The sequence below is a fragment of the Leptodactylus fuscus genome, chromosome 7 (assembly GCF_031893055.1).
Source record: "Leptodactylus fuscus isolate aLepFus1 chromosome 7, aLepFus1.hap2, whole genome shotgun sequence".
Lineage (NCBI taxonomy): Eukaryota > Metazoa > Chordata > Amphibia > Anura > Leptodactylidae > Leptodactylus > Leptodactylus fuscus.
The window spans coordinates 30378947-30451035 of NC_134271.1; the positions used below are offsets into that span (position 1 = coordinate 30378947).

Genomic DNA, 72089 nt, shown 5'->3' on the forward strand with positions numbered 1-72089 from the left:
GTTGCAACGATGCTCAATTGGTACCAAGGGGCCCAAAGAGTGCCAAGAAAATATTCCCCACACCATGACACCACCACCACCAGCCTGAACCGTTGATACAAGGCAGGATGGATCCATGCTTTCATGTTGTTGACGCCAAATTCTGACCCTACCATCCGAATGTCGCAGCAGAAATCGAGACTCATCAGACCAGGCAACGTTTTTCCAATCTTCAATTGTCCAATTTCGATGAGCTTGTGCAAATTGTAGCCTCAGTTTCCTGTTCTTAGCTGAAAGGAGTGGCACCCGGTGTGGTCTTCTGCTGCTGTAGCCCATCTGCCTCAAAGTTCGATGTACTGTGCGTTCAGAGATGCTCTTCTGGCTACCTTGGTTGTAACGGGTGGCTATTTGAGTCACTGTTGCCTTTCTATCAGCTCGAACCAGTCTGGCCATTCTCCTCTGACCTCTGGCATCAACAACGCATTTCCGCCCACAGAACTGCCGCTCACTGGATGTTTTTTCTTTTTCGGACCATTCTCTGTAAACCCTAGAGATGGTTGTGCGTGAAAATCCCAGTAGATCAGCAGTTTCTGAAATACTCAGACCAGCCCTTCTGGCACCAACAACCATGCCACGTTCAAAGGCACTCAAATCACCTTTCTTCCCCATACTGATGCTCGGTTTGAACTGCAGGAGATTGTCTTGACCATGTCTACATGCCTAAATGCACTGAGTTGCCGCCATGTGATTGGCTGATTAGAAATTAAGTGTTAACGAGCAGTTGGACAGGTGTACCTGATAAAGTGGCCGGTGAGTGTATATATATATATATATATATATATATATATATATATATATATATATATATATATCTACTAGCAGGAGGACCCAGCTTCGCACGGGTATATTACATCTTATGTTTGTGTAGTGGCCCCATAAGAATTGTCCAATTTTGCACTGGTGTATTTTGTATGTGGTTTGTGTGTATGTCCATAAGCATCATGTGATTATGTGTATCTCATTTTGGATATCAGTGAAAAACCTGTGATCAGTTGTTATGGATACCTGGAGTAAAGCTGTATCTAATCCTTCCCCGTGTAGTACTGTGTTTAGTCGCAAGTATCTAATCCTTGTTGGTGTGGTACTGTGTGCAGATGCACATATCTAATCCTCCGGCATGTGGTACTGTGTGCAGATGCGCGTATCTAATCCTCCCCCGTGTGGTATTGTGTGAGGAGGTGCATATCTAATCCTCTGGCAAGTGAAACTGTGTGCAGATGTGCGTATCTAATCTTACGGCATGTGGTACTGTGTTCAAAAACGCATATCTAATCCTCTGGCGTGTGGTACTGTGTGAAGACGCATGTATCTAATCCTCTGGCGTGTAGAACTGTGTGCAGATGCGCGTATCTAATCCTCCCCCGTGTGGTACTGTGTGCAGATACACGTATCTAATCCTCCCCGTGTGGTACTGTGTGCTGAGAGGCGTATTTAATTCTCTGGCATGTGGTACTGTGTGCAGAGGCATGTATCTAATTCTCCAAAGTGTGGTACTATATTCAGATGCACGTATCTAACCCTCCCCTGTGTGGTATTGTGTGAAGAGGCGTGTATCCAATTCTATGGCGTGTGGAATTGTGTGTAGAAGCGCGTATCTAATTCTACAGCATGTGGTACTGTGTGCAGACACATGTATCTAATTCTATGGCGTGTACAACTGTGTGAAGATGCACGTATCTAATCCTCTGGTGTGTGAAACTGTAAGCAGACGCGTGTATCTAATCCTATGGCATGTGCTACTATGTGCAGACGTGCTTATCTAATCCTCTGGTTTGTGGAACTGCGTGCAGATGCGCGTATCCAATCCTCTGGCATGTGGTATTGTGTGCAGATGCATGTATCCAATCCCCCGGCGTATGGTACTGTGTGTAGACGCACGTATCTAATCTTCTGGAGTGTGGAACTGTGTGTAGACGCACGTATGTAATACTACTGCATGTGGTACAGTGTACAGACGTGCGTTTCTAATCCTCTGGCGTGTGGTACTGTGTGCAGATGCGCATATCTAATCCTTCCCCGTGTGATACTGTGTGTAGATGCGCGTATCTAATCCTCTGACGGTGGTACTATGTGAAGATATGCGTATCTAATCCTCCGGCTTGTTGAACTGTGTGCAGATGTGCGTATCTAATCCTCCCCTGTGTGGTATTGTGTGAAGAGGTGCGTATCTAATCTTCCCCCGTGTGGTACTGTGTGCTGAGACGCGTATCTAATTCTCTGGCTTGTGGTACTGTGTGCAGATGCATGTATCTAATCCTCCCCTGTGTGGTACTGTGTGAAGAGGCGTGTATCTAATCCTACATAAATATGTGTTTATCACACAGAGCAGATTTTGAGACGTTTTCCCACTCAAAATACGTTCCAAAAAAAACCCCGCCTCTAATCTCCCTTCACATTCATCTCAATGGGCGGCATTGACACTACAAAGCTTCAGTCACTCATAGTCATGTGATTCAGTGGGCGTGTCACTAAGATCACGTGGCTCGTTCCGTCCAATGAGTGGCAGGGCGCGTATTACAGCTGGCACTGGCATGGACCGGGCACAGAGGGCGGGTTCAGGGCGCCGGAGTTCGGGGCTTCTGGTCAATGCCACCCGGGCTCAGGGGGGAGAGGCGCGGGTGTTGTGTGAGGCGCTGAGAAAGCTAACTGCGGTGACGCGGGCGATATCTGCAAATCTGCAACATGTGAACGAGAACCTGGAGCGGTGAGTGCGCGCTGTATATGAGAAGGTGCTGTGCGGGGTTATAGCACAACTAGCCTGACTGTCACCGGGTTATAGTGATGTAGCTGATGCCACAGGGTAGACATTGCTGTGACCTATACCTGCAGATGGATATTGTATATAGCTGTCTCCTGTGCACATTAGCGCCACTGCCTGCTGCGTCTTTCCGAGCCACCAATGTCACAGTGACTGGACCTGCCTGGCCCTAAAGGGGGCGCTGTGACTGCACTGGCGGTGGGGGATTTGCTAAGACTGGCATTTTTAAAGGGGTGTTTTGTTTGTGTGTTTTTAGGGGTTATCTAGGGGACAACCCCTTTATAAGGGCTGCTGAGGGGTCCCGCTGTATATGAAATGCCATTTGTGAAGAGGTGACCATTGAGGTCCTGCCTGGACTGGGCACCTGTCATAAATAGCCTGGTGATCTGGAGTGTCCAGGGAGAGAGGGGTAAAAAAACAAAAATTCAGAGCACCCTTTTATTCCATTCTGGTGCTGGCACTAGTGGTAAGAGGCTGTGGGTTTTTAATCATTCAGGCCCCCTCCCATGAGCCAGAATTGAAATCTATGTCAAGGACGGGTGTAGATTTCGAGTACAACTCATGCCGGCTTTCTGGAGTGGGCTATAGTAAATCTGTAGGGCTGAGGCGTCTCTGACCACTTTTTGGAGTGCAGAAGGGACAATGGGGTACAGCTTTGGCACAAGAAAGGTTGTCACATTTACACCATATAACTGGCATAGGTGGGTTAGTAAAATTTCTCTCTGGAACTATAATGTGGATGATATGAGGGACATTAATGGGGTGGGTGATGGTGCTGCTGCTGTGATGGGCACCATTGGTTTGAGGGAGACGCTGAGATGGGTGCCATTGATTAGAGTAGAGGACGTTGAGACAGTGCCATTGGTTGGCTAGGGAGAGAATGGGACCTTGAGATGGGGGCTGTTGGGTGGGGGACCCCTGATTCTAGTGCATTTGGTGATTGTGGGGGTGAGCCTGAGATGGGTGCTGCTGGTTTGGGGTGGAATGGGGAACCTAAGATGAATGCAGTGTTAGGGAGAGAGTATCCAGTGATGGGAACCATTGGCTGAGGGGTATATTATTTATATACAGGTCACTATGGAGAGGATGTAGCATTCTGTCTTCTCCTGTCCCTTTACAATACCGACTAAGGGGTCCGATGATTTTAGGACTACAGAGACTTCTGTCCAAGTGACGAAGGCTGGTCTTACACGGCCATAATGATTTTACGGTCCGCAAGTTGCCTTTGCAGACCTGCTGTATAAATTGCAGACCTCGGTTGCGGTCCGGCACACCACGGATACAATATCCGGTGGTGTAAGGGTGCATGCACACTACGTAATGCCGGGCGTGTATGAGAGCCGTACATGCCGGCGTTACAGCAGGGCTGCCGAACACTTCCCATTCACTTCAATGGGAGCGCTCGTAAACGCCGCTGTTACGAGCGCTCCCATTGAAGTGAATGGGAAGTGTTCGGCAGTCTGCTGTAATGCCGGTTTGTACGGCTCTCATACACGCCCGGCGTTACTCAGTGTGCATGCACCCTAAGAGGCCGCACTGAATATAATGTGTCTGCAGCCTTGCATTACGGCCGTGTAAGACCAGCCTAAGAAACACCAAATGTGCATGTAGATGCAGAGAGATCACACCATTCACTATCGGTAGTTGTGATCTTTCATTGTGTGCCTACAAGTCACCATCTTAGGGACAATCCTTTAAACCCTGAGGCCCGTGTGTCTTCCCTTTATACAAAATCAATAAAATGGCTGCCATGTAATACATGTCGTTTGGATGCATTAAAGGAGCTAACTCCTAATACGCCCCTGTCTAGTGAATTCTGCAGGAACTGACCCACTTTTATGCAATTTGTCTTTAATTTGCAGGATACTAATGGATAAGGAAGACATAGACGAGCTGGAGAAGATGCTGGTACGTCACTTTGCCTTTATTGTGTGTTATCGAAAGTAACCTGGGGTGGGGGCTCTATTATTATAATAGTGAGCTAATGGCACCCCCTCCCCCACATACCATTCAGTATTCTGCTGCTCAAAAAAATAAAGGGAACAATTAAATAACACCTCCTAGATCTGAATAAATGAAATATTCTCATTGAATACTTTGTTCTGTACAAAGTTGAATGTGATGACAACAAAATCACACAAAAATTATCAATGGAAATCAAATTTATTAACCAATGGAGGCCTGGATTTGGAGTCACTCCAAAAATTAAAGTGTAAAAACACACTATAGGCTGATCCAACTTTGATGTAATGTCCTTAAAACCTGTCCAAGTCAAGGCCTCCATTTTTGTGTGATTTTGTTGTCATCACATTCAACCTTGTACAGAACAAAGTATTCAATGAGAATATTTCATTCATTCAGATCTAGGAGGTGTTATTTGAGTGTTCCCTTTATTTTTTTGAGCAGTGTAGTTATATTGCACTTCCATAGCAGTAATGGGGCTGGTGGGACCTCCTCTTGCACACAACCTGTGCACATCTTCTATCTTCTTCCCACTGGAAACAGAATAGGGTCCCAGACAGAACCTCCTCTTGAACACCCCGTGCGCATCTTCTATTCTCCTCCTGGAACCTTAAGGCCCCCCCCCCCCCTATTCTATGGTACCAGTGACTTCCATCTTGCAAACCCCGTTGAAATGGAATGGGAGGCAGAAAAAAGCTAGTTTCATTTCAATGGGTTTACAAGGCAGAACCGCTGTAAGATCAGGTCATGACGCTTCATTTTTTTTTTTTTCTCAAAATCAGCTGGAGGTGTGTGTGTGTGTGTGTGTGTGTGTGTGTGTGTGTGTGTGTGTTTATTTTGGTCTAAATACTGTTTGCAGCCTAGATAACCTAAATCAGTGGTTCTTAACCGGGGTTCGATCGAAACCTAGGCCATATGCATGGTTCATTTTGTGTACCAGTAAATAAATAAATATATACCTATGTCTTGAATTTGGATAAAAATCATATTTGTTTTATCACTAAAGAAGGGTTCGGTGAATGTGCATATGAAGCTGGTGGGTTCGGTACCTCAAACAAGGTTAAGAACCACTGACCTAAATGTTTCAGAGTTGTATGAAGGCATGTGTAGCCACTTCTTCATTTGCCGGGTGTTGTGAATAGCCTCCTCATTTTGGGGCCTTGCTGTGTCTGGGTGGTGCCTAGTGGAGTTTTTCTATAGGTTTCTTTGTTACCTAGTGTGACTTATATAAGTCTGGTCAGTAAATATAACAGAAGGATAACTTTTTTTATTTTTTTTTCTTCCCCCTCCCAGAATTCCTTAAAAGTACAGTAGAAGTACCCCTGAAACCTTGCGGCTGCTACGTGAATTCTCTTGAACTGTGTGACATGAAGATCTGATTACATGGCTGATATTCAGTCTAGTGTTGGACCCATTTACCTACTGCTGTGTCTGTTTTCTTGCCTGTCGGTGACAAACCAATGTAGACGTGTTTCTCTTACTAATATTTATTAATTACTGTTGGTATCATTTACAAATAAATACTGCTTGTGCCACCCCCCATCTCCCGTCACATGAAAGAAAAAGTTTCTCAAGTCCCCTGTAGATCGGGATACAGTAATTCTTCATGCTGAGGAAGAAGAGGGTCAACATTAAAACCACTCAGATGGTGAAGATGTAAGGTGGAGGGCCGTGACTTTAAAAGATGACAAGGAGTGGACTGGCTGGGATTGCCAGAGACAGTGTAGTAGGGGTTTGCTTCATTTGCAGGATGGATCAGAGAAGGGCACAGAAGAATTTCTTCTCCCTGAATGGGTTTTCAGATGTGGGCACCGGTGTAATGAGTGGATCCTCGCACGCGTGAGCATCACAGAATGCCATCAGGTCTGATGCTGCCTTTGAGACCTGTACAGAAAGAGAAGGTTAGATGTTTTAGGTTTTAAGAGGACCTTTCATGGTTTGGGGCACATGCAGTTTTATATACTGCTGGAAAGCCGACAGTGCGCTGAATTCAGCTCTAGCGGTGCCGGTACCATAGCTCTTCACCGTCAGAAGGGCGTTCCTGACAGTGTGGCAGGAACATCCGTCTTCACAGCAGCGCCTATCGCGCTGAACAGTGTGAACGGGGAAGAAGGACGTTCGTGACACACTGTCAGGAACGCCCTTCTGACTGTAAAGAGCTACGGTACCAGGACCGATAGCGCTTTACCCGGGGTACAGATCGGGAAAGCCGACAATATGCTGAATTCAGCGCACTGTCGGCTTTCCAGTAGTATATAAAACTGCATGTGTCTCAAACCATGAAACGTCCTCTTTTAAGGCCGGGACCCCACGTGGTGTTTTACAGTCCCTGCAAAGTGGATTGGAATCTAACAAATCTCTTCTTGAAGAAATGCTGCGATTTCCAATACCGTTGGATTCGCTTAGATATAATTGACATGCTGTGATTTCTAAAAAAAAAACCAAAACACAAACAAATCAGTGGTTTTGTAAATCACAGCATTTCTATTACACCTATGGAAATACTGGCGGCTTTCCTATAGGTATAATTAATTAAACCAGAAAGTCTGCAGAGGAAAACTATGAAGACTTTCTGTGAAAAGCGCTGATGCGTTTCCACCGTGTCTTTCCACAACACTATATTTAGATCGTGGCCTAAAGTGGTTATTCCATTAACACTTATCCAATATCCGGTGGATAGGGAAATAAGTGTCTGATTGTTGGGGGCTGATGGCTGTTCCTCCACCAATCACAAGCGTGAGGTCCTTTGTCCCCTCACCCCAATGGAGTGGCGAATGTGCATGCCCCTCTTAAAGAGGTTGTGTTGTTACAGACACTGATCCCCCTAGCCACAGGATAGGGAATAAGTGCCATGATGCTGGGGTCCAACTGCTGGAACGTCTCCAGCTATCCGAAGAACAGGGTCCCGAAAGTCCCACTGCATTCTCCCTGTGAATGAATTGCCAGTGCTCTTGTGTAGCTGGTTCTCCATTCACTTCCATGAGGCTGCCGGACCACAATCTCTGTCAGTGTCATGGAAGTGAACGGGCATACACGTGCAGTGATGCTTTATTCACAGGGAGGTTTCAGGGAAACTTTTGAGCCCCCATTCTCGTTTGGTCTCCCAGCGGTTGGATGACTAGCAATCTTGACACCTAGACCTAAAGCAGACGATAGTGTGCAGGCCAAGGCTCTCCAGAGTGGCCATCCAATGCTCCGTTCCATTCTGATGATTATAGAGCAGTCCTATTTTGCTCTGTCATTGGAACAGAATGGATCGGAACTCTTTACAGATGTTAATGTATCTTATGTCATTTGAATGCCATTGGAATACATTCCTCTGCAAAACAGATTTCCCCCTTCCTTGGACGACACACTAGGTAATGTGCGTGGGGCCTTATTCCTTATCCTGTGTATTAGGGGAAGAGCTTGATGTATTCTGTGTTATCAGTAGCGGGAGGTGACTGTACCCTTGTGAGTTCTGTCCATTACTTACTTTAATGCGACACATAGAGGCTTCAATCTTGAGCTGCTCAACAAGCTTCCTGGCCTGTCCAACACTTAGTGTGCTGTTCACAGGGGTATCTCCTTTCATGGTTATCTGAATTGGATAAAAAATATTTCACTATTAAAAATGTAAAGGGGTTATAACACAAATATGTCCGATAACAACAATGAGGGTCCGTGTTCCATTTGAATGGAGCTGTGGTTGAACATCTTTTTTGGATTCCTGGATTTTTCAAAATTTGGTAAAAGCCAATATAATTCCTGAGCCGCGTGTGGTGTAAACAGTCACGGCAAAGTGGATGGGATTCTAGTGAACATGCTGCTGAATTTCCACAAGGTAAATTAAGGCAATGGGGGAATTCATTAAGACTGGCAAGATGCGCAACTAGCCAGAATTGTATAACCCTTGCTTGTTTTCTGGCATGAGTTATAGTAAATCTGGTGGACCCCGCCACAGTGCACCAAAAATATGCTGCATTGAAGTGCATTTGTGGCCACTTTCGAGACGCATCCACTTTAGTAAATATGGACCTATAAGCCTGTGGACATAAGAAACTCAGAATAAGGTGAGGAATTGGTGTAGGTCTCAAGACAGTGCAAAGTCAGACCTGCAGCAATAATGGCACATACAATAGCTCAAAGAGGACTGAAATAGTAATAGTGTGTTCCTTCCAATCCCCTTTACTCAGTGGCAGAACTAGGAATGGTCGGGCCCCTTGGCGAACTTTTGACATGCTCCCCCAACCCACCACATTCCTGCGTGCGCTATTATACCCCATAGTAGCCCCTGCATATACTATTATGCCCCATAGTGGCCCCTGCACTTAATATTACGCACCATAGTGGCCCCTATACACAGTATTTTGCCTCTTTGTGAACAGCCTTGAACAATTATTATACTCTGGAGTCTTTTCAGGCCCCAGAGTATAATAATTAGCGGGGGGAGAACCAACATAAAAAACACTGTCACTTATCTCCAGCTCCACTTCACTCCTCGGTGGTGTCGGCCATCTACAATGACGTCCAGGACTGTCACATGACCTGGAATGCAGGTCCCGGTCATGTGACGTCATGGACATCACACAACTAGGCCCGAAGCCTGCCCGGAGAGGTAAATAACACTATTTTTTATGTTCCCTTACCTCTCCTGGGCTTCCAATCATTATACTTGGGGGTCTGAAAAGACCCCCGAGAGTAATGATAGTGTTTGTGGGGCCCGTTACCGGCTAGTGTAAATAGGGCCCGTTAACAGCAGGAGTAACTCCAGTCGGTAATGGCCTATAAAGAAAAAAAACGCAGCGGTAGCGGCTGTCTCTGGGCCCCTAATGTCCCGGGTCCTGTGGCAGCCGCTACCCGGTAGTTACGTCCCTGTACCTATTCAAGCTTAAATAATCAGCAGTGGAACCGGCATTTCCCAATGCCCTAATGGTGGGTGCCGGGACTAGTGAGTGTACTAATGTATGTGGATAGACTTAGTGTCTCCTCCATCACTTCTTATTGGGGATTGGAAGGAACTTTTTCTGACATTGTATTCCTCTTTGCTGCTTTATTGTCTAGGGGTTTGCCCATATTTATTTGGAGGTCCCCTGCTTCTAATTTATAGTGTGATGTGGAGATCAATGACTGTTTTTTGTATGGGGGAGAGAGTTGGTTACTCTCTTACTCTCTCTGAGTTTATGTTTTTGAAGATCTAGTGCCAGTTCACTACATACAGTATATTTGGTTATAACAGATGCATTGTATATATCTGCACATGGAGTTCCTTACCAACGATATTATTCCACCATGGCTCCTGGACAAATAAATGGGAGTGCGATGCACTTAAGTCAGGAAGATGTCGGCATCCATTAGCACAGCAGACACATGCTCAGCGCCGGGATATTTCATCTCCACATAGATAATCTCCCAGCAAAATGAACCTATTCAGGAGGTCTATGATTTGTAGCTCATGTTAAAAAAAGGCAATCTATCTTTCAGCGAAATGTTTGCAGAATTCTAGGGGGTGACTGGTATGATGGGGCCTTGACCGCACCACTTTCTTATAACTGGGTTAAAGCATCAGAGTAAGGAAACAAGTCTAGGATATTAACAGAAGGAATATCTTACCGTTTTGCAAGTTGGTTTCTGATCTGCCGCTTATCCCATTTACAATTTTAACTTTTATTTATCACTTTAAAAGCAATTCAAGTCAAAAATATTTTGATGGTAAAAAAAAATCTCCTTGATCTTGCCTTGTTCTGTTTTTAGTGCTATTACCCAACGAATAATACGCTTCCAAGCTGATGAACTAACATTGCCGTTGGCTAAACTTTGCGGGATGACCTTTCACGTTCATTTCCTGAAGCCAATCACCGCCGCATGAGTCGGAAGATGAACAAAGGTGACTGTGTATATGTCTAGTTCTCTTTAGGGCTTTGGGCAAGAGGGGGCGGATTTTGATGCCGAATCCACCTCAAAATCTGCCCCCTCATAGTAAAGATCTATGTACACACTAGCAAGCTGCCCTTTCTTCAGGCGGATTCCGCGGCTGATTCAGCTCGCGCCGCCTGGCTTCGGACTAGGCCCATTCATTTGGGCCTGATCCAGAGTGGAAAGCCGCAACAGAATGTGTTCACGTGGAACCCTGTGTGAACTAGGCCTTACAGAAAATGCAAAACACTTTTTCTTTACTATGCGTGTACCACAATATTTACTCAAGTATGGCAAGGCCATCAGGTGGTATGAGGGAGGGTTAGGGTTCCAAAAGTGGAATGTGCACCCATCAGATATTTACAGCAAATCCGGTATATGGGATCCTAAAAAATTGAACTCCTCCTCATTAGTTTTTAGTTCTATTTTTTTGGAACTTAACGAGCCATGACATAGTTGGTCATGAAGATCATCACATGTGCAAGACATAGCACGTGGTACGTGGCTGACGCCCTGCTGTCATGGCCAATGGCTATGGACTGTAGGTATTCACATATCGTATGGAAAGGCTGATCCTGCCATTTTACTCATTTTCTATCTAGTAACCGTTTTTTAATGGAAATCGTCAGAATGGAAATCTACTAGCAAGACCAACCACTAGCAACTTCCCACCACAGGAGGCTGCTAGAACAGATGATCTGTGCTGGGCTCAGGCGTCGGACCCCTACAGATCACAGACTGATAACATCCCAGTGACATACATCATCTGATCAGTGCAGTCACTCTCAGCATTTTGGTGTTTTATTTATTCAAATCTGTTCAGCCATTCCAAAGATATAAGTCCTTATAGTGTTGTTGAAAATTAGTCTACTAGTCAAGTGAGCAGTAAAGGGCAGTTCACACCTGCGCCCGGTGTCCAGTTTGTATATTCACTGGATTTCTGACTTCTGCCCCGGTGAAACAGGACAGGCAATGGAAACCCGGCGGTCAGTTTTAAAACTCATTCACTTGAATGGGTTTGCAAAGGTAACTGCCCATGTGCGTCTTCTGCCTCTCCGCGGAGAAACCGCTTTTTTTTTAGTCGGACATGCAGGACTTTGTGTCTGGCTAAAAAAAAAAAACGGTTTCCCCGCGGACAGGCAGAAGATGCATATGGGCAGTCACCTTTGCAAACCCATTCAAGTGAATGAGTTTTAAAACTGACCGCCGGGTTTCCATTGCCTGTCCAGTTTCTCCGGTACGGAAACCCGGCAGAATGTACAAACTGGACCTCGAGCGCAAGAGTGAAAGGGGCATAACACTGCCTGACATACATCAAAGACCCCACCCCCGAAGAAACCAAAAAGGGCTTATATCTTTGAAATAGCTGAACAGATTTAGATAAACTAAATACCAAAATGCTCAGGGTAAGAGCGCCTATCAGATTGTGTACGGCATTGAGCTTTTCAGACGTGGGGACTTGGATACTTGGATACAAATAGATAAATAGGGATCAAAAGGAATACAAGGACTTGTCATACAAGGACTGGCGCCCGCTTATCACTGTGTTCTTTTCTTAGTTGCTTCTTCTGCACATGCAGCCATATTTGCCTGGCAATGTTTGTTTAACTGAATAAAATACCAATTTCTGTCTCATCCGGTCAGATCTGACAATGTGTGAATTTCTGCATCTATCTTAGTGGTGTAAAATGAAATCGGATCCCTGGAGAGGAAGAAGGAAAACCTTCTCCAAAGGAAAGACTACTGTTGTGAACCAATCCCAATTTTGATGAGTAATGATCAGAAAACTGATTGTTAAATAACCTTTTATATGTCACAGGGATACTCCTATGGATGCTATACGTCGTGCCTATAGTGTAGGCCGCTGTCTGCTATAGAAGCTAGTCTGCAGCTATATGTTCTGCTCACTGTTAGTGCTATACAGTAGCAGAAGATGGTGAAGGAGAATGTTTCCATTTTATGCCTATTTGTTGCAAGCCTAGAAATGATACAATGTATACAGTAAGAATAGTAATATTATATCTATACAATATTTATTATTATAGAGCGATGTAATGGTTTTGTGAAATAGAGTCTATAGATCCATACAATATCACAGTGGATGTCTAGAAGGTGGGGCAATGGGGGAAGACTCCTAATATAGAAGGAGCCAGGTACAACAGCAGGCCTGACGGATACATACACACAATGACATCTCCTCCCTATCCTAATATAAAAGGATGCTGTAACTGGCACCTACCTGTCTGTTTCAGTGATGGAGGGATACTGGATGCTGAGACAAGATCCTTCACTGCAGCTACACCAGACACTCACACCCTGCAACAAAGAAATGGGGGGAGGAGAGACTGGAGGAAGGAGGAGGATGGGGAGAAGTGGCTGAATGATTGAATATGCTCGCACAAAGCTAGGCTGGGTGGACAGAGGACAGTGGAAAGGAGGAGGAGAATCAGAGAGGGAACAGTAATGGTAGGGCCAGATCTGCAAATGTATTATTGATGAAGACGGGCCACACATATGTACACGTATGTCGTATGATGTGCAAATTTACTGATAAGACCCATGTACATAATTCTATGGATATTCTAGAATTTCAGCATTCTAATCCACAATCCCATTATCAGCTTTGTATTAGGTAATAGCATAAAACACAGCTGTGATTTATGGAAGGCTAGCCAATAGTCAGTGACCTCACTGGCCCCAGTGCAGATCTTAAAACAGACCCTCATGATACTGCCAGGGGGCCAAAAGAGTGGACGTAAACCTATACCGTGTCTATTAACATGGATCCACTGGATGGCATCCGTTTAATAAAAGCGCTATGTGCTCTCCCAGTGCTTACTGTATACTATATACTGTAGACAGTGTGAAAGGATGGTTTGCTAGGCTATAGTATGTAGAAATAAACCCCAGCTCTGCTTTTACGTTTTTATTAACCAGTTTATTGCCAGTGTGCAATAAACTATGAAACAACTTCCTTATCTTGTAGTGTTATCTAGATTCAACACTGTCTACAAAGTGACATTATCATATACATATCAGGAGAATCTATTAAGATTAGTGTCTTGTATTGCAGTCTTAATCGATTCCCTGGCTGGCTGCGTCTGAATTATTAAGAGGCTTCAGACTATTAATAACTGGGGCACACTCCTGTACCCCTATATCTCATGCCAGCTTTCTGGCGTAGGTTAGAGTACATTTGTGAAACGCAACTTCTTTTTGTTGTTCTTTTTGTTGCAGATTTTGTTGTGTTTTTTGAGCTAAAGTCAGGTGTGGCTGTGAAATATATAGGAAGTTCTAATACTTCTTCTTTCTGCTCACTCCACTCCTGGCTTTGGCTCAAAAAAACACAGCAAAATCTGCAACATAATAAGCTGCCTTTCTGCAACGTGGGGCCTCAGCCTACATCACCTTTCCCTATTTACTACAATTCCAACTAGCACTCTATATGGCCATAAGTAGGTGGACACCTGACCGTCACACCCTACAGTACATGAGCTTGTTGGACATGAGCTTGCTTTGTATCCTCTGTATTTCTGGAAAGACTTCCTACAAGAGTATACATTGTGCTCATTCTCCCAAAAGAGCATCTGTGTGTGTGTGTGTGGGGGGGGGGGGGGTGTTCAGTGGGGTTGAGGTCAGGGCTCTGTGCAGGTCACTCTTGTTCTCTATATCAAATTCACAAAGTCACATCCCTATGGGTTTCCCTAAACTGTTATGAAACATCATACGCATACAGTTGTCCAAAATGTATTTGTATGTTTTAGAATTACCTTTTCCCATCGATAAAAATAAAAAGTTTAATCAATAAAAACAGCTAAGGGGGCATTCACACTACGTATACTGAAGCTTATTCTGAACGTAAAACACGTTTAGAATAAGCGGCGTATAAAGCAGCTCCATTCATTTCTATGGGAGCCGGCATACGAGCGCTCCCCATAGAAATGAATGGGCTGCTTCTTTCACTGCGAGCAGTCCCATTGAAGTGAATGGGAAGTGCCCGCGTGTACGGCTCGGCATGAGCAGAGCTTGCCGTATACGCCGGCACTTCCCATTCACTTCAATGGGACTGCTCGCAGTGAAAGAAGCAGCCCATTCATTTCTATGGGGAGCGCTCGCATGCCGGCTCCCATAGAAATGAATGGGAAGTGTTCGGCAGCCCTGCTGTAGCGCCGGCGTGTACGGCTGTGATACACGCTGGCGTTACGTAGTGAGAATACACCGTTATTCCTCCTCCAGCATATCTTACAGTAGGCCCCATGCACTATTGTCAGTAGCCTCTTCTGGTCATCCACCAAACCTAGATCTGGCCACCAGGCCATGCTTTTATTGTACTGCAGAAGCTTTGCTTAGGGTAATCTTAGGCTTGTAGGTACACATGGACTCATTTCTGGAAGTGTCTGAACAACAGGGGGCAATTTTAAATTGGGGTACTGTATACCAGTCTTAATGGAGTCCCCTTTTTGGCCCTTCATTAATTTTTTGGGGCAATGGCCCATCTTTGGCCCCTTCCCATTCCACCTACTTTTGTAAAAGTGACAAGCAGAGCGAAGAAGGAACAATGTGACATATCTTTAGCTCAAGAAGGGACCATGCACCAAAATATGCCATATTTAGCCCCATCTACGCCAGTTGGAGTAATAAATACCCCCCAGTTCTTACCAAGGCAAATTTCTTGTAGTGAGTGATTTTTACATGCCACATGCTCTGAGCACTATCTTGTGAATTTGTGTGGTGTGACGCTTCTTGGCTTGGCTGTTATGGACTGATTTGTTGCAAAAATCACAAATACATTCTATGATTTACATGTCAGAAAGCGAATCAGTTTATTTTCTGGATGCAACAAAAAATGTATTTCTTAATCCATTTTCATGTGGTTTTGTGAAAAAAAAAAAAAAAGTTTTTATTGCTGGAGGGATAAGTGTAGATTTTTTTTTTTTTTTTTACAGGGCTGCGGATTCGGTAGGTCAAAATACTGACTGCTTTATTTTTCCACAGACCGACAATAACTCCTTCACAATTGGCTGATAGTCATGGTCAATCAAAAGCAGTAAACTCCTAGAATTCATTAAAAATCCAGTAGATATGCATGAAAGCATGTATCTAAGTAATTATACAAAATTATTAATTGTATAATATAATCAAAGGGAACTTGTCAGGTTGATTTAGGACACTAAACCACCCACAGGGGGAGGGGGGATTAGTATTCCAAATACCTGTTTGAATAAAACCTGCATCTGTATTCAAAATAAAAGAAGCTTAACCACTTCAGTACCGGGCCAATTTGTGGTCCAGGACCAGACACATTTTAGGTTTATTTTGTATGTGCGGTTTTCAGGTCTGTAAATTTTTTCTCGTATGTCTCAGTCAACTAATTTTTGCGTCTTTTTTCGGGGACACATACGGCTTTATTTTTATGTTATTTTTATTTTCAAATGTGTTTTAATTTTTTTTTTTATCCATGAAAATATAAACAAAATAGGAGGGAAATTGTTTCTGGTTTTCAATTTATTATTATTATTTTTTTATTTAATAACACAAAGTGTCACTGAAAATCTTTATAATAAAGTTTTTCCTCTCCGTTACGATAATTTTTATTTTGTATGGTGTCGTCGGGGGTGGGGTTACAACCTTTAATAACGGCGTTTTATTAGCGTATTATTTATTTATTATTATTTTATTTACATTTTTTTTTAAAAAAACTTTTTTATTATATTTTTATTAAAATTTTTTTTACAGATTGTGTCCCCATAAGGTGATAAGAGACCTTTGGGGACATCTGATCACTTATTTTTTTGTACTTGAGGCTGATTTCTCCTATAACTGGGGCTGCTACGTTTAACCACAGTTGCAGGAGAAATACAGCCTCCTGCACGCTGTATATACAGCTTACTGAGCTGATATGGGGTCCTGTAGGACCCAGCAGCTTTTGCAAGACTCTGCTCCCCGCGGATCACGTGTCCGCTGGGTCAGAGGGCAGCTGAATTATGGCAGCGTCCATAGCTGTGTATACAGCGCTCATTGAGCGCTGTATACACAGCGATCAAGATAGCAGGGGAGGTAATAAAGCTTCCCTGCCATCTCTCTGGGAGCTCCAGCTGAAGTTACAGCCGGCTCCCATTGAAAGCAGCTGCACAATCTCCGTGCAGCTGCTGTGTTCTGACTGGAGGTACCGGTACGTCCTGTCAGAACAAGGCAACCACTTCCCGGATATACAGTCCTATGAAAAAGTTTGGGCACCCCTATTAATCTTAATCATTTTTTGTTCTAAATATTTTGGTGTTTGCAACAGCCATTTCAGTTTGATATATCTAATAACTGATGGACACAGTAATATTTCAGGATTGAAATTAGGTTTATTGTACTAACAGAAAATGTGCAATATGCATTAAACCAAAATTTGACCGGTGCAAAAGTATGGGCACCCTTATCATTTTATTGATTTGAATTCCCCTAACTACTTTTTACTGACTTACTGAAGCACAAAATTGGTTTTGTAACCTCAGTGAGCTTTGAACTTCATAGCCAGATGTATCCAATCATAAGAAAAGGTATTTAAGGTGGCCAATTGCAAGTTGATCTCCTATTTGAATCTCCTCTGAAGAGTGGCATCATGGGCTACTCAAAACAAAGATTGTTCAACATAGTTGTTCAGGGGAAGGATACAAAAAGTTGTCTCAGAGATTTAACCTGTCAGTTTCCACTGTGAGGAACATAGTAAGGAAATGGAAGACCACAGGGACAGTTCTTGTTAAGCCCAGAAGTGGCAGGCCAAGAAAAATATCAGAAAGGCAGAGAAGAAGAATGGTGAGAACAGTCAAGGACAATCCACAGACCACCTCCAAAGAGCTGCAGCATCATCTTGCTGCAGATGGTGTCACTGTGCATCGGTCAACTATACAGCGCACTTTGCACAAATAGAAGCTGTATGGGAGAGTGATGAGAAAGAAGCCGTTTCTGCACGTACGCCACAAATAGAGTTGCCTGAGGTATGAAAAAGCACATTTGGACAAGGCAGCTTCATTTTGGAAACGAAAATTGAGTTGTTTGGTTATAAAAAAAGGCGTTATGCATGGCGTCCAAAAAGAAACAGCATTCCAAGAAAAACACATGCTACCCACTGTAAAATTTGGTGGAGGTTCCATCATGCTTTGGGGCTGTGTGGCCAATGCCGGCATCGGGAATCTTGTTAAAGTTGAGAGTCGCATGGATTCCACTCAGTATCAGCAGATTCTTGAGAATAATGTTCAAGAATCAGTGACGAAGTTGAAGTTACGCCGGGGATGGATATTTCAGCAAGACAATGATCCAAAACACCGCTCCAAATCCTCAGGCATTCATGCAGAGGAACAATTACAATGTTCTGGAATGGCCATCCCAGTCCCCAGACCTGAATATCATTGAACATCTGTGGGATGATTTGAAGCGGGCTGTCCATGCTCGGCGACCATCTAACTTAACTGAACTTGAATTGTTTGTCCAAAATACCTTTATCCAGGATCCAGGAACTGATTAAAAGCTACAGGAAGCGACTAGAGGCTGTTATCTTTGCAAAAGGAGGATGTACTAAATATTAATGTCACTTTTCTGTTGAGGTGCCCATACTTTTGCACCGGTCAAATTTTGGTTTAATGCATATTGCGCATTTTCTGTTAGTACAATAAACCTCATTTCAATCCTGAAATATTACTGTGTCCATCAGTTATTAGATATATCAAACTGAAATGGCTGTTGCAAATACCAAAATATTTAGAACTAAAAATGATTAAGATTAATAGGGGTGCCCAAACTTTTTCATAGGACTGTATATAGTCTATGGGCGGTCCAGAAGTGGTTAAAGAGGAACTTTCATGGGTTTGGGCACAGGCAGATTTATATACCGCTGGAAAGCTGACAGCGCGCTGAATTCAGTGCAGTGCCGACTCTTCACAGTCAGAAGGGCGTTTCTGACACTCTTCCTCCGCCCCCCTCTCCTCCTGATAATACTCGTCTATGGACAAGTACTGTGAGCAGAGGGAGGAGGCGTTCCTCCCCGCTCATACTGTGCAGCGTGATAGGCGCTGCTGTGAAGAAGAACGTTTCTGACAGACTGTCAGGAACGTCCTTCTGACTATGAAGAGCTATGGTACCGGCACAGATCGGAAAACCAACAGTGCGCTGAATTCAGCACACTGTCAGCTTTCCAACGGTATATAACACCGCATGTGCCCAAACCCATGAAAGGTCCTCTTTAAAGGGGTTGTCCCACGTCGCATACTCACCCGTCTTCGTTCCTCTAAAATCTTCTGTCTTCCGGCTTTGTTTCGTCATTGGTGGGTGGGGTCACATATGCAAAGCCAAGCGGCGAGATGCCGCCGGCCCTGCGTGCACGCTCATACACCAGTCTACCCTTCACAATGCGAATACAGACCCGACACCCTGCGGGTCTGTATTTGCATTGTGAAGGTTAGACTGGTATATGAGCTTGCACGCAGGGCCGGCGGCATCTCGCCGCTTGGCTTTGCATATGTGAACCCGTAGCGGAACAGCATCGCTTCTGCCGCTGCTGTCTTCATGCAGGGCAGAAGCATAGCGATGTGCCTGTGCCGGCGTCTAACAGCCCCCAGCATCCGCCTATTACAGCGGATGCCAGGGAGTTAGACGCCGGCACAGGTGAAGCCAGCAACATCGCTATGCTTCCGCCCTGCATGAAGACAGCAGCGGCAGAAGCGATGCTGTTATTCCGCTCCTCCAGGGCAGAAGCATAGCGATGTTGCTGGCTTCATCTGTGCCGGCGTCTAACCCTGTATTGGCGGCCCCTTCCCCCAAAGGGTAAACTACCCCACCCCCCCTCCAGGCTCGCTCCTGTGCACTTAGCCCCTCCTCCCTCCCCCCTGAGAGCAGGCTGACACATCACTTGACTCAGGAGCAGCTAGGTCAGGGCTGTGGCCACAAAAAAATGAATAAAGTGAGATAGTGGCCAAACAAAGCAGTTTTGCTGAAGCATTGTATTTAGGAAAAGTCTTACATTCACATTAATAAGCATTATAGATAGGATCCTTGTGACGTGACAACCCCTTTAAGGCCAGTTGCAGACAACTGTGATGTGGGTCAGTGTGCTATTCTTGTATTTCACAGATAGCCCACAGACCCATTCTTTTCTATGGGCCCGTGCATGGACGGTATACAGGAACATCCCCGTGTCCCCTTTGTGGAGCCCGTTCTTATAAATCACAGCAGGCCGGTTGCAGCACAGTCATTTGCAACCGGCCTAAGGCTAAGGCCCTTGTAGTGGACCGCAGCAATAAAGTGCTGCAGAAAATTTTTTGGCAGCAATGCATTGCGTTCCTTCCTGCAGTGCTTTTGCTTCCTTTATACCTATAGAGAAACCACCTGCATTTCTGTAGGTATAATATACATTGTGTGGATATCCAAAACCACAACAGTTTTGCAAAACACAGTGTATCCGCTGCGCGTATTTTTCAGCAATGTGTGGACAGGATTCACTAGAATCTCATCCACTTTGTAGTCACTGTAAGGGTTGGTTCACATCTGCATTTGTATTCCGTAAGGGGGAATCCGCATGGGGACCCCCTGAGAGGAATACCAAATGCAATTGCAAGCGCTGTGCAATAAAGCACACAGATCCCCATAGACTATAATTGGGTCCGTGTGCTTGCCGCCAAATCTCCGCAGGGAACATGTGGAGAGGAAAGTACTTCCCAATCTACTTTCCTATCCGCATGTTCCGTGCGTAGTCCGTGTGCTTTTACGGCACAGCACTTGCAAATGCGTTTCGTAGTCCGTTCGGGGGGTCCCATGCGGACTCCCCTAATGGATTACCAAACGCACACGTGAACGAGGGGTAAAACAGTATCTTTTTTTCCGCCGCAGGGGAAATGCCACAAGAGGGCCCTGGCCTTATATTCCTGACATGCTCATTCAGTGAAGCCAGAGATGTACAACGTGACATCACTGTGCTTGCGCCCATGGTCCGGCACCTACACGGTAAAGCTACGGTGTATTCTTCTGCCTCCTATGAAGAAATGCGCTGGCCCGGGAGTATAAAGCTTTTTTATTTTTAATGCAGCTGCAGATTGTGTTATAACAGGGCAATTTGGGAGACTAAACCCCTGGTGAATAAGGACCCGTGTGTCCTAAATTGTCCTGGCAGGTTCCTTTTAATCATTTTGAAGCCAGAAATTTTTTTCCGCCAGCTTCAACTCTATAACCCTGAGAAAACGCATTCAAACTAATGCAAAAGGATCAGCGGCTCAAATTTTTGTTGCATCCAGTAGAAACATGATTGAAAGCAGTCTGAGGCTAAGGCCGCAATTTGCGGAAACACAACTTTTTTGTTTCAGCTTTTGTAGCGTTTTTTTTTTTTTTTTAGCAAAAGCCAAGAATGGACAGGTGGAACACTTATACAACTAATAGAAGCAACACAGCAGTCCCATCCACTGCATAGCGGTGGTTCCAAATGGCATGTGCACTGTAGTTCACCAGTACCAGTGGGTGGGGCTGTTGTGCTGCTTCAATTACTTTTATAGGTATGCCGCCCCTCCATTAGCAGTTTCCAACACTGGAAGACTGCTAGTACAGATGGTTTGTGCAAGGTCTAGGTGTCGAGCCCCTGACAGATCACATACTGGAGACCTATCCTGTGCGACTGCACAACCCCTTCAGGCTGAGGCTCTACGTTGCAGAAACACAGCTTATATTGTTGCAGATTGTGGTTTTTTTGAGCCAACACATAGCAAGTTCTTTATACTTCTACCTTCAGCTCAATCTGCATCTCACTTTGGCTCAAAAAACCACAGCAAAAGGGCAACGTGGTGGCTCAGTGGTTAGCTCTGCAGCCTTGCAACGCTGGAGTCCTGGGTTCGAATCCCACCAGGAACAACATCTGCAAGGGCTGTATATGTTCTCCCCATGTTTGCGTGGATTTCCTCCCGTTCTACAAAAAGACATACTTATTGGGGAAAGAAAAGGTACTATTCCGTTATCGGGCCAGCAGCAGCGCATTTCAGCACCAGCTTTCGGGACAGCAGTTCAGTTCAGCAGCGGGAATTACAATGACATCCGAGGACTGCTGGCCCGATGCTTGTGCCCAGTAGCCAGTACATCAATGACCCCCCCTCCATCTCCTCCTCCTTCCAGTGCTGCCCCCCAGCTCTCCTTACATCTACCCCGTACCCTCTCCCCGCCACATGACTAAGCCGATGCTGGCCCGATGATAGAGGCCGTGCTTGTGTGTAGTAGGCAGTACATCGATCGATGCCCTCATCCTCCTCTTCCTTCCAGTGCTGCCCCCCAGCTCTTCTTACATCTGCCCCGTACCCTCTCCCTGTAATAGGCCTCACCGTAAATCTTGAGCAATGAATGCTACTAGATAGCCGCCGGACGCTGCAGAAAGTTTGTCCCTCCGGCTCGCTGTAGCTCACCGTTCCTATAGTCGGCGTGTTTCTTGTCAGGGCCTGGATTGAGCCCCGGTGTCTTTCCTTTCGGTCTCGGTACTAGCGCTGAGGTGAGGCCTAGTCGTGTGGCGGGGAGAGGGTACGGGGAAGATGTAAGGAGAGCTGGGGGGCAGCACTGGCAGGAGGAGAAGGATGGGGGAGGGGGGTCATCGATGTACTGGTTACTGGGCACAAGCATCGGGCCAGCAGTCCTCGGATGTCATTGTAATTCCCGGGGAAGATGTAAGGAGAGCTGGGGGGCAGCACTGGCAGGAGGAGAAGGATGGGGGAGGGGGGTCATCGATGTACTGGTTACTGGGCACAAGCATCGGGCCAGCAGTCCTCGGATGTCATTGTAATTCCCGCTGCTGAACTGCTGTCCCGAAAGCTGCTGCTGAACTGCGCTGCTGCTGGCCCGATAACGGAATAGTACCAAAGAAAATGTACAGAGTGATCCCTATATGGGGCTCACAATCTATAAAAAAAAAAAAAAACGCAGCAAAATCTGCAACGAAAAAAGTTGCCATCCCACAACTTGAGATTGGAAACGCCACAGGAAAAATTACTGCGTTTTACAATACAGATGGGATTTTAGTGATTTTAGTTAGAGGTTTGGCCCCAATGCACAATATGTAATGGATCCCGCGCTTACAAAGTGCTATCTATATAATGGTGTGTCCTTATGTTGCTGAGAGGCCTTTGGGCTCCTACAGGCCCATAGTGATTTCCATCTCTGCACTCCCAATAGCTACACCCATATTTCTTAGTAAAACTATTGCTGCCCAGCTCTTGACCGCATGACAAAAGCTAAGCAACAACCGCACTGTCTGAATAAACCCCTGGGGAAACTATCGCTGTAATAGAAGACGCACAACAGACACTTTATTCATCAATCTATGACAGTCTGCACGATTACGTGTTCTAGAGCACGCACAATGTGAAAATCTCAGCCAAATCCATCGTCAGGACACATAAACAACACATCGATCCCCCGAACTACATCCCCATCTGTCCCATCTGCGCACCCCTGAAGCGCCACCGCCCGGATTATACGGCAGCCAATCACAGCCTGGGTCTCATTTCGGTATCGTGGAGAGAGCGAGGAATAGACGTGCAGTGATTGGCTGGATTCGTATAGCCCGGTAATTGGTTGAGTTGTAGCGTGTGGGCGTGGCTAGATGCAGCAAGGAAGTGTTGTGTGTTGTGAGGCGCTGCGTGCACTGATGCTGAGCGGCTGCTGCTCCGCCGTCTAGCGGGTGGTGAGTAACCTTGTCCGGGACCACCCTATCAGTGTGTGGCGGCTGGAGGGGGAACTTACCATGTGCAAAAGAGCCTGAAGTACTGCTGTAAATATGGGGGCCATAAAGTACATAGGGGGGCTGTACAGTGCCTTGTGTACGGGACAGGTTCTGCATAGTGCACTACCTGCCGGCTTTGTTTACACGAGGCGGCTTTCATGCGTTTTTTTTTTTTTTTTTTTGCAGCCATTCTCGAATTTGTAAATAAACCTGCTACATAAAAATGCAAAAAACTTCACTTTTATTAAGAAAATTGTAATGAATTGGAGTAAGTCACCAGCGGAGTCACCTCTCATGGCATAGTGTTTTAGCAAATCCTGATTTTCTCCATAAATGAACATTTCTGAAGTATATTTTATTATCATTATAGTGTGCGATTCCTCTGTTATTCCTCCTAGAAATCTGTGATATATTGACAAAAGGGTGTTATTGTTTATGTATATAGCACCATTAATTCCATGGTGCTGTACATTATTATATTAATCCCATGGTGCTGTACATTATTATATTAATCCCATGGTGCTGTACATTATTATATTAATCCCATGGTGCTGTACATTATTATATTAATCCCATGGTGCTGTACATTATTATATTAATCCCATGGTGCTGTACATTATTATATTAATCCCATGGTGCTGTACATTATTATATTAATCCCATGGTGCTGTACATTATTATATTAATCCCATGATGCTGCACATTATTATATTAATCCCATGGTGCTGTACATTATTATATTAATCCCATGGTGCTGCACATTATTATATTAATTCCATGGTGCTGTACATTATTATATTAATCCCATGATGCTGTACATTATTATATTTATCCCATGGTGCTGTACATAATTATATTAATCCCATGGTGCTGCACATTACTATATTAATCCCATGGTGCTGCACATTACTATATTAATCCTATGGTGCTGTACTTTATTATATTAATCCCATGCTGCTGCACATTATTATATTAATTCCATGGTGCTGCCCATTATTATATTAATCCCATGCTGCTGTACATTATTATATAAATCCTATGCTGCTGTACATTATTATATTCCATGCTGCTGTACATTAACAAAATACATAAACAAATATAATACTAGGGCCCGATACATCTGTGTTCGGTATTCTGTTTGGAGAGTCTAAACCCCCCCCGACCGGAATACTGAACACATTAAAGAGGACCTTTCACCGTTTTGCCCACAGGCAGTTCTGTATACTGCCGGAAAGCTGACAGTGCGCTGAGTTCAGCACACTGTCGGCTTTCCCGATCTGTGCCCGGTGTGAAGAGCTTACGGTCCGGTACCATAGCTCTTCTATGGTCAGAAGGGCGTTTCTGACAGTTAGCCAGAGACGTCCTTCTTCACAGCGCAGCCAATCGCGCAGTGCTGTGAGAGCCGGGAGGAACGCCTCCATCTGCTTGCAGTACTCGTCCATAGACGAGCATTATCAGGAAGGGAGGGGGCGTTCCTCCCGGCTCTCACAGCACTGCGCGATTGGCTGCGCTGTGAAGAAGGACGTCTCTGGCTAACTGTCAGAAACGCCCTTCTGACCATAGAAAAGCTATGGTACCGGACCGTAAGCTCTTCACACCGGGCCCAGATCGGGAAAGCCGAACTCAGCGCACTGTCAGCTTTACGGCAGTATATAGAACCGCCTATGGGCAAAATGGTGAAAGGTCCTCTTTAAAGAGGACCTTTCATGGTTTGAGGCACAGGCAGTTTTATATACTGCTGGAAAGCCGACAGTGCGCTGAATTCAGCGCACTGACGGCTTTCCCGATGTGTGCCCTGGGTTAAGAGTTATCGGTGTCGGTACCATAGGGCGTTCCTGACAGTTAGCCAGGGACGTCCTTCTCCACAGCAGCGCCTATCGTGCTGTACAGTGTGAGCGGGGAGGAACGTCCCCTCCCTCTGCTCACAGTGCTCGTCCATAGACGAGTATTATCAGGAGGGGAGGGGGCGTTCCTCCCCACTCACACTGTACAGTGTGATAGGCGCTGCTGTGGAGAAGGACATTCCTGATAGACTGTCAGGAACGCCCTTCTGACTGTGAAGAGCTACGGTACTGGGACCTATAGCTCTTTATCCGGAGCACAGATCGGGAAAGCCGACATAGCGCACTGTCGGCTTTCCAGTAGTATATAGAACTGCTTGTACCCAAATCCATGAACGGTCCTCTTTAAAAAGCGGTGAACAATGAATGCACGCGGACCCCATAGACTATAATGGTGTCAGTGTGTTTTCGTGCGGTGTACTGCTTGTACTTTTCTCTCTGCATGACTCATGTGAAAAACACACTGACCCCATTATAGTCTATGGGGTCCATGTGCTTTTATTATTCACTGCTTTTTAATGCATTCGATATTCCGTTCGGGGGGTCCCCAATCAGACTTCCCCAAAGGAATAATGAATGCAGATGTAAACCAGGCCTAACAGTGACCAATTGGCACGGTGGGATAGAGGACCCTGCCCACAAGAGCTTACAATCTATGAGGGAAAGGGGGTAGAGACAGAAGGAGAGGGGGAGACTGTACAGATGGTGGTGCGGTGATAGTGTTATTGGAGGTTGTAGGCCTTCCTGAATAGGGGAGTCTTCAAGGCCTCCTTGAAGCCTGTGATTGTGGGGGTCAGTCTTATGTGTCTTGGTAAGAAGTTCCAGAGTATGGGGGATGCACTGGAGAAATCTTGGAGACGGTTGTGTGCAGAGTGGATGAGAGCGGAGTAGGAGGTGATTGGAGGATCTGAGGTTACGTGTGGGCAGGTAGCGGGAGATTAGGTCAGAGATATATGGAGGGGACAGGTTATGGATGGCTTTGTATGTCAGCGTTAGTAACTTAAACTCCATTCACTGGGCAATGGGTAGCCAGTGAAGGGACTGGCAGAGGGGAGCGGCCGATGAAGATGGGGGTGGGGGTGGGGGGTTGGTATATTAAGTGAGCAGCACGGTTCAAGGTGGACTGGAGGGGGGTGAGAGTATTTGCTGGGAGGCGACGGAGAAGGGTGTTACAGTAATCTAAGTGGGATACCGTATTGTGAGGGTATGGACTGGCATCTTCCCGTTGAGCAGGTATGCCTGCTTGGCCAAGCATGTGTATGGAGGGTTGCAACAGATAGATATGTATATGGCTGGTCAGCAGCTATGGTATCTCTGCTTTCCCAGGCCATAACTATTTATCCCATGGATTTTTAGATTGCTCCTTCTTTCTCCCATTTTGACTTGGGCTAGGGCTGTGCGGCCATTTTGGGCACGACCAAAAATCACTGGCTTGCCTTGTGACTCTTTCACTTATATTAGTGAATGGAATCACATTGTGGCTCTGAGGAAGCTGTGACTGTTGCAAAAAAAAAAAGTTTGACTTTTTTGTGACAAGAATTCAATGCGACTCTATTCACTAACACGAGTGAAGACGTCTCAAGATGACCCAAAAGTTTTTGGTTGTGTCACAGGGTTACTGTGTAGCCGTAGCCTAACAGAAGACCGGATCTGTCTCTGTGTGATGCTTCTGTTCCATAGGGAAGGATTAAGGCGGGGGGAGGGGGGGGTGACACCCGGACTGATCATGTGGACGGAGCAACTCTGAGTGGCCAGTATACAATACGGAGCTGAAAGCAGAAGTCTCCGTTCATTGTATAGCGGCACAGAACCTTCACTACCGCTCAGCGCTCCTGGCAGGATTCGAACTCCAGACTTCAGTGCTGCAAGGCTGCAGTGCTAACCACTGAGTCACCGTGTTGCCCTCATGATTTAGGACCTATTCGGAGGATAGGCCATAACAAAATATGAGCCCGGACAACCCCTTTAATGTTCCCAGTTAACCGGACGCCAGTAGGATCTGTCTTTTTGTTTTGTCTTGGGGGCCATAAGAAAAGAATGGGTCCATGTTCTCACTGTTAAAAACACGGCTAGCATACTGATAAAGTACACGGATGTGTGCATGGGGCTTAAATCGATGGCTTCCAATTATATGGGCACTTGTGGGCAGTTCCCCCATATCTGCCCTGTAACTGGTGACTACACTGTCCCCCTGTAATTGTCAATCACAGTTCCCACTATACCTGACAGACACATCCGCCCCCCCTCCCATGATATCCAGCCACAGTACAGTATTCTCCCAGCTCCTCAGCTCAGTCTGTAGGATGTATCTACATATAACCCATAACATATTGTTCACTTGTATGTAACGCTATGGTGCTATCACTCTGGTAACTTGCTAACTGCTATCTTCCATTTTGTTCTTTTTCCCCTCTGCACAGGCTGCCGTTACCCCTCGACCACCTCCCTTTCTTGCTCGGCCTTCCCCTTCTGCTTTGTGTCCTCTTTAACCCATTTCTGTATTCTCCACGGATGACTCTGATTTCCACACTGTGTAGTAATGTGACCCACAAGGACAAACCTCATACAGACTGACATTATATGAGGATTATCTGATGAAGATGGCCGTGCTTTCTTCTATGCAGGCGATTTGTTAAGTAATTCCTCCGCACCCCTCTTACAAGCATGGTCTGTCTGCTGGCCATATATACAGGCTGTTACTTACTTATTGTGTAGCTATATACACACACTAAATAGGTATCTGCCCAGCACAAACTCTATTAACAAGCGCCATTCTGTAGTGAGGCCCCTCCTGTATGTCAGTATGTCCCACGGAGTGTCACCTCCTCTCCTGCTATGGGTAGAAGATATGTGTGTAGTCCTGTTCCTGCGAACTCGTCGGCTTCTTCTCCAGACTGGGATTTTGGTTTGTGTCCTCCTTCTGCTCCTCTGGGTGTCAGTCTTCTTATATGGCAGCTTTTACTACTCCTATATGCCGACGGTCAAGTATTCTACCCCGGTGCATTACCGATACAGGTAACTTTTTACAATTTTTTTGCATACTATGAAATATATCACAATCATTTTGTTCACTTACATTTATTTTTCTGCTCACAGTTTTACTACATGAACTTGTCATTGCTACTTGCGGCACGGGGAGAAGTGTCCTTTGGGGGTGACTCCTCCGCAGTTTCTCACCTTGCTTGGCTTGGTTAACTGGTCTTTCCCTATGTGCAAACAGAGCCCATAGGGAGCTGCCCAGTGCCCTGCCATAATGCCAATGTACTGGCATAAAATGTAACTCTTTGTATAGACATAGTCTGTCGTTGTGTCATGCCCATGGTTACGTCTGAAGAATCCTAATCTTCTCTTTTCAGCTCCACATGTAACCCCTCACCTGGAATCCTGTGCTCTTTTCCCACCGCTAATGTATCACTATTGAGGAATAATCGTGACCGGGTGAGTGTCTACATTGGATAAACTGTGAGTTAGGTTAAAGGGATTCTACCATTAAAACCTCTTTTTATGAGGATAAGACATCGGAATAGCCTTTAGAAAGGCTATTCGTCTCTTACCTTTAGATGTGATCTCTGCCGCACCGTTCCTTAGAAATACCGTTTTTTACTGGTATGCAAATTTGTTCTCTGGCAGCGATGGGGGCGTCCCCACTGCTGCTTGAGAACACGATCCTGCAACGCCTCTATCTTCGGCTGGATCCTCCCCTTCTCTGTCGTCTTCCTCCTGCGTCACCTCCGACGCCTGCGCAGTTGGCTCTGCCAGTGAAACACCAGCAGAGCCAAGTGTGAATGCCGGCCGTCTGCCATTTTTGGGAGGCCGCTCTTGCTCTTGAAGTTCAATGAAGGAGCAGCCTCCCAAAAATGGCTGCCGGCTGGCATTCGCACTCGGCTCTGCTGGTGTCTCACTGGCAGAGCCAACTGCACAGGCGTCGGAGGTGATGCAGGAGGAAGATGACAGAGAAGGGGAGGATCCAGCCGAAGATAGAGGCGTCGCAGGATCGTGTTCCCGAGCAGCAGTGGGGATGCCCCCATTGTATTTCCAGCGCTGGGGCCCGCCCCCATTGCTGCCAGAAAACTAATTTACATACCGGTAAAAACCGGTATTTCTAAGGAACGGCGCGGTGGAGATCACATCTAAAGGTAATTGACGAATAGCCTTTCTAAAGGCTATTCGGACATCTTAGCCACACAAAAAAAAGAGGTTTTAATGGTAGAATCCCTTTAAGCTATGTGTTTCTGTATATACAGGGTGGGCCATAAGTATGAATACACCTAGATCAAATGGAACTGGTTGCTGATATTACTTTACCATTTGTGGCACATAAGTACATGAGAGAGGGAAACATTTGACTCCCATGGCGACCATCTGCAAAGCTGCCATTTGGGATTCAACTTTACTTTTTTTAAATTGGAAGAGGGTCATGTGACACATCAAAGACATGGAGAATTGCACAAGAAAAACAATGGTGTGCTAATTGTTAACGTAGCTTTATTCATTATCGAGTTATTGACACGTTTTTGTCATGGAGCAACGACAGTAACCCACTAAAGGATGTGCTCAAGGTGCCCCACATCCTGGATCTTCATGGAGTACACCATAGCCTTCAAATGGCCCCAGAGATAGAAGGCCAAGAGATTGAGATCTAGAGACTTTGGGTGTATCCGTACTTATGGCTCACCCTGTATAAATCTGTAAAGCACTCACTGAATGTTTATAACTACACTGACAACTTAGTTTAACCATTCCGCTTTTTTAATAGGACGTATCATTGCACAGTCTGACATTGTACATTAAAGGCACACACTGCAGCTAGCTACACCCAGTTGTCTGTTTAGTCATGTATTTTATAGGAGGAATACCAACAGCAGCAGAATGCAGAATTTAGTTATGCTCTAAATCAGTGTTTCTCAACCTTTTCAAGTTCCAACTGAGTACTCCAATTGACACTGCTATGCCTTCATGTGACAGATTCTGCTCCTGATCTCAAGGTATATGTAGCATGATAGCAGATCACCTATGGCAGACATACACCAAAAGTTCTGAGGTTCTTTTAGCATCGACCAGTTTTTCACTCATCAGATCATAGGACTGTGTTATCGGTCTATTCAGAACAGACTGCCTAGTGGAGACCCATCCTCTTAACCCTGACCCCCATATCTTCTGAGCCTCTGCTTTGATACATAGTGTGCCTCAGTATTTGTAGATGGTGGATACTTTGGCTGACATTCGCTTTACAGGTGCCTTTGAACCTGAGCACTCACTAAATCTGCAACTACTAGAGCAGTGGTCCTCAGTCTTCGTGCATATCCCCTGAGACTCGGGTGCATGCACCACAGGTTGAGAACCACTGCTCTAAATTAATTTATGTGGATTCAGTAAAATAACTATGTCCAGAGAGTGGATAGGTCTCCTATAACAAAATATTTCATACATTCTAGTGGATTCTGCAATTGGGCGGTCCTCTTGGACATCCCTGCAGTATTGCACAAACATGATTGAATTTCTACATAGCACTTCTCTAGCCTTGATTCTCTGCCTATTCTCTTAAGACATTCCTTATTAGAATGGAGTAGATGGGCAGACTCTGGGATTTAGTGTCACCAGTTTTGGCTGCCTATTCCATACACAATCGCTGTTTAGTAGGGTGAAATATAATATCCAATATCTATTTTATCTGTAGTAACTACACATATTGGTTTTATTTTGCTTAAGACTTGTTTTTTTCTCATATATGGTCTTTATTTAGGTACAAACCAATGTATTCTTGTATTCTTCACTGTCATCCTCTCCATAGGTACTCATGTATGGACAACCATACCGTATAACCCTAGAGCTTCAGGTGCCTGAGTCTACAGTCAACCATGACCTTGGGATGTTTTTGGTTTCAATGTCATGTTACACACGAGGAGGGAAGGAGATTTCTTACACGGCTCGATCGGTGAGTTACTGATGTTACTCCCTTTTTTTCCTATGAGTTTATTTTCTCTTGCTATCTTTGTGACTGTGTTATACCTCACCAGGCCATGCTGCACTACAAATCCCCCCTTCTGAAAACAATGGAGACTGTGGCCGTATTTCCTATGCTGCTCTCGGGGCTTTCTGAGCAGAAGCAGACTCTTGAAGTTGAGCTGCACTCTGAGTATCGAGAGGATTCGGTTAGTAGTTGGTTTTATCATTCTCTTATTCCTTAGGCTGGTTGTGCACAACCATGTGCTAGCTGGCAGCTGTGATTGAATAGCACGGGCGTTACATAGATGTCCATCTGCCACCCGTACATCGTTTGTGCTTCTATGAATAGGAGCCATGGAAGCATGGCCGCAAAAGTAGAATAGGACTTGTCCTGAGTTATGCGGTCCAGACTGTTGACCCGCACACTGTAGCATGTAATTCACAGTCGTGTGTGTGTGGGCCAACAGAAATGAATAGGTCAGTGTGCTATGTGGGGAAAACACTGATGGCACACTGGCCCATTCCACAGTCGTCTACGAGGGGCCTTACCAATGTGTGTCCTACTCTCATTGCAGTATGTCCCTACCACTGGGGCTGTGATACAGATACACAGTGTCCACATACAAATATACAGTGCTGAGCTCCGGGTCCACGCACATTTTACTGGTCTAAGGTAAGTTGCACTTTTTGCAACATTGTTACATTACTTATAATTCTTATGTGACCTTGTTATATACAAAATTAAAAACCACCATAGGTTCCACACTGCTTCTGAGGTTTATATAAGCTACAGTTTTAACTATATAAATATGGAGAGTTGAACTACCGATTGCATCCTATATCATGGAGTCTAGAAATACAAGATGTAGCTACACTGTAATGTAACTCACCATGGCTGTCTGTTCTATTTATGTAGCCTTCTCATAGATACATGTGCATGAATAGTGCACTAAATGGGGTATGTATATGAATCGTGCACGCTAAAGGGGGTCTGCCACCACCAGAAGTGTTAGGAGGTTAGGGACATGGTGAATGGTTTTTTTGTTTTTTTTTTGTGTGTGCCAAAGTTCAATCTTAAAACTGAAAAAAATCTGCTTTTAATCCATACATAAATGTGATGAAAGGTTGATCTAGAGAATGGCCTTGTCTACTAAAGCACCCGTTTTTGCCTTTGGTTGGTGTGCATTGGGACCTGTTTATTTTGTGTTTGGGCAGTGGCACTTGGTGACCTCCACAGGCCCGCCCTTCCCCTTTTACAGTACTCTCTGATACCCTTGTACTGTCAGAGCGGGCGTTCCTTACTGCCTAGCGATGATGCTGAGCAGTAAGGCTCACCTTTCTGACGATGAAGGATTATCAGTTCCAAAACTAACCACACCGATATCTTCAGCATCTGGGTGCACACTAGCAAAGCTGACTGTGCACTAAATTCAGCACACTGTCCGCTTTCTAGCAGTATATAATCCCGCTGGTGCCAGAGGACATGAATAGTCTTCTTTAATGTAGTGTGTCCAGGATACACAATTAATGTCTTAGAGATACGGGTCCCACCTTCAATAACCATCTCAACGTTGGAGGCTGAGGAGGCCCATCTCATAATCTCTGTAAACATGAAGGTGGCCACACATACTTGTCTCTCTCCATTTATTTCTATGATGTTTGTTTCTCCTAATGTTTAGTCTTCCATATTCACTAGCTAATCTCCTCTTCTCCGTGATCTGTTTGTAGATATATACTGTATAACTACCCAGTCATTTCCGCTATAATTGGCATTAGCAGCAACTTTGTCTTCTTGAGTGTCCTCGTGTTGCTCAGCTATCTGCAGTTTGGATTTAGAAGGTCTCGTGTGAGGGTAAGTGTGGAATAAAGTGAATAAAGTGGCATACTAAGAATGTAGTGATGGTAGTATGACTACATAATGGCTTTTCTATGTAGGCTGATAGCCACGGACAAGACAGCACTGAAACAGGGAGACCTGAGACCCAAGAAGGGAGAGCTACTCAGTCAGGTAAGACGAAAATGTTTATATCCTAGTGGTCAATGCAAATATAAATATGTGCCCAATAAGGAAGTGTTATCTGATATTTACTAAATGTTAGTCAATGGCTTTGGTGATCTCCTGGTCTGCGCTTATTCCTACAGCGATGACGTCACATACATCATTCACGTGACCTCTGTATGTCAGGCATATGGTTACTAGGGCCGGTAATTGCCTACAGCGGACAAGTAAATAACGTACGTGATGTCATCACTGCAGGAAATAACTAAAGACCACTAGTGCAGCGGCAAATCCAAGACTACTCCTTCAATTACTTTTTCCATGTTAGAGGTATCTTCATTGTTGGCTCAATAAAGATAAATAGAGGCCACTCCATTCATAAAGAGACACTTGTTTTTTTGGAATTGGTCGGTGTCCCACTTGTTTGACCTCCACAATCTGACACTTGTTCCCTATCTTTTGGGTAGCAGGATAAGTGTCCATAATGGGTAAAATCTCTTTAAAGATGTGGCAACCTTCCAATGAATGTTTGTTTATTGAAAATATTGGCCCACTGTTACTAATGTTTTCGATCAGTAAGTTTAAAATTAAACCCCACAGTAAGGCATTCTACCTCCAATATCGATTAATGGCGATTATTTAGGTCACGCTCCTTACAGTAGGACTAAATGATGGGCAAAGCTTGCATGACTCACCTAGCAGTTTCATTCGGACCAAACTCTGCCTAACCAAAACTGCTGTTATACCCTTGGGTCCTAAGACTACAATAAGCTGAAACCCAGGGGAGGTGATCAAACATCAAAAGCAGTGTTACCTCTCCTGGTCTCTGGCACGCCTCTCTGCTGTCTTTGGCGCTTCTGACTGATGTTGGAGTCTGACAAGGCCTGTTATTGGGCCTCAGTATCATGTGGCCTAGTAATGCTTAGATGAAAGTGTTCTGACCACTGAAACCCAATTACAGCCCTGTCAGTGGTCCCAGGTGGCAGCGCCACAGACAACAGGGAATCGCGTTGGAAATCTTGTAGTAACTGAACCAAAATAAACAGCATGAACAAAATCATGTTTATCATGGTTGATCTTCAGTTTTAGTTATTTTTGATTAATGGCCCAGCCAAGGGTGTGTTTGGGCTGCTGGGTCTCTTTGCAGTTTGGTGACGATTGGCATGCAGTGCCAAACCCAGCAGCGTATGTAACCACTATACAGAGGTCACCATGTAGTGACTGGTGCTCTTTTACACTATGATCAAAAGGTGGGATTTTTTTCAAAAAAATCAACAACTTGATATACTGCGTAGTGCCTGCTTCTGCATCTAAGGCTGGGGCCCCACATTGCGGAAACGCAGCTTTTTTTGTTGCAGATTTTGCTACGGTTTTTTGAACCAAAGTCAGGAGTGGATTGAGCAAAAGGGAGAAGTATAAGAACTTCCTATATATTTCCCATTCCTTTTGTAGCTTTTCCTAGGTTTGGCTCAAAAAACTCCAACATAAGAAGCTGCGTTTCCACAATGTGGGGCTTCAGAGAGAGTTCACAATATCTGGTTTGACACCCACCATTGACATCCATTTGCAGTTCTAAGCTGACACACAGAGAATGGAGCAGGAAGCAGACAGTGCTGGTCTCTGTATAGTGACAGAACGGGGTCACTGCTGTTTAGGTCCCATTGAAATAAATGGGAAGTGATCTGCAGTATCCGATCACTGCTCAGAGGACAGAGCTGTCTGCTTCTTCCTTATCAATATTTTTGGTGCTGAAAAGTCCTTTAAAGGGGTTGTCCCATAACAAGGATCCTATCTATACTGCTTGTTAATGTGGATTTAAGACTTTTCCTAAATGCACTGCTTCAGCAAAACTGCTTTGTTTGTCCACTATCCTAATTTATTCACTTCATTCTTGACACTGCGTTTCTATGGCCCTTGGGATTATCTGCTCATTTTCCAAGTGATGTAGCTGCCTGCTCTCAGGGAGAGAGGGAGGGGCTAAGTGCACGGGAGTGAGCCTGTGTCTGTAGCCATTCCTGTGTCTGCACCACATGTGACCTAGCTTCCTGCTCTCATATAAAGGAGGGGGGAAGTGAGTGCTGCTTTCTTATATAAAGTAGTCTAAATCCTAGTGGGCTAAAGGACCTGCTCCCTCTGCTCACTAGGATTTAGCTTTCTTATATAGAGCAGGCTAAAAAACTAGTGGATAGAAGGACCTGGTCCTTTAGCCCACTAGGATTTAGCCGACTCTATATAGAACAAGTTAAATCCAAGTGTTATAGGACCCATCACAGGCCCTTCAGTCGTCCCATAGGATCACACTATGTGGTGGGCGGAGCTACATACTAATTGGGGGCGGAGCTAAACTGGAGGTAGTCGGACAGTGTGGCTTTGCATATGAAACCCCGCCCACCAATTGATGTCGAAAACCAGGAAGAAAGAAGTCTTTACAGCAGGGAAGACTGGTGAGCAAGGGACATGGGAATACCCCTTTAAGGCCAGAGCCCCATGGGCCAGGAACGCCGTAATCTGCCCACGGCGGAAAAATCTGAGTTAAACAGTACAAGCAAAGTGGATGGGATTCAAGTGAACCCCTTGCCCACTTTGCAGTAAAAACCGCAGTGTGGACATGCCGTGATTTTCAAAACCGGCATGGTTTTGGAAATCGCAGCATGTCAGTTATATCTATGGAAATGCTGGCGGTTTCCCCATATATATAATCGTAGCGGAGAGTCCACGGAGGAAAACTCCACAAATTTTCTGTTTAAAGCGCTGCGGGAAGAACCATGATGCGCTGCAGCCACAGTTTTTACCACAGTGCTTTATTGCTGTGGGACGTCCCGCATGGCCTTAGTCTCACTCCCATTTAAAAGTTTGTCAGAAAGTATTCAAAGTGCAGTCATTTTTGTTCTGTGTTAATATCTAATTTGATGGCCACCTAAAAACATACAGGCTGCCAAATTAGAGTAAGTTAACACTTGTTCCGGGTTCTCCGTCGTTTGCACTGGAGTACGCAAATGACAAAGAGCCCATCCGCTAAAACAACAGTTAGCCGCGGACTCCATCGGTTACAAGTGGGTCCGTTGGGTTTCTGCCATTTTTACATGGAGACTGGATGAGAGAACAGTCCACCTATGGAGACTCCAATGCTGATATGAACAAAGCCGTATACATTATTTTTTTTAAAAAACCTTATATTACCTTACTATTACTACTGTAGACTGTAAATTAATATGTGGACACTAGATGGCAGGATTTTTCTTTGTCGTGGAGTGTGTTCTCCTGTGACATGAGATGTTGTAACTTTGATCTCCCTGGACAGCTCGGATTGACATCTGGGTGCATTCATTTATGCATTCACATTTATGGGGCTTCCCGATCCGTTCCGGTATGATTATAGAACAGATCTTATTCTGCTCCATGTTATCAAAACAGAATGGATCTGAGAGCCCCATAGACATGATGTCACTCTGAGTGTCCTTGATAAACTCGGTCGTGTGCATGGACCGTTAATATATAATGAAAGGTTATTAGGTTCTGTACTAGAATTCAAGTGTTACAATGGCTTGTAGGTTCTTTGTAGGTTGGACATTTAATGGGGACAGTCACATTGTACATGCTGTCCTGTCTGCAGGACGAGCCAAGCAGACTGATCTATAGGTTTGTGGGAAATATTCGGAATAAGGTCTTATTCACACAATTTGCACCCACTAAGAATAGAACACTTTTTATCCGTTATGTGTCTGTCTGTATTCTGTATCATCTATTTAAGAAAAAAAAACAAAAAAAACCCCAGAAGTGTGAAAAGGAACGATGGCTTGTAAGTATCTGTGTACTGTCCAGATAGCAGTCGGACAAGAAACTTACATGTGTGAGTAAACCTCTGCTCTTGCTTTTAGGAGTCCAGTGGGAGGTCCTATTTGACAGCAATCTCTAAAGGGGTAGCAGACAATCACAGAGTAGGACTGCCCATTGGACTGGAATAGTGTGAATAAGACCTTACACTGACTCATTTCCCACAACACTATATATCATGGCTCCTATACCCTGCCACCTGCAGATTGAGCTGCGTTCTTAAAGTGACAGGTTCCCTTTTTTCCTCAATATTTTTCTTTAACCCCTTCCCGCCGATGGCACTTTTTGACTTCCTGACTAAGCTCGATTTTTCAAAACTGACATGTGTCACTTTATGTGGCAATAACTTTGGAACGCTTTAACTTACCAAAGTGATTTTGAGATTGTTTTTTCATAACACATTATACTTCATGTTAGTGGTAAATTTTGGTTGATATGTTTTGTGTTTAATTCTGAAAAAATAGGAAATTTGGTGGAAATTTAGAAAAGTATGCATTTTATAAAGTTTGAAATGATGTACATTACATACAGATAGTCAGACCGCCAAAATTATATCATAAATCTCATGTCCCAGATCTCTGCTTTATGTCGGCATCAAACTTTAGTCACCCTTTTAATTTTTACGGACATAAGGTTTACAAGTGAAACAACAATATTCAAAATTTTCAAGAAATTTCCAAAACCCATTTTTTAAGGGGCTAATCCAGTTATGAAGGCGTTTTGAAAGACCCGTGTATTAGAAACCCCCCATAAGTCACCCCATTTTCAAATTGCACCCCTTAAATAAGCCAAAACAACATATACCTAGTAATTTAACCCTATAAGTGCTTAACAGGAATTAATACAAAATGGAGGTGAAATTTTCAAATTTGATTTTATTTTACTAATATTTTCATTTAGCCCTAGAATTTGCACATTCACAAGGGGTTAAAGGAGAAAACGCATCCCACAATTTGTTAGGCAAGTTCTCCCGACTACCACAGTACCCCACTTGTGGGTGTAAACTAATATATAGACGCACAGCGAGACGCAAAAGGGAAAGCGCGCCAAGGAGCTTTTAGAGGGCAGATCTGGCTGTGATCAGTTTTAGGCACCATGTCGCATTTACAAAGCCCTTGAGGAGTCAAAACAGTGGAAACCTCTAGAAAGTGGCCCCATTTTGAAAACCGCACCCCTCAAAGAATTTATCAAGTGGTGTAGTGAGCATTAGTAACCCCGAAGTGAATATGTAAGCTGTGCGGAGTAAATTGGGTACACCAAATCCCATTCTATTGTCCCACTAGCTCCTATGACACGGATGGGGAAGAGGAGCATTCTGGGGGATCAGCGCTGGTGTATTCTCTCTCATAATCTCAAAATTTGGGGTGTCCCCTGAAAACGCTCGCACAGCTTATACATTTCCTTCTAGTCGCAGCCATTTATGTCCTAATGATTTGGCGACTTTTGGGGTTTTTGTCTTCACATTGTACAAGCTAGATTTTTATTTTTATCTTCTGGCAATGTGGCCATATGAGGGCTTATTGTTTGCGGTACTAGATGAGCTTTTCAATGCCACCATTTTGGGGCCTGTAACTTATTCACTACATTTTATTAACTCTTTCTGGGTGGGATGTAAAAGAAAACATCAATCCTGGCATTGCTTTTTAGCATTTATTTTTTTTTCCCATGCAGCGTACAGCATAAGTAACGCGTTACCTTTATTCTGCGGGTCGGTACGGTTACGGCGATACCTCGTTTATATGATTTTTTAATGCGTTGCTATTTGTGCAGAATAAAATTCAATTTAGGGAAAAAAAATCAATTATTTTTGCATCGCCATCTTCTGAAAGGCATAACGTTTTTATTTTTCGCTAGACAGAGCTGGTTGAGGGCTTATTTTTTGCGGAAAGACCTCTTCTTTTTATTGGTACCATTTTGGTTTTCATCTGACCATTTGATTACTTTTTATTGAACATTTTGTAAGGGAAAGGTGGTGAATAATCATTATTTTGTGCGGTTTTCTACGGGTTTTTTTTTCGCCGTTCGGGTTAAATAATGTTTTAATTTTATTGTTCAGGTTATTACGGACGCGGTGATACCAAATATGTAATGTTTTTTTCTATTTTTCTTTATTTTACATAATAAAACATTTTATATGGGGAAAAAGGGATTTTTGGGTCTTTATTTATTTCTATTTTATTTTAAACTTATTTAAACTTTTTTATTTTTACTTTTTTCAAACTTTTTTTTGCTGTCCCCATGGGGGATTGAAGCAGTGATCGGCTGATCACTGCTTCAATAGAGATACACTGCAATACACGTGTTACACGTGTATTGCATTGTATAGGAAGCTGTCAGCCTGTGTAGACGCACAGGCTGACAGCTTCATTTACGGCAGGATCAGCCAGGTGCGCGGACGGGGTAAGTGATGGGGCAGACCCGGGGTCACTGATCAGACCCCGGGCTGCCCCCTACGAACACCGGCACCCCCCGAAACCGCCACCACAACAAAGTGAAACCCCGGAGATGCCGGTGGTCATGTTGACCGCCGGTATATCAGGGGTTAACACCCGCGATCGGACCCGGTTCCGACCGCGGGTGTTACAGGGCAATGTCAGCCGTATATTACGGCTGTTATCCGCAGCGCATGGTGCGCACACAGTTTCTGTGTGCGCACCATGCATCCGCTGTAATAGTACTGCGGTTTGCGGGAAGCCCTTCCCGGCAGCGCCGTACTATTACGGCGAATGTCGGGAAGGGGTTAAACAAACATGGTGGTTGTGAGGACCTGTACAGTAGACTTCAGCTTGGTATGTTGTAATAAATGCTAGAAAGCTTGAAGAATTGAATATATAGTCCACTGACTGTTATACCCCAAACCAACCGCCCCGCCCCGCCCCACCCCACCTCCCCATATAACGGTCACCAACGAAGAGGAAGATGAGACTCCACGGACTGTTTTACCCCAAACCACCCGCCCCACCCCACCATAGCCACCACTCACCCACCCGAGTCCAACTCCCCCCCCAACTTTACTAGCTTTGGCAATGCCAAATATCTATTCGGACGTGCCAGTAAAGCTCTTTTGATTTGATTTGATTTGTAAAGGAGGGCTCTGAGTCACGTCTCCAGCATGTTCGGGATGGATGAGAATATATAATGTGGGAGGACTGATAGACTTTAAGTCTCTCATCACCCAGGACTTTATGGAATAGTCTGGGATACATACGAATAAAATGACAGAATTTTTAAAAAATCTGACTCTGACATAGGGATCAGACATCATCTGGAGTGTCTCAGTGCTATTCTTACATTGGGGAAGTGAAATCTCACATACCATAAGTGAGGATGGCGATCGAGCCAAGTTGAGAACCTTCTTCTCCACTTTGCAGGATGGCATACTAGTGATACTAACGGTCAGTGTTTTGCAGGCAGTGCCTAAGGACCCTCGTCACATTAGGGCAGGGCGATTGCGACCTAAATCAAAATCGCAGTCGGGCATTTTACACCTATTGCGATTAATGGCAAATATTTAGGTCGCACGTCTTTTACAGTATTAGAACGCCCCGTTTTTCCGTGAAGATGGAATACGCCTGAACTGGAATTGTTCTTCCTCCAGTACATGTATCTGTAGTGTTCTGAGCGGGTTATGTAAAGATCTTTTCTTCATGTGACATTTTTATAGTATTAATGTTTTTTTTTGTGGTCCGAAGCTGCAATTTGGGGTTGTCACTAGTAAATCTTAAGTCGAACTGGTTTCTCCAAGTTCCAATACCTAAGTGTTTCTGTACCGTTACCTTGCTGCTCTGTAGTGATGTTTTAGGGTGCACTGGGAGATTATGTAAGGTAGCGGAAGCAGGGTTTTTTTTTATGTTAACCCCTTGTCACACAAATATTTCTTCTTCCAGAGCGTGATGAGGGACCAGGCACAGAAACCCTTGGTCAGGGTGAAGGCACTATTGAAGACCCTTTAGATGACACCGGTAAGAACCCTCATATTCTACATTCGTTATCAACACTTACAGTTGCCAACTGTTTATTTCAACCATTTTATAAGATCATTTTCCAATTTGACTGTATTGGTGTCACGGGATGGTTAGAGTCTATACTATAGGCAATGTGTAATATATATTTCATGTGGAATGTATTCTCTAACCTGTTATATACATCAATGTGTAGTTGGCTGATTAGGGTCTAGTGTGTTAGCACATTGTATGCAAATACCTCTAACTAGTGAGGACCAGTGAGGACAATGGGTGGAGATAATCTGATCAGTGTCTCCAAGAAGATGTTGGATGGTGCATTGTCCATAGTAGACAGGGAGTCTGCTCTCCTTGGTATAGGTGAGGGGGGAAGGATCTGTGACTCAGCCCTTCCCACCCACAGATATAGGTGTAACAGTCTTAGTATATAGTTGTAGCTGGAGTTAGTATGTGTTAGCCGGCCTGTGCACAGCTCTGCAGAGAGCCAGGATTTAGTTACAGGACCAAGGAACCAAAGTTATCATTGGATTGTGACTTCTGTGGACTTATTGTTATTACGGTTGATGTGACCGCCGCCGGCTACTAACTTTGTGGATTACAATAAATTGCTGTTGTCTCCCGACCTCTTGCGTCCGTGTTGATTCAAAAGACCATCCGGAGGAAGACGTATACCTTCGCTCCGTGACAATTAGCTTCTATAGTTTAGTTTCATGTGCGAGTAATATGGGGGCATTTTTACTTCCGTATTAGGGCTGCAAGTTCCAGCTTGACGGTTGGTATAATGTCCTGAATGGACTGCATCATAGATGTGTGTGTGTGTGGTTAGACCTGCTATTGCACTGGGGCTTGCAGCCTTAAAGGGGTTGTCCAGAATATACAGTTTTGTGGAAGAAGACTGGAGAAGATGTAAAAACAAAAAACAAACCCATACTCATCTGTTCCTGGTGCTTCGGTGTCTCCGCTCCACTGTCCGGTGCAGCAGTTTCTTGGTGCTTCTTCTGGTGGAAGTCTTTGCCACATGTGACTGCTGAGGCCAATCAGCGGCCTAAGGAAAGGAGCCGGGACATCACTGACATCCGTCACCTGTGGTGTCCTGTGTCATTTCCTTAGGGTTGTGATTGGCCTCAGTGGTCATGTGTAGTGAGGACTTCTGCTGGAACAAGACCCTGGGAGCAGCTGGACTGCACAACGATGACGGGACAGGAGAGTATGGGTTTGGGGGGTTTTAACACCTTCCTTGGCCTCCTTGCGTAACACTGTATACCCAGGAATCCGATTTTAATACGGTCACGGAAATGCGTCTGTATAAAGCTGGCAATACACATTTTAGTCTGCCAGTGTTCGTCTGAATGATGTATGAACAAAGAACCACCAATGTTCTGACGAAGGTTTATTTATCCCAAACACTTAGAACTGCATGCAGGACTTTCTTCCATCCATAAAAGTAAACAAAAAAAACCCCACAATGGAAGGAAGTTGTCATATTTTTATTCTGTCTTCCTAACTACATCAGGGAAGACAGGCTTGCACATTCCAGTGAGCGCCCTCTATTGGTTTGCAACACTGAGGCAGCAGCTGAATTCCTAATTACATCATGGAAGACAGATTTGCATATTCTTCCCATGGTACATCTGTCATCTAATGTCTGTTGCTCACATCCTGTGACTGAGCGCAATGGATATTTAAAGAGGATCTTTCACCTCCTGGGGCACATACGGTGTAATAAACTGCTAGAAAGCCGACAGTGTGCTGAATTCAGTGCACTGTCAGCTTTCTAACGGTGTATTCCACCGCATGTGCCCCAGGAGGTAAAAGGTCCTCTTTAAATGACGGTATTGGGAACCGACCCTTAGAATGATTATGGAGGTTCCTTCCAGTAAAATCTCACCTAGACCTACCCTGGGACATTCCTGTATTCTCCCATTTGAAACCATTGCAACAGTACTGGTGCAGCCTGGAAGTTAGTACATGGCAAATGTGGCCAGGATGTTCTGTCTAAGTGTACTCCAAAACACACAACTGAGTGTGCATCCAAGTTGGTTCAGATTTTGCAGTGTAATGCACTTTGATGATACTTGGAATGACACCAGAGTGACATTCGAGTGCATTCTGTGATGCACTTTTCTCTATGGGGGCGTCTAATCCGTTCTGATGAAACTGAATAGTACCTACTCTGTTTTCATCAGAATGGAAGGGACCATTGGATATCCCCCCCCTTCCCCAGATGGCACACTCAGATTTGTGCATGGAGCCCTACTGTGACTAGAAAATAAGTGGAGAAACTCTCTTATATCTTTAAGTATCTGACACCTGACTGATGTCTCTCTTAGATATAGGGCGGCACCCAAGGACTGTAAGAACATCAGAAGAAAACGATGAAGAGAGTGAAGATGGGTTTGACATAAGTTTACGTCGGGTCACAGATCTCTCTGGAGCAGTGGGAACAGACATGGACACTCTGAATGAGCCTCAAACTGGACAGATGCTGCGGCAGAGGGTTACTCAGTGCAGTGCCCACTGATGGTGGTTTTGCTTGCTCACCCCACATCCTTCCAGAGCGTTGCCTTCGATGTATTGGCGGAGCTGATCTGATAAGATGAGGCACTTTGTCCGGTCACTACTCCCAGCATGTTCTCTTACACGTGGAGTGTTATTCCACCACAGCCTCAGTACTACAGCTTACCACTGTGACCTGGATCCTGTGGCTAGCCAGCTATTGTTGGACTACAACACCCAGCATGCCTTGCAGTCTCAGTGTACCACAGGTTGAAGATTGCTGGTTGCAGTTTAGATTAATAGAACACAATGGAAACCTTGAGCCCTGTAAGCTAAAATCTTCCACTTGTAGTTAAAGGGTTGGGGTTTTTTTTGCACTTAAATATTACTAATTTATCCTTAAGGAAACCCCTTTAACTTCTTTCTTTTATTAGAGATTTACGCATACACACGGAGTCTTCCACACTTATACAAACCTCTTAGGATTTAGGATTTTTCCTGCAATCATTTCTGTGAACCTCTTAGATCTTTTTATCCCCCCTCCCCCTCCAAGCATCATCACCCCCTTTCTGTCTGTATATTAAGACCTTATCTTGCACCAGCACATAGAAGAATATTGTGCTCTACGAAGCAATGACTCGGCTGTCTTAAGCTGTACAAACCCGTACCCAGCAGCACATTCCTCACACACTTGGAGGAAGTCTCCTCCTTCCGCCATCACTTCAACTTTTCCCAATTTGGCAGCCGTACAAACACACCTTGATGATAAGGGATGTGGTGTCGCACGTACAATGTGTTCAGACATGACCACGGCATACCTGAGGAATATTCTAGTGTTTGTCTGTTTAGACTATTTCTCAGTTCCATACTATTCACAGCCTTAATGTGAACTTAAGGGGGCATTTAAGTAAATTCTACCACGTACTGCGATGGCCTCCGATCATATTATTTATCATAATCCAAGAATGGGATATCCAGTTTGTCTCGCATTACATATCCACTTCTATTACTTGGTCAAGGTTCTAGAAAAGAATAAGGGCTTTGTGTTGTTCCTCACCATTTTCCTCCGTGTGAATGGACCCTAAGAGTTTCCCTTATAGTTCCCATTCCTTCTGAAGCCACTCTTGTTTTTGGCTCAAAAAAGTGCAGCAAAAAAAAAAGATTTTCCGCAACGTGGGGCCTCAGGGTCTTAGAACGCTACGGGTTGGTTCAACTATTTATTGACTGCTGCAGCTCAGGGTTGCGTATAATTTGACTGGTGTAGTTTTAATTCAGTAGTTAAAAATCAATTAATAGAGCTACAAAAAATAATAAAAAAAATTACAATATAACCCTGGAATTAAAGGGAATGTGTTGCCAGAAACTATATATATATATATATATATATATATATATATATATATATATATATAAAACTGGGTTTACGGTAAATATATCTAAAGAACTTTCTGGTGATTTTTTTTGAAAATTGTTGCTTTTTACATATGATAAAAAAAACCTGCAGTTCTAACTCTGGCCTCTAAGCCTAATATTATGCTGAGATTTTCTGTTTTTGTTTAGTTGGGGGTTTTTTTGTCACAGAATTCTTAGCAGCAGCCACCTCCCAGCTATCATGTATATGTAGACAAGACTCAGAATTCACCAGTCACAATCGGTCATTTAAAAACTTATCTACTCCCCTCTGCACAGGTCACAGCGCATGCCTAGAAAGCTTTCCCCTAGAAGTCAGTAGCATTTTCCTGACTGTTGCATCCATGGCCCATAGTCCACCTCCTGGAAACAAGAAGTCAAATTATGTTTAGGCTTGGTGGCAAGAGTTGGAATTGCAAGATTTATGGTTATAGTTTTTTATTTTTTTAAATATAATAACATGGAACATTGAAAACATCAAAAGTTCTTAAAAAAGGTGTTTAATATAAAAGCGTGATTTAAATAAAAGGTCATTTTCTGGTGACACATTCCCTTTAAACTTGCCCCTTCGTCACCCCTCTAGCTAAAAAGGTGCATAGTTGGACCTTTATTTTTGTAGAATATCTACACAAGTCGTACATGTCTTCTGATTTATTTTTGTTTTTTGTATTTTTCTTTTTTTATTTGTAGGTTTTTGGGTTTTTCCTTTAATACAGGTTCACCCAGTGAGTGAACAAGTTACACTTTAATAGGTGCAGTGTTATTTTGTTACAGGTAGATGTCGGCTCTTGGGGTACAACCAAGTCTACATTTAAGTCTTAAAACTGCTAAAATGATAGATATTTATTAACCTATTAATCTCATAGACCACAGGTCCAGCAATACTTTATTAGGGCAATATCCGCAGTCTATCTGCTTAGTATTAGCACAAATATTATAAATGCTCACTGCAATGACCGTATCTACACGACTACTACATAGAATATCTTTATAGACATGACAAGGAACATTCCAGAACCAATATACAAGCTACATATAATAGATTCCTCCTGATACCAAATAAAACTGTGAAGTCACATACAGTGAATAGTAAAGACTACTGAATATTACCAATAAAATCACTCATATGGAAGTCTTCCGCTTCTATTATTTCCTTCATGTTTGTAAAAGTGTACTCAAATTATAAAACAAATGAGTAAGAAAATATGTTACATCTTATTAAAGAAAAATGTTTCTTTCTCCACTTACTAGGCTACCCCTCTCCTTTTATTCAGACTCTTGTCTCTAATAACACCTGTATTTGCCCCCATCCTTACAGAAGCTATGGAGAGGGGAGGAGGAGGAGGCTGCCGGCGAGTAATTGCTTTGTCTTGTTCATTACCGCCATAAAGAATTATCTTTATTAGGTACCGTATATACTCGAGTATAAGCTGAATTTTTCAGCACAGTTTTGGTGCTGAAAAAGCACCCCTCGGCTTATACTCGAATCAGCAAAAAAAATAAATATTTTTTTATGACCAGCCACAATATCAATATATAGAATCTCCCATCTAATAGTGTGAATAAGGGACTTCTAATATCATATATTACTTTACCGTCAGGACTCCCTCTATCTATGGACATAATGTTCAGTCCGGTAAATCTGGCAAATACATGGACCCAGGGGCACCATCATGCAGATTTGGGTTTAGTGGCCAGAGTGAAAAGTCATCAAAAATTCTTCAGAAATAAGTCTAACATAGAAAAATTAAAATGTTTAAAAATAGGTTCCTTGCTGGTGCCACACTCCTTATACGTCACCGTCCAAACTTTTACGTGTTCCATCTGGAGTTTTTGAGTTTGCTTCAGTTCATGTGCCAAATCTGCCTGGAAATGACAAATTGTGAGGTGTAGCAACAGGCAAGTGCTTAGTGAGAGTTATTACTGATGTATAATATTTACTTAGCAAGTGGCGACATATCCCGGGTATTCTGGGCACTAGTGCAAGGCTGTACCTGGCACCCACCTAATCTCCAGTGATGTCACATGCCACTATATACAATGTTCACATGCTATATAGATTCCATGTATATACTGAGGGACAATGCTCTCTATGTCACAATTACATTAGGATATATTCAGGCAGTCACTAGACCACATTTCTACAATCCTGCCTTCTTAGAGTGAATTCACACATTACATCCTTGTTCAGGAATTTTGGTTGCACCAAGAATCCAAATCAAAGTCCAATATAATGTTAGTGAAGGGGATTGTGGGAAAGCCATCTCGCCCACTTTATAACAATATCTTAAATTCAGCAGTGTGCCCCTCTGAAATGTGCAGTAAAAGTCTCACAGTGCGGTTTATGTACATGTTTAGTATACATCATGGTGGGGCCTTCCTCTGTGTGTCATAGTAGGGGTAATCAGGACTCTCACACACTCTCCTAGGAGTCCTGTGAGATTCACTTTTTGGATAGAGGAGAGAAGCTGAACTGTGTGATATATGGCGTTATCTGATTTGGAGCAAAATTTCTATCATATAACCATGTTAGAGATGAGAGTACTAGCATGCACCTATATGAATGAATGGACGCAGCCGGCACGCAGGGGGTTAAGTGGCCGGCCACTGGCAAGGCCGCTTCCATTCATTCCTATGGGTGCGTGCTAATCGAAACGGTCGTTTCGAATAGTATTCCTTCATCTCTAAACCATATATATCACAGAGCTCAGCTTCTCTCCTCTATCCTATAACCCTATATATCACAGAGCTCAGCTTCTCTCCCTCTATCCTATAACCCTATATAGCACAGAGCTCAGCTTCTCTCCTCTATCCTATAACCCTATATATCACAGAGCTCAGCGTTTCTCCCTCTATCCTATAACCCTATATATCAGAGCTCAGCTTCTCTCCTATCCTATAACCCTATATATCAGAGCTCAGCTTCTCTCCTATCCTATAACCCTATATATCAGAGCTCAGCTTCTCTCCTATCCTATAACCCTATATATCAGAGCTCAGCTTCTCTCCTATCATATAACCCTATATATCACAGAGCTCAGCTTCTGTCCCTCTATCCTATAACCCTATATAGCACAGAGCTCAGCTTCTCTCCTCTATCCTATAACCCTATATATCACAGAGCTCAGCTTCTCTCCTCTATCATATAACCCTATTGTATATATCAGAGCTCAGCTTCTCTCCTCTATCATATAACCCTATTGTATATATCACAGAGCTCAGCTTCTCTCCTCTATCATATATCCCTATATATCACAGAGCTCAGCTTCTCTCCCTCTATCATATATCCCTATATATCACAGAGCTCAGCCTCTCCCTCTATCATATAACACTATATATCACAGAGCTCAGCTTCTCTCCTCTATCATATAACCCTATATATCACAGATCTCAGCTTCTTTCCTCTATCATATAACCCTATATATCACAGAGCTCAGCTTCTCTCCTATCATATAACCCTATATATCACAGAGCTCAGCTTCTTTCTCATATCCTATTTTCTGACAGTAAAGCAGAAATCACCTGACAAATTCTCTTTTATTTCATGGTGACCCTTTCGTACCTTTCCCATATGTCTATACTCATACAGCCATAATACATCATATTGCAAATCCTCTCTCAGACTTCACCATGTTAGATCCATATATGATAGATCTGTAGCCAGGACAAGTACGGACATATCATGGCTTTGTCATTTCACCCATCTCCGCCCCTCCTATTTCACTAAAATTGTAATAGTGCCAGGAGGGGGCCCTATTCTGACTTTAGCCATAGGTGCCCCCTTTCCACCTCTATAGCAGGAGCTCTTTGCATGTTAACCCTTGAAAGATGTGCTATGTGATAAATGTCAACCTACATATAAACATCCTGAGAGAATTACTGGTATCCTAAGGGAAGGAACAGCCGAGAACCCGCCCTGAACATTCTGTAAGATCACATTACTGTATATGCACATTAGGATGGTGCTATAGGTTGCCTGCGGATTTAACCAATTTGTTCCCTTTTCCACTATTGTCACGTTCTTCTCATTCACCTTCCAGTCACTCTCCACTCCCTCATTCTCAGCCTGTGATTCAGCCATCAGGAATGACATCACGAGTAGTGTGAATATAAAGGCACATACAAGATATCTTCAGGAGACTGGCAGCTGGAAAATACAAGGATCAAAATCCAACCAGGAGGAGCTGAGCTGTTCTGTAAGGTAAGTTAGAAGTCGACAACTCTCATAAAACAAAATCATGGAAAGTTTCATGGTCTAGGAGTGAACGGAAGTATTTATATAGAGAGAGTGAACCTACAACTCCCAGCATGTTCTAGTATCCTGAGGATAGGAGTTATAGTTCCACAATGGCTTTTCTGAATTAAGTAGTGTCATTATTGGATAAGCATGAGTTAATGGCGCCTGCTACTGCTGCCATGCATAGTGGAGGATGTAGTGCAACAACATCAGGTGTTCGCTAGGTTGTGTGTTCACACTGTGCTATTTTTTTTTTTTCCATCAATAACCGCATACTTTTTTTTATTACAAGGTTCCCCTTTCATGGCCAATACAATGCAGGTTCAATGCGTAGTAGTGTGTGCTAGGTTCACACTAGCATTTGGGTTTCCGTTCCCCAAGCAGACCTAAAAAACTGAAACCCTATCCACTTAAAAAGTGGTTACCTGTGATAACCCACGGACCCCCTAGACCAGGGGTCAGCAACCTTCAGCTCTCCAGTTGCTGTGAAACTACAACCCCCAACATGCTCCATTCACTTACATTGGAGTTCCAAGAACAGCAGAGCAAGTATGCATGCTGGGAGTTGTAGTTCTACAACAGCGGAAGTGCCGAAGGTTGTCTACCCCTGCCCTAGACTATAATGGGGTCCGTCAAGATTTCTACCGATGTTATATTGAAATCGGTTGAGGGAAAAATCTTGCTTGCGGAATGGGTGAAAGTGCCGCCAAATGCTAATGTGATTGTGAGCGTCATTACTGAGATTAAAAACAGCAATGTGTGAATTCAGTCATATAGACAATCCATGCGTTACGTACTGTTTAGCTAGTAAAGCCAATGGGTGCTTTGTACTAAGCAGTATGGCTGGGTAACTAATGCTAGGGCCGCATGACATCACAGTGTTGGTTACTGCCATACTTGTCATGATAGTGAATGTGATCATTTTCTGAAATGAAAGCCACTGTGACACAACTCAGCAGAAATCCAAATCCACAGGACTTCTGCATGACCACATCCTTAGTTTTGCCTGGCAGTGGAACAATTGTAATCTTAATACTGAATGGCAACAAGTCACCACTAATAGAAAACATGTGATACTGTAATAGTACTAGATCAGATATAGCAGAGTTGGATTTGTGACTCAACCATTTGGTGTTCGATTGTTGGTACATTACAATGCCCTAAATACACACACAGTGCTGGGTAAACCTGAACACAGCACATCCCGATATCACAATGACAAACTCCGCTCTGCTATGTCTGTAATTGAATTCCTCCAGGAAAAGTTTGGTTAATTTTTAAGCTGACACAACAAGAAGTACCTGCGGTTTGTCATGACATGTTACCGCCTGACCTGACTGTTAACAAAAGAGTATGGGCATAAATCTTCATCCTATAGACACTTGCCAACAAACGTAAGAACGTTTCAATACCGTTCCAAGAAATTGTTCCTCCTTCACCTGTACATGTGCGGCAAGTCTGAACGACTGTCATATCCAATTTGGGCTAAAATCTATATAGCAGAATGATCACTCAGTGGTTCAACCATCAACTATATACCTGTCACATAAAAATGCTGTCCTATCTGCAGGTGGAATGTTATAGAGCAGGAGGAGATGAGCAGATTGATATATAGGGTTGGAGGAAACGTGTAGAACTTGTCATTTAACCATTGAACTCTCTGCCCTTTCTATTGTGAGAATCCTCATGGGCGGTCCTATCAAGGATTGACAGCCTCTTCTCTATGACTACATAGCTGTCAACTACTGATAGGACCGCCCCCGAGGATTCTCATCATAGAACGAGAGTTCAATTAAGTTCTACTGAATTCTTTAATTTCCTATTGGTTGTCAGTTGTAAATCTTATTACTTAAAAGGGTTATCCAGGGAATAATAAAGCTTATGGGTGCATTCACTAAAGGGGTTGTCCAATGAAGTCTGCAAGACCTTTCTCAAGCTCCACATTCAACCTGTGGGACTGGTAGTTGTCTGCGCTCTTATTCCCTTTAATGGGAGCACTGGACATAGCTGAGTGTTGTAGTTCACCTACAGCAACCACACAGTTCTGGCCACCCAGTTATAGTCTGCAAAGGTCATAGCAAAAGGAGACCTGCTTATAGATTAGTAATAAAGCTTATCCAGTCAAGGAGATGCACTGATGGAACGCACTGGCAAGTTTTATTATTCCCTGGATAGTCCCTTTAAATTCCCTTGTTACTGCAGTTTTGCGCCAGCGAATGGAGCTATTCCAAATATAGGAAAGAAAAGTGATCGCTGCATGTAAGGAAATGAAACATGCCAAAGATAATGATTCCCAGGTCCTGCATGGAATATGTATATATAATCTGAAGGCAACCTGTCATCCGGGAAATGCTCTGCAATTTATGGGCAGGATGTTACAGAGCAGGTGGAACACAGTAGATACACATATATAACTTTGTCTGAAAAGTGCAAATATTACTTTTCATTTATTCATTAAGATATCCACTCCATTCTGGGCTTAGGAGTCCGGTGGGAGGTCCTAATCAGTGATGGACAGCCTTCCTATTATAACCTATAGCTCAGTCAGTGAGTAGGACCGCCCACTGGACTCCTAAACCCAGAACCAGCAAGGATATAAATGAATAAATGACAAGTTATACTGAATCATCTCCATAAAAGCCATATATCATCTTCTCAGATCCTCCTGCTCTTTAACATGTTGTCTACGGATTAGACAGTGCGTACAATGTGACTATTCTCTTTAACAAAACTGCGAAATAAGTATGTGCCGTGTAAAATAATGCAAATAACATTTCCTTCTATTTCTTGCTGCTTTTATTTCACCTCTTTCCTCTCTTCCTGTTATCCCTGCCTTTAGATGGCGCCCCCTCTCTTGTTGCTCCTTCTGCTTTCCTTAGTTTTTACAGCAGGCTCAGTACAAGATGGCGTCAACTCCAGCTCTTCCACCACTGCCGCCCCCTACTCGGACATAAACCAAACATCCGTGACCAAACAGAAGCACCAAAGCACTCGAGACCGGATTGAGTTCATCATGGGAGGCTCAGAGGAGGAGTACGATTATGAAGATGAATCGACATCCGTTGCTTATACCTCACCTGTCGCTAGAGTTTCCTGCCATTATGATAGGTGCGAGCATCTAGCGCACCCCTGCGAGGAGATTCAGAGGCGTGCAGGTGGTCATTGTCTTTGCCCAGGAATTGATGGTCCAAATGTTAAACCAGACTCTCCACCTATTAAAGAGGTCCTCCTTGGTGAAACGCAAATGACTATAAACTGGTGTTCCCCTTCATCGACAGTACGTGGTTATAGGGTATTATATGGAAAGTCAGGGGGGTTATTTGAAGAAGGACCACAGCTAAACGCCACTTTCCGCTCATATACCATTGACCGTCTTCATCCTGGTTCTTCCTATACGGTGTGTGTGGTGGCAATTAATGAGGCAGGAGAAAGTCGGGTAGAGGAAGAAGAGGACAGGCCAGTGGGCAGTGTACCAGGTCCCTGCAGGACCGTCCATACCAGCATGCAGACACTATATATAGGGATTGGGATCGGGCTGGCGGCCGTAGCAGGATTGCTCATTATTGTCGGATACTTTGTTTGGGCGAGTAAGAAAAACAAGACCAAAAGGGAAGCCAAAGTGGACGAAAGGGGCATATCGAACTACACCTATAAAGCAGGGAGTGTAGACCAGTTGTAAAAATAGAAGAGTCAAACTAAAAAGTATCCGTCACCTCGCCAGGAATGGAAGCTTCATAGGAAATAGACATATAGTAACATAGGAGAGAAGGTTGGAAGAAGACGCAGGTCCATCAGGCCAACACGTAACTGGTGATCCAGAGGAAGGCACAAACCCCATGTAAGGGGGAAAAAAATCCCGGTCCCAAATACGGCAATCCGTATATAATATAACATGACAGGAGAGAGCGAGGTTTATGTTACTGAATGTAATACCTGTTTGTAAGGAAATGTATATGTTGTGGTATTTATTCTAATAAAATATATTTTTATATGATACATTACAACATTTGACTCACATTGGGACGACCAAGCAGAAAATATCACATATCTAACCAAGAATGATATAGAAGGTATTACCGGAGAATGTAAACAATGGTGTTATATGGCGACCATTGGCCAATGATCATCTTTTACGGTATAGAATAGGTGTGATTATCGGCAGCACATTGCCCTGTTTATAAGACTCACTTTTTGGCGGTTGATAAGGCTGCAAAGTGGGACAATATTTGCAATCCATGAAACCACATGAGGAATAACAATTGCTGTAGTATGCATTGACTGGTGTTAAAGGCCAATTCAGATCAATGTGTTATATTGTAGATCAGAGCTTGTTCGACCAAAGCCGTCTAACTGAGCGCATAATGGTGGTAGAGGGAGCAGGGGCAAGCCTGGGCTCTAAGTGTTTTAGTATGGTGTCTACAGGGATCCAGTGGGTTTGTAAAGGGCAGGACCAACTCCATTGTCATCAACCCCCCTCCCTTATTGAAAGTCTTGCATCTACATAAGGGCACAGTGTTCCTCTCTACTCATAAATTGATCTTTTATTTTTGTGCGCCACATCTATTCTGACACTGTTCAGGTACCCTGCTACCACGGGCGTAATACAGGGATAGCAGCGGTAGCGATAAGTCATCTTTTCAGACCCCTCGAGTATAATGATCGGAGGACCAGGAGAGGTGAGGGAACATAAAAACTGTGTTACTTAGGCCCAAATAATTGGGTCTAATCTGAGGTGACTCTCAAGCCATGGACTCCGAATCAGCTGCAGAATTCGCAGCAAGACCTTTTTATTAAACACTATTTGTTTTCAATGGGAGTCAGAATGAGGGAAGAATCTGCCGCTGATTTGGGGGCGAAATCCGCTGCAAAATCAGCGCCAGATTGCACCATGTGAACAGAGCCTTATTCTGTTAACAGCGCAATGAACACTTTCATCTGTATTAATGGAAGTGCTCAATTCAGAGACTGAGTGGCCCCCCCACAGGTATATATTCAAATATATACACAGACAGGGTATAAAAAATATATACAGGGATGTAACTAGAAAAGACACGGCCCCATAGCATTCTTTTAACTTGTGTCCTCCCATAGTATAGCGCCCCTTTTCCTGGCCCCCACACAGTATAACGCCCATTTAAACACACTGTAATGTCCCACAGTGGCCCTTCAAACAGTATAATGTCCCAATAGTGGCCTGTACCTAACCATCTGGCCAGAGGCGTAGCTAGGGGTTCAGTACACCCCAGCAACACCTCTGGCCAGGTGGTTTGGTTCAGGCCGCTATGGGACTTTATGCTGTGTGCATATCCTTATGGGATATTATGTTGTTTTAAGGGGCCACTGTGGGACATTATAGTGTGTTTAAATGGGGTGTTATAGTGTGTGGAGGCCAGGAAAGAAGGCTCTATGCTATGGGGAGACCCAAGTCAAAAGTATTCTATGGAGCCGAGTCTTTGCTATGATGTCATCGCAACGCCCGTGGTGAAAAGCAGCTGTCTGTCTGCATTCTCACTGTCTTGTAAACCACGGACCTCATGTGACTTGCGGTTTACAAGTTGCTGGAAGCATTTTAACTAGAAATCTGCAGACACCGACCAAGTTAAAAGTAAAAGATGTATTAATGGTGGCCACCAGTGGCGCAACTAAAGTCTTGTGGATCCGGGAGTAAACTTTTGTCCGGAGCTCCCTACCCCCTTCTTAGAGCGAATCCTTCATAGTGGCGGTTATGGGCGCTGAAGCAATATCTCAGATACTTGAAAGGGGTACAGCTTTAGTACCCACAACTGCAGTTATCAAGAATACAGTGAGTGAGTAGCGCAGCACCCGGCATGTAAACAATACTGGGACAGTATAATATGCTCCACAGTGAACCCCACACAATATTATGTGCTCCACTGAGGCCCCCACACAGTATTACATGCTCAGAGTGGCCCCCACACAGTATTATATTCTCCACGATGACCTACACACAGAATTATATGTTCACAGTGGCCCGCACACAATATTATATGCTGACAGTGCTCACCTCCCCCCTCTCAGAGCCTGAACCCCACATTCCCCCCTCTTACTCACACAAAACCTATACCCCATATACCCCTCTTGCCAACACACAGCCTGCACCCCCATGTCTCCCTCTTGCTCACACATGTTCTCTTCTCTCCTCACCTTCCATTAGACTCCATTCCCAGCAACTCACAAGAGTGTGATTATATCCTAGTTGTCTAAAGGACCTTTGATGACGTCATGACGTAGTAGAATTCATCATCTACCGCAGTTAGAGCCCCGGAGCAGGTGCTGAGCCCAGGCTAGGTGAGTAAAAGTGTTTTTTTGTTGTTTTTTTTTTAAATTTTTATTTTTTTATTCCTGGGTTGAAATTTAATGTAAAGGGGCCCAGTCAGCACCCGACAGCCTAGTGGGCTCCTTCAGGAGGTTGGGGCCCGGGTTTTCCAGGTGCTGATGCCAGCCCTGGAAGGGGCCATTATGGGGCACAATACTGTGTTCAGGAATATGAGGGGGGGGGGGAGGGGAGTCGTTGGATGGTCGTCAAGGCTCTTTAGGGGAGAGGGGGTGCCATGTCAAATGTTTCTTTGGGGCCCCGCCATTCCTAGTTATGCCACTGCCTGCCTGTGCAGTGCGAGAATGTAAATGGTAGGAGATTGGTGAGGTGGGCAAAGACTTCATAAATGCAAACAAACCTTTTCGAGGTTGTAGCCATGTCTGCTCCCTGAGTGGGGCAGGAAGATATGTGGAAGAATGACCTATAGCTTCCTCATCGTGGTGGGTGTGTAACGTCCTTAATACAAAAAGAGTTCAGTTTTAAAATGGAGAAGCTCTTCTGTGGTTTTGTATTGAGAAATAGATCTAAAAAGGTTTCTTAGAAAACTAGATCTTACATGTCATTTGCACTTCTCCTGCCGTGGTACATACTAATGCCCCCTCCTCTTTAAAACTGGTGCAGCTGGACTGTGCCCAGTGATTAAATTGGGCCAGAAAGCAGCAGAATTCAGTTCCAACATAAAGACAAACTGTCTTTCAGGAGTTCTTGTATAGAGAACCCCACAAACACCACTGTCATTATATTCTGGGGTCTTTTCAAACCCTCCTAGTATAATGATTAAAGGGCTAAAATCACTGTTACTTACCTCTCCTGGCTCCAGAAGGCTTCAGGCGTGATGTTCCAGATATCATGTGGGCTGGGCTTACATCCTTATGCATCATGATGCAAGTCTGGTTCGTGTGATGTCTATTCCATCATTGAAGATGGCCAACATTAGTGGGGAGTGTGCCAGAGCCCAGGAGAGGTGAGTAACAGTGTTTTTTATGTTTGTATCATACCCTGAGTCTTTGATTATTATACACTGGGGTCTGAAAAGACCCCAGAGTATAATAATTGTACATGGTGGTTCACAAAGGGGCATAATACTGTGCAGGGGTCACTATGGGGTATAATACTGTGTGCAGGGGTCACTATGGGGCATAATACGGTGTGCAGGGGCCACTATTTCCCCATGTCCTTACAGTAATAATGGTATCGTCTCCTAGTGGTCATAACTTGGCTCTTCTTTCTTTCCCCTAGTATTCACCCCTCCTTTTCCCTTTGGTCACATCAGGGCTTTCCTCCCTTTCCCCTTATAGGGGGTATGATCACTAATGCAATGCACTACAATACTAATGTATTACAATAAATTGCAAATTACTGGAAGAAATGCCATGACAAGGCTGGGAGCTTGCTTTATAATATGGCAGAGACCCAGGGGCTACGACGGCCGCAGCTGCCATGTTTAAATATCCGACATCTTACTGTAATAGTATGGCAGATGTCAGGAAGGGGTTAAAGGGGCTCTATCAGCAAAATCATGCTGATAGAGCCCCACATATGCGTGAATAGCCTTTATAAAGTCTATTCAGGCACCGCTAAAGTTATATTAAACTACCCCCCCTCCCCCCCCGTTTTAAAATAAAACCCTAAAAAAGAATATGTTAATCTTATCTACCGTGCACGGTGGGCGGGCATTCAGGGTCTGATGTCATCTTCAGCCACGTCTCCTCTTCCAGCGATGTCCTCAGGTCCCGTCTTCCTCCAGCGCTCGCGAACTGCCATTGATAAAAAATGGTGCGGGTGCATGCTGCTACTACTACTGCTACTGCGCATGCACCTGCGCCATTTTTTATCAATGGCAGTTCGCGAGCGCTGGAGGAAGACTAGTCCCAAGGACATCGCTGCAAGAGGAGGCGTGGCTGAAGATGACGTTGGACTCTGAATGCCCGCCCACCGTGCACGGTAGATAAGATTGACATATTCTTTTTTAGGGTTTTATTTTAAAACGGAGGGTAGTTTAATATAACTTTTGCGGTGCCTGAATAGCCTTTTTAAAGGCTATTCACGCATATATGGGGCATTATCAGCATGATTTTGCTGATAGAGCCCCTTTAAATAAGATAGTTTTTCAACAGGACGTCAGGCCAAATGTTGATCGTGCTACTGTGAGCAGCCTGCATGCCCTAAACACGTTATCCTGACCTGCAGCGTCTGCAAACTTGCCTCCCATCGGGCACACCTCTGACATCATTGGTTGGCATTTACAAAGGGAGCGGCTAGCTGTGATTTGGGTGCCCAGCGTGGCATAACATCCCTCAGACAAGCATCAACATTCTCATTGATAGCATGGCGAGGAGTGTTAGAACATGCATATTTCCTGCATGGCGTGCCCATACTCTATACAGTTTCCTTCATGTCCATACTATTAACATGTCTATCGATCTTGTGAGTTCCACAATTCCAAGACTTTTCCTTCCTGGTGTTGCAATGTCAATGTTGTGAGGTGTATATTAACACGTACTATTTCTGGTGTGCCTTTAGTGGACATCAGGCGATAATGATGAATACTTCTGTTTTTTCCACTTTTATGAAAGCTCTCCAAGGCGGCATTTACTAAGTATAATGAAACAAGTAACAAAGGATATGGTCGGCAGCAATTTCCTTCCTGAGTAATAGTGTTGGCAGTGACACGTAAGGTGGCGGCTTATGTGCAATATGGGAATGATACAATACTAGATATTATTACATGGAAATATCTAATAAAACTTATCTCGTAAATCAGTGAATCCAACCTGTGGCTCACGAGTCACAGGAGACCCATGATCCGCCTCTGGCATGTATAATGGATGTATAGATGATATAATGAACCATCATATAAAAGATTTCCAAACATCAGTGATTCTATCAAATAATTTTGTTATTTGCACTTGTATATAAGTCGCCATATGTGTACCACATTTACTATTACTAAGATTATCCAACCCAAAGGCTGTCGGCAGTGAGACATACAATGGCTGCTTACAAGGGCAATATTATTACATGGATGAATATGCATATCATATGGATATGAATATCAGCTATATCCTGGTACAAATGCTGAAATATTGCATAGTCATTGCATGATGATCATGGCGTGTGATGTAAGATTATAGATGTGATGAAACCAGTTGTCCCTACTGATGCAATACTAACAGAATTTAGAAGAGTTTCCTATATCACACATTAGAAAGGGTTATCTGGTTTCTAATATTGGTGGCTTAGCCTTATCTGTGGGGTCCGAAACACGGGACCCACCCAGAGAACCTGCACCTATACTCTGAGCCATGCTGCTAACTCCGCTGTACAAAATATAGTGGGTATTGCAGCACTACCCCAAAGACATCAATTGGGTCTGGTGTCAGACCCCCACATCTAATATTGATGCCCTATCCTAAGGATAAGAAACTGGATAACCCCTTTAATGGCACATCCAGTTCATATGCCAGAGATGGCTTATAGATGTAAGTCCTACCTTTGGGACCGACGCCTATTTTGAGAACAGGGGTCAGGTACCCTGTGGCTGTGGATGGAGAGGAGGCTGCACGTGAACAGGTCTCTCTATTCACTTCTCTAAGACTTCTGAAGGTAGTCACGTACCCTTACTAGACTGTTTTTCAGAACTCCCGTGGAAATGAATGGAGAAAGACACACCTTTACATTCACAGCCATGTCAAAAGTTTGCCACAGGGCCCTGACATACCTAGTTACTCCTCTGTGTCAGTGGCGCAACTAGGAATGGCGGGGCCCCGTGACAAGCTTTTGACATGCCCTCCCCCCGACTGATGCCAAAGACCCCATGGACCGCCCCCCCAACATTCCTGCGCGCTCTATTATGCCCCATAGTGGCCCCTGCACACAGTATTATGCCCCACAGTGGCCCATGCACACAGTATTATGCCCCATAGTGGCCCATGCACACAGTATTATGCCCCATAGTGGCCCCTGCACACAGTATTATGCCCCATAGTGTCCCTTACACACAGTATTATGTCCCATAGTGGTCCCTGCACACACAGTATTATGTCCCATAGTGGCCCCTGCACACAGTATTATGTCCGTTAGTGGCCCCTATACACAGTATTATGTCCCTTAGTGGCCCCGGCACACAGTATTATACCCCATAGTCGCCCCTGCACACAGTATTATGTCCTACTGTGGACACCCATGAACAATTATTATACTCTGGGGTCTTTTCAGATCCTGCCAGGATCGGTAAGTAAATAGGGCCCGTTACCAGCTGGAGTAACTCCAGACGGTAATGGCCTATTAAGAAAAAAAGCGCAGCGGTAGCAGCTGTCGCCGGGCCCCTAATGTCCGGGGCCCTGTTGCAGCTGGTACCTCGGTATTTACGCCAATGCACTGTGTGTTGCCCTCCATACGCAGAATACCAGAACAGTGGTAGAAGCATGGAGATTCTGGGTCCACTTTATATGATGTCTGACCTCAAACCGTCTATTGGACAAAACAATTCTCTAGTTGTATATGGGCCTGAGATTCCAAGGTAGGCTCATATAGGGAATTACTAGAATTACCCCATTTTGTACTATTTGCCATTCTGGAAACTTCAATAGACCCAAGTCCAACAGCTAAAACAGTGGTTACCTGTAGACCCCATAGACTATGATGGGGTTCGCCAGGTGTCCTCCATGCAGGACTTTTTTCTCCACTGATTTTCAGCCGAATCTTTGATAGAGTCTTGTACGAAGACTGACGCACATGTGAACAAAGCCTGATTTGGTTTTCGTGGCTATTTGTGTTGTTAGTGGATTGTTGTGGGTTGGGGGGAGCACATTCACTTTTGGGCAACCTTTTTATCAGTAATTAATAAGGTCTTTTTCTCCTACTTCTTGATATCTTGTATAGATATTTAGATCTCTAGCAGATCATAAGATCATTGAATACAGAGCTGCGCGAGCTGTATGTTTTCCATCTCTCTATTTCATTCCCATTGTGACAATATGAGGCTGGTACCAGGTTATACATCCTAACCATCTGTAATGGGGCCCAGGCGCTGCATGAATCATGTGGGCCGTTCTCAGTTTCAATATTCCCAGTGGACTTATTTCACAATTACGTATAGCAATCAGGGGCTGAAAACTGTAACTCCAATCTGATTTCTTATCATTCTTATCTTATCATAACTTCCCAACCAGTATTAATGTTACTCCGGCCAATTACTTAACACTGTAGAGACATATTCAGACAGTTAGTAAGCATAGCCTGCCATGGTATCTCATTGCTTCTATGGGGACCATTCAGGTCTATCTCTATTCTACAACAATAGTTGGGACATGTATCTTATCTCTCTCTGTGACTATGATACTGTGATACTGCATGCTGTGAGAGGGGAGGAAGAGCGCTATAAAGTGATTGGATCGGAATACTAAGTGTACATATCCATACACGTACGTGTATTTATATTAATTGTGATATAATATATGTACTTATAAAATTATATTTATGTATTATATTTATTGCATGTATATGAATTAGAACCGATATAACATATTTGCTTATTGGCTATTAAGTGACTAATGGCTTATTGTTTGTTGCCCCAGTACCGGGTGAATATTGGTTTACGTATTATTGGCCGATCTTGGTGATTATTTTTAAACTGATTTATAATATGTTTTATCTTTTGCATCCTTTGTGTAAAATCTATTCTATATTTTTGATCATTTGAATGTGCATTTTTTTTTCTTGTTGTCTTTTCTGTTTACTTAAAGGGGTTGTCCAGGATAAACCTTTTTTTTTTTTTTTTGCAAGGGCACTGGAGAAGCAGAAAACCCCCCACAAAACATACTCACCTGTGACGTCCAGTTTCCTTTCCATATACTGATGAGACCGTTGATGAGGCCTGCCGGAACTAGACCCAGGGAGCAGCAGGAGGCACTAGAGCACCAGGGACACAGGGACAGGTAAGTATGGGGGCTATTTTTGGCTTTGGTTTTATTAACCTTTCCCGGCCCCTTGCAAAAAAAAAATGTTTAAAGATATAAAAAAAATAAATTAAAATCCTAAAAAAAAAAATTAACTTTTTGATGATATTCCAATTTATTGAGACGAACTTGTAAATGAATCTGGAAAAGACCAAAAAGCATGAAAACATGACATTACATATAATCTACATCTACACAGTCTTTGTGATGTAGAGCATGAAATTGTGTTTATGTGTTACATGCGTGACAAACTATAGGGAGGAACTGACAATTTCATTATGGAAACCACATATTAGGAAATTTTCCCTGTTTTGTAAGACATTGTGACTATTAGTTGTAGCCTCAAAAATCAAAATAAAGCAATGACGTAATGTTACACTGCCTACAGGCCACGAAACGTATAGGAAAGGCCTTCTCAGTATTGTGTCCGTTGTGCAGCACCAAAGGCCTGCTGTTGAAGTAACTCAGCCCATGTTATAGCACAAGATAGTGCCCAACTAGTATGCATTATAATAACAGAATTTATTTATAACATGTGCAAAAAAAATAGGCAGGTGTGGGAAAATATAAGGGTCCATTCCCATTGCATTTTTTTTTATACTCACATAGCAGATCCTTATACTAGAGGCAAAACAAGGATATAAAAAAAATGATGCAAACAGATGGCCATCCATTTATTACGAGATCAATGTAAAAAAAATGGATCCGTTTTCTCTGCTTCGTTTTGAAGGACGTAAATATGTAGTATACCATGCTTATCTTTCCATAAAAACAGATAGAAACGGATCAGCATTGATTCTATGTGTAGATTGCATCCGATTGCAGTGGGTAAACGGGGTGTAAGAAATGCAATGTGAATGGAGTCCGTTCAAAAAATTTTGTCAACAGACAATATGAAGTGAATGAACAAAAGAGAGCGCTAAATCAAATTGATATTTGCCGTGATCACCCTATGGAGAAGGAAGAGGGAGTGATGATATGACCCCCATAGAGCCATGATCTCAATATCATGCAGAATATCATCCAATAATGGGTTGTAAAACATCAATTTTATTCCTCTATATCATTGCAGGTTGTTGACAATCCACAGCTCTTTATGACGTTTCGTTGCTTGGCTGAGATCCTGCGTCACGCCGGCGTAGGTTACTGAGAACATATTTCTGTATCGGAATGGAAGATTATGAAGATAATCTGTTTTCCCTTAGCCCAAACAGCAGCACAAGATGGGGTATTCCTGCCCCTGTGTGCTGTTAGGACAGGTGGAACTTTTAATTAGCTAACAGTTTTTCCCCCTATAAGAGGCCAGAGCGACCTCCTCCCCCCTGTGTTAGTCAAAAAGTATAAAAGGCAATATAACAATACAAACATTACCATAAACAATGGGAGGGAGCCTTGTGCTGCTGTTTGGGCTAAGGGAAAACAGATTATCTTCATAATCTTCCATTCCCCCTACGCCAAACAGCAGCACAAGATGGGGATCTAGCAAGTAAAATCCCAACTAGGGTGGGAGATCTTGGCAAGCAGATGCCAAGACAGAATGTCCGAAGGCTGTGGCCTCTGAGCTGCGCCAGTCCAATCTGCAGTGTCTGGCGAACATCAGATGAAACCTCCAGGAAGCAGCAGAACATATCTGCTCTAAGGAGAGCGAGCGTCTCTCTGACCGGGAAGTTGGTCCAATTCCGGTACTGGTAGGTCTTGAGCACGAAGAGAGCAAGCAATGGCCTCCCTGATCCATCTTGACAGGGTGGCTTTAGAGGCTTTAACACCTTTGTTATGGCCGTAGGTATTGATGAGCAGGTTCTTGGAAAGGAAGCTGTACAATCCAAATATATGCGCAGATATATGCGACCCTAGGACAAAATCCCTGGATGAACCCAAGTTGAACCCTATCAGGGAAAAAGGTAATGAATGGCTCCGAGGCAGCCAAAGCTTGTAATTCTCCAACCCTTTTGGCAGAGGTAATTGCCAACAAGAAGGTTACCTTGTAGGCGAGATATCTCCAGTCCACTTTTGTTAAGAGTTCAAAGGGGGGAGAACAAAGCCCCTGAAGAACCGCAGCCAAGTCCCATTGCGGGACAGGGGGCTGCATCTGAGGGCGGAGCCTAGAGGCCCCTTTAAGGAATTACTTTAATAGAGGATCTTGTTATAACCAGGTCCCTAGAAGAGCGGAAAGTGCTGAAACATGAACCTTCAGGGTAGCTGGAGTTAGCCCCTTATCCAGGTCACTCTGTAGGAACTCCAAGACCGATTCGATAGCAGAGTTATTAAGCTGCCTATCCGAGATCCTTTGGTAACTCCTGTTAGTTGAATCCGCTCTTGAATGGGCCAACGTTCTTAGAATGGCCTGGGATCATCGTCCATCTCCGTATACGATGCGGTCAACCTCCAGGCCATGAGGTTGAACCTGTCCAGGTCCTGGCAGAGCTGTCAGTTCAGAATTACCAGGTTTTGGACTTGTGGAAGCCTCCAGTAGGTCCCTTGACTCATTAGGATGAGGTGGGTAACCCATGTCTTTTTTTTTTTTTTTTTTTTTTTTTTATATATCACGAATGCAAAGTGCAACTGGGATTGAACCCAGGATACTGTGGATTCAGGCATACAAGTCTGTAATCCTACAGATTGAGCCACTAGGGCTTCTATTTCTAAGTAAGACCTCTTATGAAAACTGGGAGAGGGAACCTTACCAGAAATCTCATGTACTCCTTCACCCAGGAGATGACAACAGTAAATGAAGGGCTCCTAGCTGGAGGACCCCGTACTGACAGCAGTGCAGACATGCATAACCTTACAACAAAATGCCTTAGAGCATCCACCATCATGTGAGCAATAAGCAAATATGCACCTAATAAGTAATGACAGTACATAGGTATCTGAACCCTTCTTTTAGGTTCACAGCATATAGTCCCCGCTTAGGAATTAAATGCACATTGAAAAACCGCAAGAAATAAAAAAAAAAAATTTGGTTGGATCTTACCATAATGGCAGTGAATCGACTTCGATATTGTGAAGCTGACAGAGTGCCCATAGCAATAGAAATTAGTGCTTTTAGTCTGTGCAGTGAACACAGAGGGAAAGCTGAAAGAGGACACGGCTTACCTTACTGCAGGGCAATAAATGAACTGCAGCTGAAAAAAAGTCAGTAACCTGCACAAGGCAGGTAAGACAAAAGACTGCAGTATAAACCTAGATCTTTCACTCAGAAAGAAGGGAAAGAGAAGAAAGGATCTAAGACACCTTATTCTAAACCATAGAGGAGGCCACAGCCTCCTCCACCTGTCCAGTCGCACAGGACAGAAAAAAACACAGGGGGGAGGAGGTCGCTCTGGCCTCTTATAGGGGGAAAAACTGTTAGCTAATTAAAAGTTCCACCTGTCCTAACAGCACACAGGGGCAGGAATACCCCATCTTGTGCTGCTGTTTGGCGTAGGGGGAAAGAATAATTCATTCTGGTCTTACGGAAAGAGTCTGCTATTCCTCTCCCAGGATGATCTGGATCATCGGTGTAACCAGTAACCCCGGGGCCCAACTCCATGACCATATTCAGCCATAAAGTCAGAATATGAAAAGATAATAAAAAAAGCCTCACCCCACATACATTTTAGCAGCATTTCCATTCATTCCTTTTCAGTATGGACCCAGACCACCATGAAGACTTGTTTATTACATGTCTGTATATGCAAGCTTCCCATCATTCCCATTCCATGTTGGTTTCCTTCTTAAAAGGTTTGTCCAGGATATACATTTTTTTTTTATTTTCTACTTTCTGACAGTGGAAGGCAGTGTATCATAAATCTTCTCACTCAATCTCCCCAGAGGGCAGGAGTCATACATTTATAATGCAGGCAGCCAGCCATCAAAGATCATCATAAAGGAGATCATCCGGCTTTAGCGTGTTGAGGGTGATTTGTGGTTAACTTGGCTTCTGGGCCGCGGCTACACCTGTGACCCTTACTGTTACATCAGTGCATATACTGTAAACATACCCCTGGAGGGGTACTTTGTATTGACACTACCACCACCAGACTGCACTGTCAACATTTGGCAAATGGAGCCATTGACTCAATTTTATTTAGTCACACCCAGTTATAATCCATGACTGAGCTAACAGGAACTTGGATATCTCAGACGGACGTGCGCAGATGTGGAGCTAGCCTAAGGATCATGCACATGACTATATCATAATATATATATATATATATATATATATATATACAGATCTGAAGCAAGGTGCCCACGAACTGCTATGGGACGATAGACTTTCTCTGTGTTATCATGATTTCATATGGAGACGTGACTCAGCTATGTAAAACTATAAATAGCCAACAGCTGGATAGGGTTTATAATAACTTGACTTTGTTTTTTTTTCAAAAACCTATCAGTATGTGTTTGGAGTGTGGGAGGAAACCCATGCCAACACAGGAATAACATACAAACTCCTTGCAGATGTCCGAATTCAAACCCAGGACACCAGCGCTGCAGTGCTAACCACTGAGCCACCATGCTGCCTAACGTCACTTACTTTTATGCTGCGGTGATCCGTCTGCTCCATCATTCTCTTACCTACACTGTTCAGACTATTACTATGCACTGACTTGTACCTGATTTGGGTTTGGTTATTACCTGGTCTTGCCAGGTTTAGTAGGGTGGAGTTGCTGATGGTTGAGCCCACTTATGTCCAGGCATTAGTCCATTCTGTTTAGGAATATATGATACATGATTTAGGCTAAAGCCCCACGTAACGGGCCACAACAAAAAAGCGCTGCGGGAAACACATTGCATTTTTTTTTCTGCAGAGCTTTTCACAGAAATTGCGCAGACTTTTGAGGCAATACGGTGGCTCAGTGGTTAGCACTGCAGCCTTGTAGTGCTGGAGTCCTGGGTTCAAATCCCACCAGAAACAACATCTGCAAGGAGTTTGTATGTTCTCCCCGTGTTTGCAAGGATTTTCTCCCATCCTACAAAGACATTCTTAAATGAAAAAACAAATGTATATTGTGATCCCTATATGGGGCTCACAATCTACATTAAAAAATAAATTGCGCAGAATTTTTCTCTATGGAATTTCTGCTTCCATTATACCTATAGGGAAAACCTCCAGTGTTTCTGTAGGAATAATTGACATGCTACAATTTACAAAACACAACGTTTTTCGAAAAATCACCACATTTCTTCTGTGCGTATTTTTCTGCAATGTGTGGATGGGAGTCAGTGGAATCCCATCTACTTTGCAGGGACTGTAAAATGCCCCAGTTCTTGCCGCCGCGTTTTTGTCACATGGCCCCCAGACTCAAAAAGGAAACGTGTTTCTCTAGTGCCTCCTTTTGGAAGGTATCTCCCTATAGATCAGTTCCTGGTTTTCGATAACCTTAACCAGAATATCTCCTCCAAAAATGAGAGAAGGTAAAACAGGCACAGTACAGGGTACTGGTTGGAGAGGCTTTAGACATGGGTCAGAGGTACTATGTTTCCTTAAGCAGATACTGATATAGATAACACTATATACGTCTAGGTGGTCTGCATCTAACTCTGCAAAGATGTACCAGAATGTCATTGCAGTGAGGAGCTGCTACAGAAGAAGGAAGCTGACTGTTACAACACCCATGTCGCAGGTTCTAACTCTGCACCTGGCGACACCATCCTATGTGTTACCTTCATAAAAATTACTGTAACCGATAGGGGAAAATATTTGAAAAACGTTTTGTAGCACTTTGCACGATTTACAAAAAACAAACACGTAAACTATATGAAAAGAGACACGCTTTTTTTTTTTTTTACATTTCCCCTGGATATTATAAAAAAAAACATTAAAAAATGACAAAAAAAAAATTAAAGACCCTCAGAAAAAAAAAGAATCAAGAATTATTTATATAATCCAAATGGAAAAGCAATATTGTAGCCCTCAAAAGTCTTGAGATTTCATTGTACCCTGCACAGATTCAAGACACCCTGTGCCAGATGCAGCAAAGCAGCGCCAGAACATAACAGAGCCTCCTCCATGTCTAACAGTAGGGACAGTGTTCTTTTCAAGACGTGCTTTTCAAGTTCGATTTTTGTCTCATCTGTCCATAGGACAATCTCCCATAAGCTTTGTGGCTTGTCAACATGTAATGGTTATTATTACTTTTGTCAGATTTAAGTTATTTCTGTGACCGTTGTGGGTTTTTCTTTCATTAAACGAGGGGGACCAACAATTTTGTCCACGTGTGTATATGGGAATTCTAACATCTTATACAATAGAGTACTTGTCAATGGGTTATATGACGTGAGGGGGATCACTATGACTCTACTGTCCAAGGGTTGATGAAAATTTGGAGCTGACCCTGTTGTCATTGATCTGTGTGACATATGTTCTTTATAAAGAATCTTACAATAAATTCTTCCATTATTAGAAATGAACCATCACTAAGATGAGTATAAATGTCAGATATAATGCAAAGGTGTCAGTAAGACCAGGGGTATCAAAGATGGAGACACTGAGTCTAGGTGGCCATGTCTGAGCAATAATCCGGAGACTATAGACTGTCGTAGGCCTGCACATGATTTAGAGATCTGTCATTGGCTCCTCTATGCATAGTTGTGTGTCTATGTCAGTCCTTTCCTGTATGGCGCTCATCTCTTAGACGTTCTGTCTACTTTTCTTCTTTGTCTATTTATAACATTGATCTCTTCCTGCTCTGGTAATCCCATCTCTAACAGATTCTTTCTCTCTTCGTTTATCCATCACTTTCCCCAATCCCTTGTGTTTTTCCACCCTCGGATTTTATAGACTCGCCCCCAGCAAATGGGAATATTTCATATTATGCCGCAGTGACCACATTTCCTGCCCCGAGGTCCCGTTATACATGTGCTCAGCGCTCTCTGAACTCTTCATCGGCACTGACACAAGAAAAGTTTCCCATCGCCCACCCCACCCTAAATCTGGGATTAAGTCTAGGATTACCAACAGAAAGTGAAATGTTCCCAAAAAACATATTATTGTTGGTATTAATGTATAAATAAAGATATGAGAATATAAAGATAATAATCGAAAAGCTAACAGAGCTCAGGAATTCACAGAGGCGGAAAATGAGGCCCCAGGTCCCAAGTCTGTCTATAGAGACACAAGGGCTGCTATAGGCTTCATGCACAGGCTGTACAAATTGTGGCAGGCCATGAGAGGTCTTCTCTCTTACAACCATTGCCTCTAGGTCAGTGGTTCTCAACCTTTCTAATGCCGTGACCCCGCAATACAGTTCCTCATGTTGCGGTGACCCCATTCAGTTTGGAACATGCGTCCATAACGGCGTGCGTTCCAGCTGAATAGCGCTGCTGCAGACAGTAGCGCGGCTTCTCAGTGGCTAAAGCCATCAGAAATATGTATTTTCTGATGGCTTTAGGCATACCTCCCAACTTTTGAAGACTAGAAAGAGGAAAAAAAAATGTGGCGCGCTCCGCCCACTTTTATGTTGACTCCACCCACTTTTAAGTTGACTCCGCCCATTCTCATTCTTTTTCCATGTGCTCCCACACAGTATAATCCTCCTACAGTCACCCGTACATTATATGCCCCCCGCCATCTCTCCCCCAGTTTCATATAACCCCTTCATCTGCCCCCAGTTTCATGTCCCCCCTCCATCTCTGCCCCCAGTTTCATGTCCCCCAACTCTTACCCAGTTTCATGTCCCCCCATCTCTTTCTCCAGTGTCAAGCTGTCCCCCCCTTCATCTGCCCAGTTTCATGTCCCCCATCTCTTCCACCAGTTTCATGTCCCATCTGCTCCCCAGTTTCATGTTCCCCCATCTCTGCCCAGAGCTTCTTGTCCCTCCATCTCTGCCCCCAGTGTCATGCCGTCCCCCCTTCATCTGCCCACAGTTTCATGTCCCTCCATCTCTGCCCCCAGTGTCATGCCGTCCCCCCTCCTTCATCTGCCCAGTTTCATGTCCCTCCATCTCTGCCCCCAGTGTCATGCCGTCCCCCCTTCATCTGACCACAGTTTCATGTCTCTCCATCTCTGCCCCCGTGTCATGCCGTCCCCCCCTTCATCTGCCCAGTTTCATGTCCCTCCATCTCTGCCCCGTGTCATGCCATCCCCCCCTTCATCTACCCAGTTTCATGTCCCTCCATCTCTGCCCCCAGTGTCATGGCGTCCCCCCTTCATCTGCCCACAGTTTCATGTCCCTCCATCTCTGCCCCCAGTGTCATGCCGTCCCCCCTCCTTCATCTGCCCAGTTTCATGTCCCTCCATCTCTGCCCCCAGTGTCATGCCGTCCCCCCTTCATCTGACCACAGTTTCATGTCCCTCCATCTCTGCCCCCGTGTCATGCCATCCCCCCCTTCATCTGCCCAGTTTCATGTCCCTCCATCTCTGCCCCCAGTGTCATGCCGTCCCCCCCCTTCATCGGCCCACAGTTTCATGTCCCTCCATCTCTGCCCCCAGTGTCATGCCGTCCCCTCTTCATCTGCCCCTTCATTATGTTCCACCTTAATGTTTAAAACAAAAAAAAAAACACACTCATCTTCCAACGCTCCCCCCCGCCACCCGCTCAGTCTCGCTCACTCAGATAGTTGTAGCCGTGATGTGACGTCATCACATTGCGGCTATACATACAGAAGCCGCAGCACAGCGTTAAAGCAGGAGCCGTCTGTGACAGCTCCTGCTTTAATCTCCTGTGTTTTCAACTTATTGGTGTCCTCCGGGACGGTTGGGAGGTATGTGGCAACCCCTGTGTTTTGGTCGTTCGACCCCCAGGTTGAGAACCACTGCTCTAGGTTATGCTTTCTAATATTTAAAGGGATTTTCCAGCCCCAAGCCCAGTTCTTCACACTGATGGCCTATTCATAGGATAGCTCATCGGTATCTGATCTGTGGGCATCTGACACCCGGACCCCACGCAGATCAGCTGTTACAGCAACCTATTGAAGTAATAGGAACAGAACTGTAGCCCTGTCCATGGCGGCGGATCTAGGAAACTGCATCTACTGACGTAAATAAATTCACTATTTACTATGGGCTCTTTTCTGAATTCCTTTTTTTTTTTTTTTTTTAAATGTAGATTGTGAGCCCCATATAGAGCTCACAATGTACATTTTTCCCTATCAGTATGTCTTTTTTGGAATATGGGATGGAAATCCATGCAAACACGGGGAGAACATACAAACTCCTTGCAGATGTTTTTTTGCCCTTGGCGGGATTTGAACACCAGGACTCCAGCGCTGCAGGGCTGCAGTGCTAACCACTGAGCCACCGTGTGGCCCCCTTTTCTGAATTCCTTCTTGTTACGGCCATATCTACATGACCACAAAACAGACTGATATAGGACCCGTCCTGAGTTTTACCCAGTGCTCACGGCTGCATACATGGGCCCATTATAATACATAGGTGTGTACACAGCCATTGTGAAGACAGAGGGAAAAATCAGCGGTACCGCACTCACTTAATAATAGTGGTGGTGCTAAGCAAAAAGGGTTCTCCAACCCATAATCCAAATCAACGCCATTTTTGATAGAATATAGTAAAATGAAGTCTTAGATCCAAGTAATGCCATGTTTTTGGTCAGGAGACCTTCATCCGGTAAGATCTATAATCCAATATATATGAATAATTATATTGTAAAAAGTTTAAAAAAACAACAACAAACAAACAAAACAAACAAGGGCAGTATGTATATTAGGTTTACATGCTAAGGGGGTGTTCACACTACCGTCGGTGTCCGACATGTAGTGTCCGCTCCTAGTGTCCGCTCAAAATCTGTCACGGACACTAGGAGCGGACACTAGATGTGTCCGTGACACCTGTCATTCACTTTAATGGGCATCGGGTGCGTTCTTTTGCACTCCGTGCCCGTCCTTTCCTGTCCGCAAGAGAAGATGTCCGACTTCTCAAGCGGACAGAAAAACCCTGCATGCAGGGTTCCTCTGTCCGCTTGAGAAGTCGGACATCTTCTCTTGCGGACAGGGAAGGATGGGCACGGAGTGCAAAAGAACGCACCCGATGCCCATTAAAGTGAATGACAGGTGTCACGGACACATCTAGTGTCCGCTCCTAGTGTCCGTGACAGATTTTGAGCGGACACTAGGAGCGGACACTACATGTCGGACACCGACGGTAGTGTGAACGCTCCCTAACATAGGCGTATATATACTTAGTGAAACTTGACAAAACGTGAATTGATATAACATAGTGGACACACTGGATGGGAAAACACCTTTAAGCCAAATTGGCAGTTTGCTACTTTTAAACATGCTAGGGGAAAAATAAAATATAATTTGTTGCAAAACAAACTCAGCTATGAATGTAGCCAGAAGTCACAGAGTTCTCCTCAAGCAGAGTTGATAGGGATCATCGCACCAACAACACAATCATTATATGGTGTCCTAGCGAGCTGCTGAGATGCCGGAACAATCACAGGCACAGCGCAAGGAACAAGTTTAGTGGCAGGCCAGCTTGACAGCTGCCGAAACACTGGAGCAGGCTGATTATCGATGCCAACAACACGCTCATTATATGGCTTCCCAGCAAGCTGCTGAGATGCCGGAACAATCACAGGCACAGCGCAAGGAACAAGTTTAGTGGCAGGCCAGCTTGACAGCTGCCGAAACACCGGAGCAGGCTGATTATCGATGCCAACAACACGCTCATTATATGGCTTCCCAGCAAGCTGCTGAGATGCTGGAACAATCACAGGCACGGTGTGAGGAACAAGT

General features: G+C 44.1%; 3 protein-coding genes and 1 long non-coding RNA gene across 4 annotated transcripts; 3 read left to right on the forward strand and 1 right to left on the reverse strand.

Annotated features, from left to right (window-relative positions):
* Nucleotides 1-2586: 2586 nt before the first annotated feature.
* On the forward strand, nt 2587-6187 carry LOC142213244 (uncharacterized). The gene is made up of 3 exons (XR_012717230.1): nt 2587-2743; nt 4660-4705; nt 6053-6187. It is a non-coding gene; the product is annotated as an uncharacterized LOC142213244 (long non-coding RNA).
* A 62-nt stretch (nt 6188-6249) lies between these two features.
* On the reverse strand, nt 6250-13085 carry GNG3 (G protein subunit gamma 3). Its single transcript, XM_075281529.1, has 3 exons — nt 12894-13085; nt 8235-8339; nt 6250-6643 (listed from the first exon to the last, which is right to left on the reverse strand). The coding sequence occupies exons 2-3, from the start codon at nt 8331-8333 to the stop codon at nt 6515-6517; spliced, it is 228 nt and encodes a 75-aa protein (XP_075137630.1). The 5' UTR covers nt 8334-8339; nt 12894-13085; the 3' UTR covers nt 6250-6514.
* A 10176-nt stretch (nt 13086-23261) lies between these two features.
* On the forward strand, nt 23262-44812 carry BSCL2 (BSCL2 lipid droplet biogenesis associated, seipin). The gene is made up of 10 exons (XM_075281535.1): nt 23262-23345; nt 27646-28240; nt 28582-28663; nt 31017-31160; nt 31243-31377; nt 31747-31844; nt 32900-33023; nt 33107-33179; nt 40892-40966; nt 43297-44812. The coding sequence occupies exons 2-10, from the start codon at nt 28029-28031 to the stop codon at nt 43485-43487; spliced, it is 1134 nt and encodes a 377-aa protein (XP_075137636.1). The 5' UTR covers nt 23262-23345; nt 27646-28028; the 3' UTR covers nt 43488-44812.
* Nucleotides 44813-48842: 4030 nt separating this feature from the next.
* Nucleotides 48843-53015, forward strand: LRRN4CL (LRRN4 C-terminal like). Its single transcript, XM_075280535.1, has 2 exons — nt 48843-49073; nt 51949-53015. Exon 2 carries the CDS (start codon nt 51949-51951, stop codon nt 52786-52788), a length of 840 nt encoding a protein of 279 aa, XP_075136636.1. The 5' UTR covers nt 48843-49073; the 3' UTR covers nt 52789-53015.
* Nucleotides 53016-72089: the final 19074 nt, after the last annotated feature.

Excerpts from the sequence above, each read along its gene's own strand:
- GNG3 (XM_075281529.1), bottom strand. The coding sequence starts at position 8,333 with ATGAAAGGAGATACCCCTGTGAACAGCACACTAAGTGTTGGACAGGCC. Across the intron at positions 6,644-8,234 it reads CCTCTATGTGTCGCATTAAA|GTCTCAAAGGCAGCATCAGA; the intron begins GTAAGTAATGGA and ends CTTTCTGTACAG.
- BSCL2 (XM_075281535.1), top strand. The coding sequence starts at position 28,029 with ATGTCCCACGGAGTGTCACCTCCTCTCCTGCTATGGGTAGAAGATATG. Across the intron at positions 28,241-28,581 it reads CCGGTGCATTACCGATACAG|CTCCACATGTAACCCCTCAC; the intron begins GTAACTTTTTAC and ends TTCTCTTTTCAG. Across the intron at positions 28,664-31,016 it reads TGAGGAATAATCGTGACCGG|GTACTCATGTATGGACAACC; the intron begins GTGAGTGTCTAC and ends TCCTCTCCATAG.
- LRRN4CL (XM_075280535.1), top strand. The coding sequence starts at position 51,949 with ATGGCGCCCCCTCTCTTGTTGCTCCTTCTGCTTTCCTTAGTTTTTACA.